Source organism: Homo sapiens, chromosome 8, assembly GCF_000001405.40.
Source record: "Homo sapiens chromosome 8, GRCh38.p14 Primary Assembly".
Classification (NCBI taxonomy): domain Eukaryota; kingdom Metazoa; phylum Chordata; class Mammalia; order Primates; family Hominidae; genus Homo; species Homo sapiens.
The window spans coordinates 57,178,642-57,250,454 of NC_000008.11; the positions used below are offsets into that span (position 1 = coordinate 57,178,642).

At 43.2% G+C, this 71,813-nt stretch overlaps 1 long non-coding RNA gene across 1 annotated transcript, besides 4 other annotated features; it reads left to right on the forward strand.

Moving 5' to 3' along the window:
• Positions 26,903-27,404: an enhancer, noted in NCBI's record as "H3K4me1 hESC enhancer chr8:58118103-58118604 (GRCh37/hg19 assembly coordinates)". NCBI's record gives its function as "activates a minimal SCP1, AML or CMV promoter by ChIP-STARR-seq in primed H9 embryonic stem cells {active_cell/tissue: H9 hESC(primed)}" and the evidence as "EXISTENCE:reporter gene assay evidence [ECO:0000049][PMID:30033119]".
• Positions 30,191-31,390: an enhancer, noted in NCBI's record as "BRD4-independent group 4 enhancer chr8:58121391-58122590 (GRCh37/hg19 assembly coordinates)". NCBI's record gives its function as "activates an origin of replication core promoter dependent on BRD2, P300/CBP, MED14 and CDK7 cofactors, and independent of BRD4, by STARR-seq in HCT116 cells {active_cell/tissue: HCT116}" and the evidence as "EXISTENCE:reporter gene assay evidence [ECO:0000049][PMID:35650434]".
• Positions 31,772-32,272: an enhancer, noted in NCBI's record as "H3K4me1 hESC enhancer chr8:58122972-58123472 (GRCh37/hg19 assembly coordinates)". NCBI's record gives its function as "activates a minimal SCP1, AML or CMV promoter by ChIP-STARR-seq in primed H9 embryonic stem cells {active_cell/tissue: H9 hESC(primed)}" and the evidence as "EXISTENCE:reporter gene assay evidence [ECO:0000049][PMID:30033119]".
• Positions 36,715-36,915: a silencer, noted in NCBI's record as "peak7032 fragment used in MPRA reporter construct". NCBI's record gives its function as "represses an SCP1 promoter by STARR-seq MPRAs in K562 erythroleukemia cells {active_cell/tissue: K562}" and the evidence as "EXISTENCE:reporter gene assay evidence [ECO:0000049][PMID:32103011]".
• On the forward strand, positions 39,635-54,313 carry LINC01606 (long intergenic non-protein coding RNA 1606). Its single transcript, NR_038235.2, has 10 exons — positions 39,635-39,711; positions 39,962-40,054; positions 40,415-40,497; positions 40,769-40,982; positions 41,470-41,654; positions 42,758-42,966; positions 43,528-43,630; positions 43,954-44,055; positions 50,904-51,087; positions 52,751-54,313. It is a non-coding gene; the product is annotated as a long intergenic non-protein coding RNA 1606 (long non-coding RNA).
• The last annotated feature ends 17,500 nt before the right edge of the window (positions 54,314-71,813 follow it).

The following is a 71,813-nucleotide window of genomic DNA, read 5'->3' on the forward strand; positions in this document are numbered from 1 at the left end:
GTCACGCCCAGCTACTTTTTGTAGTTTTGTAGAGACAGGGTTTCACCATGTTGGCCAGGCTGGTCATGAACTCCTGACCTCAGGTGATCTGCCCATCTTGGCCTCCCCACAATGTGCTGGGATTACAGGCATGAGCCACCGCGCCCGGGTTGGTCTTCACTTAAAAAAAAATATATATATATATATATTATATATATATATAATATATATATAATATATATATAATATATATTATATTATATATTTATTATATTATATTATATATTATATTATATAATATATATATTATATAGGGTAATGGAATAGAGCTTAAACTGTGAAGTCAGACAGACCTGTATTCCACTGTGAGTGTGTTGGTGTTAGTGGCTGTATGACTTTGCACATGTTATGTAGCGCCTCTTAGCTTCATCTGTGAAGTAAAACTAGTGATAACTGTGAGGACTGAAATCCACTAAACTACAGGAAGTCCATGACACAAAAGCTAGTCATTGTGAACGTGGAAAGTTGCTCAGGGTCCGTCGTCTGTTAATACCATCATCCAGTTGGTAATTCAGATTGGAAATTTTTGTGTTTTAGTCTCCTTTTTAGCATTTATCATACAATGCTGAAATAACCTATTTATGTCTTTTTCTCTAGACGGGAAGCTCTCTGAGGGTAGACTGTCTTATTGACTCTTGTATTTCTAGTGTTCAGTATAGTGTCTTTCAGAAAGTAGATATTCAGTAAAGATTACTTGAATAATTGAGATGTTTTTCAACCTTTGTTAAACCTGTACTCTTTTTTGCTAAAAGTAAATTTTATACCTGCCTTTAGTGTTACTTGAAGTTTAAAATAAAGTAAAAGGTGGTATCTAAAAACAAGCTGATGTTTTGTAATAAAGCACTATCTCATTTTCAAAGTGCTTATTAAATAACTTAAAAGATTATGATGCATAGCCCATGGGGTTTCATTCTACCTGACTCCATTCCTTGGAGAATCAGCCAGTGGATAAATTGCCCGGAAACAACGTTGAGTTTTGATGTCAGTTAGGATACTGACTAGACCTTAGGTTTCCTCAACTCGGAAATGATGAAAGTTGAATTATAATAGACTTTTAAGATATTACTCTCTTTAATTTTTGTCTTATTAATAATAATTAATAATACAGTGCTTACTGCGTGCCAGCTAACCCAGTCAACACTTTTCATGTATTATGTCTTAATTCTGAAAAATCTTTAGTGACTACTATGTTTATTATAGGCATTTTACCAATGCGAACAAGCAGAGTAGCTCAGGACAGGAAATTATGAAGAATATCACCAGCGCAATCATTGAGTAGAAAATAACTTGATGCTTGTCGTGGAGGTCAGTGAAATAGAGGCGAATGCAGATTCACTCTCTACTGCTAAACTTGGATTGTTGCAGTAACAAAGACTTACACAGAAGGAGGCTGTCCAGATATTATGCTGCACCCCAAAGATGGCCAAACCTATCATCTGAGTGGTGACACCAGAAAAAGGGGGCATCACCTTAAGGTGAAATAAAGCACCAAAGCATTGTTTGAGAAATAAGACCCTTAACTTCTAAACTTGGGATATGTCCCTTATGTTCCAAGAAATTGACTCATAATGAAGGAAAATTTTTCCTCCTGGAGTCCTCAAAAGTGTTTTTTCCTTCTTTAGGATAAGTACCTGGAATGAGTTCTCTCTATTTAAAAAGCCCTTAAAGGTATCTAGCAGTCCTTGTCAGCATTTTCACATAAGGGCTGTTGGTGAACTGATAGTGTTGGCAATAAATAGAAAGTGGATCATTAGTTTTGAAAAGTGTACTTTAACTCTGTGTTTTAAGCTGTCTTTTGTTTCCATTTATACTCATTTAGGTTATTCTGCTTCCTCAAAGCCCTCTGATTAATAGTACTCCAGGCCAATGTTATGTTCTCAGTGTGTGTGTATGTGTGTACACATGTGTGTTGGGGGGAGAGAAATAGATAGACTGACCTATTCTGTACAGTGGATCAAATAAGTTTCTTCTACTGGCCTGCCTTGGAGCCTATTACTGATTTATAATATTTCTGTGGAAAAAATGTGTTCAAAATTTTTAATAAATGTTCTACATTGAAGGTGCCAGTTATTCCATAAGGTTTAAATTTAGAAGTAATTTTAATTGTAGGTTAACATCCTTATTAATAATGTAAATAGTACATAATGATTTGAAAATTTTATTATACATTGTTCTTGTCACCAAAGGGGAAAGTTGAGAGTGTGCGTGTTCATACGTGTGTATATGTGCGTGTGTGTCTGTGTGCACATGCACAGATACATATAATCTCTGGGATAGTTTTGATTTATTTTAATCAGAGACATTCTAACCGTGTTTTGCCTGCATTTTGTGAAATGAGTGGATAAATTAGTTCTCTCATTTAATGGCAGATTTTTAGAATATTTAAATAATAGAAAATATTGTGTCATGTTAGCCAGAATGTTTTGTAGATACATCACAGCAAATTAACGAATGACTAGATTTATATAAGCAAGTTTATTTGACTTGAGTCATCATGTGTTGAGAATAGATTTGAGTACTTTTTTTTTTTAGTAAATTCTAATATTTAGTAGTTTTTGTTGTTTTTTGAGTCATTGTTAAAAAGGTAAAGACAAGAGTACAAGGCTGGTATTGGAGAAATTAGTTTGGGAGAACAACTGATGTTCTGTCAGGGCTGTTCTGAAATTCATCCTAATTACTGTTTGTTTTTATCTTTGTGCCTTGAGTTATGAAGAAAGCTGTAATCCCTGAGCCACGTAATGCTGCACAGCTTCCATGCAGCCAAGAGACAGTGCTGCGTAGTGCTGTGCATGGCTTTAGGGCTTGGTATTTTTGTTTTTTTTTTTTTGGTTTTTTTTTCCCAGATCTTCTGGAGCCTGTGTATGGGACCCCTTTGTTGGGTGTTCACAGAATTTTAGGCTTTGGAGGTTTTATTTTTTATTTTTATCTGGGAATGCTCCTATAAATATTCTTTAGCCTAAATCATTAACTTGATGTTTGTGACTGGGTATCTCTCTTCTAATTGTGCTTTCTTTTTACAGGCATGCCTTACATTTTCTTGTACAAAGTGGAATTTCCTACTGTATCATGATCCTAATAGGAGTGGAGAACATATATAAGTATTTACTTTGTTCACGTAGAAATATGTATTTCACTTTGATATAATTGGATCAGAGTAGAATTTTATTACATTAAAGTAATTCTGAATTGTGATAACTTTTTTTTTTTTTTTGAGATGGAGTTTCACTCTTGTCATCCAGGCTGGAGTGCAGTGGCGTGAGCTCAACTCATTGCAACCTCCACCTCCTGAGTTCAAGCGATTCTCCTGCGTAAGCCTCCTGAGTAGCTGGGATTACAGGCACCTGCCACCACGCCCAGCTAATTTTTGTGTTTTTAGTAGAGATGGTGTTTCACCATGCTGGCCAGGCTGTTCTTGAACGCCTGACCTCAGGTGATCTGCCTGCCTCGGCCTCCCAAAGTGCTGGGATTACTGGTGTGAGCCACCATACCCGGCTGTGATAACTTTTTAAAGAAGAATTGCCATAAATACAAAAATAAAATCATTGGTATGTATCATTCCTCTTTTTACTTAAAGCAGAGGTTTTTAACCTCAGCACTGTTGATATTTTGGAATGGATAATTCTTTGACATTTAGGACTAACCTGTGCATTGTAGGACGTTAAGTTGCATTACTAGCTTCTACTCACTAGATGGTAGTAGCACTTGGAATTGTAACAACCATTAATGTATCTAGTTATTTTCATATGTGCCTTGGAGGAGCAAAATTGCCTCCTGTTAAGAACCACAGACTTATAGTATGTAGGCGATGGCAGTGGAGAGATGTAGTGAAATTAGTAGATTGGAGAGAGATTTAAAAGGACTGAGTGATGGCTGGGAAAGTACAGATAGAAAATAAGGTGTCAAGGATGGACTCCTGTGTTTCTGGTTTGAACAACAGGGTAGATGGAAGCACTGTTTTCTGAGGTAGGGAGCCCTAAAAGTGGAGAGCTTGTTCAGGGGATAGAGTATTTCAAGGTGGTAAATATGTAGCCCCTAAACAGTGCTTGGTATGTAGTAAACACTCAATTTTTGCTGAGTAAGTGAAGGCTGACTTTAAGGTATCTGTGAGACATAAAATAGGAGATAGGTAGCTAAGGAATCATGCAGTAGGAGCTAGGTAGCTGGACCAGAGATGTAAATTTGGGAATAGAGATGGGTAAATGTACTTGGTTGAAAACTCAGGGATAGGGTATACCAGCAGACCCTACTGGAGTATTCTGTAGTATCTGAGCTGTGATATATGACATGTGCACCATATTTCTGAATTCTGAAACACATATATCTGTAAGAGTTTTGCATAAGGAATCAGACCTATGGCTTTTATTAGCCTTTCAGTCTCATTCTATTTTGCATCTTCTGTGTTTGGCACTGTTAGTCACCCCCTCTGTTGTAATGTACTGTCTTCTCAATTTCCATTGATACTGCCTGTAATGACTTTTCTCTTCTGTAAACCAACACTTACAAGTTTTTGATATTTTGATTTTAATATTTATAAGAGGAGAAAGAATATTTAGATGTCGTTTCAGAGGAAGCAATTTTTATACCATTATGACCCTATTTTTAAAATCTTGTACAGATGACAGGTTCACGGTGATGCTGCAGTTAGTATCTGATGAAAAAGTTATGAATCAGGTTTAGATTAGATTACTGTAAACGGAGGATTTATATATTACTGGCTAAAGCAAAAGTAACATCATGCTTTTCAGTTGGAAGGCTAGTAAATTCTTGTTTAGGAATAGGAAATTATTTCTTTTTCTGAAAGGCAATTGCAGTCTGTGAAGTTAACTTTATAATAATTTAGACCTACACTGTTCAGTATGACAGTTCTCAGCCACATGTGACTGTGTAAATTTAAATTAATTAAAATTTAAAACTCAGGCTGGGCACAGTGGCTCATACCTGTAATCCTAGCACTTTGGGAGGCCAAGGCGGGAGGATCACTTGAGCCCAGGAGTTTGAGACCAACCTGGGCAACATAGTGAGACCTCGTCTCTACAAGGAAATCAAAAAGTGAGGTGGGAGGATCCCTTGATCCCTGGAGGTCGAGGCTGCAGTGAGCTGTCATCATGCCGCTGCACTCCCACCTGGGCAACAGGAGTGAGGCCCTGTCTCAAAAAAAAAAAATCGGTTTCTTAGTCACACCAGCCACATTTCAGGTGCTCACTGGCCACATGTGGCTAGCAGCTACATTGGTCAGTGCAAATAGAGAACACTTCTGTCATTGCGGAAAACGATATTGGATAGTGCCGCTCTAGAGACTTACAGTTGTATAAAATTAATGTTACTCTTTTACAGTAAGTATTCAGGGAGAAAATGCTACTTGTTTATATGCTGCTGATATTTAGAATAGAATCTCCGTGTTGGGATTTGACTGTTGATGGAACAGATTAGGGTAGGTAAGATTTGCCATATGGATGAATTGCTTGTGTTAGCAATAAATAGCAGGTGGATAATTAATTTGAAAAGTGTATATTTTATTTATTTATTTATTTATTTATTTATTTATTTATTTATTTATTCATTTATTGAGATAGAGTCTTCGCTCTGTTGCCCAGGCTGGAGTGCAATGGCGTGATCTCGGCTCACTGTAACCTCTGCCTCCCGGGTTCAAGCAATTCTCCTGACTTAGCCTCCTGAATAGCTGGGATTACAGGCACCTACCACCATGCCCGGCTAATTTTGTATTAGTAGAGATGGGGTTTCACCATGTTGGTCAAGGTGGTCTTGAACTCTTGACCTCAGGTGATCCACCCACCTTGGCCTCCCAAAGTGCTGGGATTACAGGTGTGAGCCACCGCGCCCAGCTGAAAAGTGTATATTTTAATATCTTTTTGATGTCTTTTCTATTTTAGTTTATAGCCATATATATATTTTTCTGTTTGACTTTTTCTTTCTTATGTTCTTCTTATCTGTATATGCTCATTTTCTTTCTACTTAGGCCTTGGTAGTAATTAAAAATGTTTAATCGGTCAGACCTTAAGAATTTCACTCAAATACACAAGATGGGACTTAGAGCATTACTATGTATTGTCCAGTTATTTTTTATGTACAATACCATCTATTTATTTTAGCCTAGTTTTACATGGTATATATAATATATTTCTTTGACCAGCCAGGGTTTAAATATTTCAGATGAAGGATTTGGACTTCTGTAAGTACTGAACAGTTTTTACATTCTGGCCTCTCTCTGCTTTATGATAGTTTTTGCTTTATGTTCTTTATGAGATGTTCATAATGTAGTTAATGCACGTGCTATAACAGACCCATGTGCAAATTAAAATATTTTAATACATATAAACTTAATTTTTATAGCTCCCTTTAATGCTTATGTGTATGCTTTAGTCTTCTGATCCATATCTGGATAATTTACCTCTAATCTATAGTCTACTTTAGAATTCAGTGCTTTTTCCTAGTCTGTATTTTCATGTACGTTTTGAGATTTTTGAGGAAAAAAATTGAACAATTTAGGTATTAGAGACAAAGAAAAGAGTATTTAGGAATAGAATATCCTATATGCCTTAGTTTGAGCTGCCTTAACAAAATATCATAAACTGTGTGTCTGAGAAACTAAAGAAATTTGTCTTTCCCAGTTTGGGAGTGTGGACCCTCCAAGATCAAAGTGCTGAGCAATTTGGTGTCCGGCAAAGGCCTGCTTCTTTTTTCATAGTCACCATCTTCTTTTTAACCTCACATGGTAGAAGGGGCAGAATAGCTCTGGGTGTCTTCTCTAAGGGCACTAATTCCACTCGTGAGGGTTCTGCCCTCATGACCTAATCACCTCCAAAAGGACTCACCTCCAGGTATCCTCATATTGGGGATTAGGTTTCAAATATAAATTTTAAGGGAACACAAACACTCTGTGGCACTATATATTAAGACATTAATGCTTCTTAAGTAACAAAGCAGGAATTTAACTCTCACCATATTCACCCAGCATTTCTGAGAGCAGGTTTGGCAAACTATCTTTGTAAAGAACCAGATACTGAACTGTTAGCCTTGCAGGACATGCAGTCTGTGTCGCTGTTCCGGTCTGCTGTCATAGTGCAAATGTATATATACACAATATGTAAGCAAAGGAGCATGGCTGTGTTTCAGGAAAACTTTGTTTACAAAAACCGAAGGTGGATTGGATTTGGCAAATCTGTATTATAAGTAGACTCCTGCCACAGGGATTTTTAAAAAGAGCAGGAGGCAGACAGTCACTTTTCCTACTAGCTTTAAAAATATAAGTTTAAGTTTGCTAAGTGGAAATTTTAAACCTGCTTTAGCACAAATAATGAAATATATGAAGTTTGTTTATTAATGACCTATTATGAATTATTGTTCCAAAGCAGGTGATTTCTAAAAAGGTGGTTGAAATGTTTGCCTTCCTCTTGGTATAGCTTTTGTGTAAAAGGGAAGTAAAATAATGCAGGGCATGAAGTTTAACATTTCAAGTGAGATGTATTTATTCAAAACAATATGAAAGAAGTAGTTAAATCACAGGATGTAAGAGCAATATGCAAAAATCAGTGTTGTGTCCATATAAAAGAAATGAATAGTCTAAAATTTTTAAAAATCTATTCACAATAGCATCAAAAAGAACAATATGCTTAGGAATAAATTTTAAAAAGAAGTGCAAGAGCTACACTGGAAATAAAAAGCATTGCTGAGAGAAATTAAAGAAGATCTATTAATAAATAAACAGAGGCATACACCATATTTATGGGGGACTCAAATCTTGTTAAGACGGCAATTCTTCCACATTTGAGCAATAGGTTCATTGTAATCCCTGGCAGAATTCTAGCAGGATTTTTTTTTTTTTGAGACAGAGTCTTGCTCTGTCACCCAGGCTGGAGTGCAGGGGCACGATCTCAGCTCACTGCAACCTCCACCTCCCCTGGCTTCAAGTGATTTTATAGAAATGAACAAGCTGATTCTAAAACTTAAATGGAAACACAAAGGATCTAGGATAGTTTAAAAAAAAAAAAAAACAGAGGAAAAAAGTTGAAGGGCTTACACTACCGCATTACAAAACTTACCATAAAGCTACAGTCATCAAGACAGTGTGCTAATAGTGTAGAGATAGACATGTTAATTAGTTGAGTAAAATATGGTCAAAGATTGTTGACAAATGTGCTAGGACAAGTCACTGGGGGAAGGATTATCTTTTCAACAGATGATGTGGTAACAATTGTATATATACACATGCAAACAAATAAATAATAAATCTTGAGGTCCACCTCAGAACATACACAGAAATTAACTCAAAATAGACCAGAAACTTACAAGTGAGAAAAAACTGTACAACCTGTAGGAAAAAATAGGAGTAAATATTTTTGACATTGGATTAGCAAAGATATGACATTAAAAGATATGACATTATTTTTTTGAAGACATGACAAAATAAAAGGAAAATTAGTAGTTTGGACTTCATTAAAATAAAAAAAAAACTCTTATGAAGAAGACACCATTAACAAAATGAAAAAAACAAGCCATAGACTAGGATAAAATACTTGAAAAATTCATATCTGATAAAGTATTGTACCCAGAATATTTAAAGAACTAAATAAGCAACCCAGTAAGCAGACGGCAAAAGACTTGAATCGACATTTTATCAAAAAAGATATATAAATGGAAAGTAAGCTTATGAAAAGATATACTCAGCACCATTAGTGATTGGCAAAATGCAAATAGAAACGAAAGTGAGATACCACTTCACATCCAGAAAGAGTGGCAGTACCAAGTGTGGGTGATGCTGTGGGAAAGTGGAACCCTCACATGTTGCTGGTGGGAATACAAAATGGAGCAGCCACTGAGGGAAAGAGTTTGTAGTTTCTTAAAAAGTTAAACTTTTACTTACCATAAAACCTAGTATTCTACTCCAAAATAAATGGAAACATATCCTCATGAAGACTTGTATGTGAATGGTTATGGCAGTATTGTTCATAATAGCCCAAATTGGAAACAACCCAAATGTTCATCAGCTATGAGTGAACTGTGGTACATCCACACAGTGGAATACTAGTGAACAGTGACAAGGAATGTGCCACGTGCCACAACATGGATAAATGCTCAACTCCACATGCTGAGTGAAAGAAGCTAGACACAAGACTAGTTTATATGATCCCATTTATATGAAATTTCTACAAATGACAAAACTAGTGACAGCAAGTAAGTCAGTGGCTGCCCAGGGGCTAGAGGTAGGAGACAGGATTAACTGCGGATGGGAATGAAGGAACTTTTGGGGTGATGGGAGGATTCTAAACTTGGACTGCAGTGTCAATTCACTAAAACACATTGAGTTGTACACTTAAATTAGGTGAGTTTTATGACATGTAAATCTACCTTGAAGCTGAAGAATAAAAGATAAATATTATAAAGGGAGATGTAACGAGGAATATCAGTACTAAAATAAAATTGAGGCACAGCTTGAATGTTGGTTTAAGGATTTTGTATATTTGCTCATTTAAGCAAATGTATAGATGTTTATATGCATCTGTATTTTTTTGAGTTTAATTTTAAGAATGAAGGATCAAAAGGAACATTGACCTTCAAAAGAGGGTGCCCTTGAAGGAAGGAGATGTAGATGTTGAGGGGGAGGCATGATCCTTCACATGTTGGAAGGGAGTAGTTCTTTGGTGTGCTGAGATGGAGTACCACCTGATGAAATAAGAAAAGGTACACATGGCCCAAGGAAGGATGACCTTAGTTACAGTGAGAATATTTAACAATGTGATTTGTGGAATATTGCATTTGTCATTGGAAATATATAAATAGATGCTGAGGGGACATTTTGTTTTGGATGCCGTAGGAGATTTTGCCAGGTGGCTTCTACATTCTCTTCTGGTGGTCATTCCTAACAAGCCACAGGGGGAGTTGCTGAGCCGCCGATGTCATCTGTTCAAGAGTGCCTTTCCCTTAAATCCATAAAGAACTAAAGAAAATTGAAAAGTTCTATCATTTCAATATTGGTTTTTTCCCTTTTCTCTGCCTTTTATGCCTTAGTTCATCCATTCTTTCTCTTTGTTTTTTATCCCCCATCAAAACATGTGGAAGGGGAGTGGTAGCCGATTGTGTGTCCTGCTGACGGCTTTACTCCTGGAGAGGTGGTGGCACCTCATTGTATAAATAAACAAATGGAGACTGAGTTATTATGTATTTTGAGGCCATGTAGCTTAGGGGTCCTGGTCCCTGGCCTTTTAACAACCTGGTTGTACAGCAGGAGGTGGTGAGTGGGCATTAGAGCAGATTCATGTGTGTTTACAGCTGTTCCCCGTCATTCGCATTACGGCCTGAGCTCTGCCTACTGTCAGATCAGCAGTGGCATTAGATTCTCACAGGAGCGTGAACCCTGTTGTGAACATGCTTGTGGTGCATGCAGGGGATCTAGGTTGTGTGCTTCTTATGAGAATCTAATGACTGATGATCTGTCACTATCTCCCATCACCCCCAGATGGGACAGTCTAGTTGCAGGGAAAGAAGCTGATGCCTCTCACTGATTCTACATTATGGTGAGTTGTATAATTTCATTATATATTACAATGTAATAATAACAAAGTGCACAGTAAATGTAATGTGCTTGAATCATCCCAAAACCATCCCCTCCAACAATGAAGAAAAATTATCTTCCACGAAACTGGTCCCTGGTGCCAAAAAGGCCGGGGTCTGGTGGTATAGCTAGGAAACAGTGGAAACTGGATTTGAATCTGTATCTGTTCTACTCTGAGCATGGTGTTTTTAAGTAATCTAATTTCATTTGGCTGAAATTTATTCAAACTGTGTGTCACAGGCAGTTTGCCCTTTATTTCTCTTTATGAAATGAAAAACTATTGCTGTTAAAGGAATTAAAGGTATCAGCAGACAGAATCTTTCTTGAGAGGTAGGATGAGGAAGTACAAGTCAGTTTCTTTTTCTTGATTTTGAGAACATGCTGTGTAAAGTTTATTGTGTGTTTGTATGTGTTTTAAGATTACTCAGGGGAAATGATTAGCCAGGCGTCTTTTCTGGCCTCAGAATTCCCCAGGGGATTGTGTCCTCTGAAAAGCATCCACCAGAGCCTTTTTCCTAGGACCTGTGTGGTGCGGAGGGTCCGAGAGCGTTTTTGGCCTGTCTCTCTGTCACTGCAGCCTGGCATAAGCTTGCTTGCTTCAGCGTACATCCTGAAGCTGTGCCCCAGCCCTGATCACCTTGTCCTAGAGCCTCCCTTCATCCCTCTTTCACAAGACATCTTTCACCTGTGCTCCCCACTGTGGTTGATGCCATCTGACTCTGTCCTTCCATTTTCTTTGGCCTCAGCACTCACAGGATATCTGACTCCAGGCCAGGAGGAGTGAGCAGCAGGATTTACTTGAGGGCCACTTCGCTGGAGCTTCGGTCCTCCATCAGATTCAGCTGTGGAGTGTGTTCCTCAGGCACAGAATGTGGGCGTGGTGGACAAGTGGAGTGTGTCAGAGTAGGAAAGGACAGAATTGAGGTTAAATCCCTGAGATGCATGAACATCAGTCTCAATTTATAGAAAGATCTCTTCACTCTTTTGTGGTAGACAGAATTCCAGTAAACGCTGTGAATTGTGAAATCAGGCCATTTGTTTATTTGTTCATTCATTTATTCATCTTATTTATTAGACCAACTTCGCACCCCTCTCTTACGTCCTAGGCACTGTCTGGCAGCTTCCCCGCTGAGGAGTTCAGTATGGTGGGAGGCATGTGAACACACATTTTAATACTGTGTGCTAAGAGCTCTGGTAGGAGAGAGTTTGTAAGAATAACTAACCCAACTAGCAGCAAGCAACTCAGGCAACAGCTTCCTGCGGGATGTCATGCGTGAATTAGATACGAGGACCCCAAGGAGCTGAAGAGGTAACATGGGAGGATTTTACTGCAGGGTGGACAGCACAGGCAAAGGCATGGAGGCATGAAACAGCATGGCGTGGAAGCACTAGCAGCTTAATAAATAGCCTGATTAGAGGGGGCAGTTTGTGTGTGTGTGTGTGTGTGTGTGTGTGTGTGAGAGAGAGAGAGAGAGAGAGAGAAAAGAACAGGCAAGCGTGTGAGCTGGTGGGGGTGGGGTGACACATCTCAAGGCACGCTTTCCCAGTCCTTCCTTCTCCTTTGGCTGAAGTATATTGTTTGGGTGATAGTTTCCCTTTCCTGTCAAATGAGAAACAAATATATCAAATATGTTTCATGTGCTAAGGGATATCGACATAGGGCTAAATTCTTCTTTTATCTGACTGTTATTTAGTATATATGTCTTAAAAATGGACACAGGTGTGCCTTGCCTATAAAAAAAGTATGGTCTGGCTTTGGGAACAATTCCTGCATGCATCTTGATGTGTGCCACAACCAGCAACATTTAAATAAGGCTCCATGGGTAGGTATAATCTGTGTGCATGGACTTTGCTCACATAGAAATTCAGCTCACTGGTACATCGTTGTTTGACATTATCTTGCTTACTTTTTAGTCTGTCCTTCCCATGCACTGTGAGTGCTGTGGGAGGGATGGTCCTGCTTGTCTTAGGTACTGCTCCATCCCAAGGGCCTCACAGAGTGCCTGGTATATGGTAGCTTCTCACTGAATACTTGTAAAGAATGAGTTTATGAGACAGCCTGTTTTTGTTTACCCTCTACCACCCCCTTTGCCTTGTTCTCCATGACTGTTCTTTCTTCCTCTCTGGAAAATATTGTCTCTTTTTTTCCACAGGCGTTTTTCATCCTGTTCTCTCTGCCTAGAGTTTCTCCTGTCTTCTCCATCCCCTCTCTCTTCCTGATCTTTCAGATTTCACATTAAGTATTACACCCTTAGTGAATCTTGCCTTGATCTCTCAAGCTAGGACAGATGATTTACACACACTCTCACGGAATTGTTTTCCTTTCCTTCTGTGAATTTATCTCAGTTTTTAATGATAAATGTTTGAGAGAGTTACTTGAGTAATGTGTTCTGCCCCCATTGACTGCAACTTCTATGCACCTATTTTATTTTCTGAATATAGTCAGTACTAAGAGATTGTATGTTCTCAGTGTTTACCGGTGGATGAATGAGTGATGATGTGCTTCTACATGAGAACACACCCTGTCCAAGGAGGCTCCTAGAGCTCTTGCCTCCCAGCTATAGCCTCTGTCTCCCTTAGAATGCTGGGTGCACCTCAGGGCCTGCCCCATGGGGATCTTGTGAACAGCCACTGTAGCACTATAAATTCTCTCTTGTTTCTTTTCTATGCCCCGGAACAATGTCTCCTCTCTGATTCTTGTACCTGGAATATCTGTTGCTGGTCTATACTTCACTCTCTGTTCCTAGAGAAGAAGCATAGGGCTGGAAAGGAGGGAAGGGCTGAATGTAGGGAGCCTCACCACTTAGGTTGTGGAAGAGGAGAGGGAAGAGAAATGTGTTTCAGGCATAGCCAATTGGAAAAAGACATTTTTTCTAGAGAAGATAGCACAGTGTGGCCAGGTTCTTTTATATTGGAGTGTGTTAAACAAGTTTTTGTGGATGGGTGTGGAAACGCAGGTGACCTTTGTGTATTTTGTTCTTTGTCTTCTAACTTTTCTGTGGGAAAAATTTGTTTTGAGTTCCAAAAATTAGTCTCATATTTCTGGAACACAGCACGAGAGAACTGCCAATATTCAAATATAAACAGCAGAAACATGGGATGGTTAAAGTGGGAAGAGTGGACACCTATTAACCTTGGGAAGTTAAGCTGAAATACTTTCTTTATAACTTGGAAGTAATTTTTAATGATGTAAATGACCCAAAGAAAACATGTAAAAGATGGAAGTATATGCAGCAAAATTGCATAAATCTAATGGGTTGCCAAGCTGTGTATGGGATTATATTGTAAGAACTGTAATTTTAAAGTGATTTTAAACATACCATCGTGTGGCTTAGCTGCCCACCAATTTGAACAAATACTTACTGTGTGCCACAGTATTTCCAGAAACTCAAAGGAGATGGGGCGCTTATTCTTTGAAACACACAGTTGAGAACATTAAGACAGTGATTCCTCCAACACATGATTACTGTTACAAAAGAGGGGTATACCATAAGCTGGGGTAGGGGTGGGGGGGATCTGGGAGGGAGCAACTAATGTGGAAAGCAGTAAAACCCAGACTATGTATCAGCCACTGACTGTGTATTTAGTAGACTAAAACAGTTGGAAACAGAGTACAGATATTTGGTATTAAGTAGAATTCCGGTAACATATATTTAACATATTGGGGCATATTGTGATATTTTCCTCGGAAGTCTGCTTTATTGATGATAAAATGGAACAGTGGACTAGAACATGAAAAAAGACTGAATTCAAACTCTGACTTACGTGTGGTGGCCTTAGTGATTGATTTTATGCGATTAAGGGAAGAAACCTTGCTTAAGATGACTTTATGTCTCAACTATCCTTAGTATTCCATGTTGACCCTAAATGTCAATTTATTTATCTTTTGGGAAACAGTGATAACTTTAGACACTTGGTTGCATGTGGTGTGTGTGCATCAGCAGCTGTGGCAAACCCCGACCCTGCCCGCCACCAGGAGCATGGACCCCTGGCCAGATGCTGCCGGGCACCTTATTCAGGAAGTCAGCCCAGCAGCTGTAGGAGGGCAGGAGCTGGTGCTCAGCCCCATCCCAGTGGCTGCACAGTGCCCAGTGCCAGGATCCCTCGCTTTGGGCGCTTGTCCAGGAGGAAGAAGGGGGTGGTGCAGTCAAGCGGGCCCTGGGGCAGGCCTGGCCCAGCGCTCCGTTCTTGGGAGCCCTGCCAGCCCACAGGCCCATCTGCGGCAGGCACGTGGTGCCGCGAGAACTTGGCTCAGGGACGGTTTTTCCGCCATGCGCAGATTCTCGCCTCTCGCGGGGGCGCCAGGGGGCAGCTGGTTGAGGTGCGCATGCGCACTGGCACCTAACGGCTCTTCTTCGAGTCTTCTCAGAGGTTGGAGATTCCCTGTCTTCTCCAACCTCTGCCAAGTCTTCAGAGAGGTTGGAGTGCGCCTGTCGGAGGTCGGGGCCAGCCCACCTTGCTCTCTGGTGCTGGGCTGGGTGGGGTCTGGGTGGGGGTTGGGCAGGGGGAAGGGCGAGGGCAAGTTGTGGCCTCTCTGAAGCTGGTAGCGGGGCCACAAAGATAGTGGCTGTGGAGAGCCACAAGGGCCAGGTGCCCTTGAGCAACTTGGGTAACCATATCTTTACTGACGTCAGGTACTAGACCCCAGATGAGGATCTCAGGAAGATCCACAAAGCTGCGTCCAGGGGAACGAACGTGTGGAAGCTGCAGCGGAGCCTCCTGCTCAAGAGTAAAGGACCGGTCTGAAACCTACAAGAACAGGTGTCGGGGGCTGCAGGCTGCGGGCTGCGGGAGGAGGTGGGCGGGTGGGGAGAAGCACCCCCTTCAGAGTTGGGGCTTGGGGAGTGGGGGCGAGGGGAGGCATGGAAAGAATGGGTGTGCGGAGCGGGCCGTTCTGGTGCCCAGGGTGCTGGGCTTTCTTCCCGGACGGGCTCCGCAGCGCCTGAGATGTGGACGCCTTGGAGGCGGAGGGCCCGGGCCATCCTTATGAGCAGCAAAATAAACCCAAAACTTTAGCTGGTTTCTGACTCACCCACAGTTCCTCTTACAGAGCACTTCAGAGACAATTTTAAAGTGATTTAATTAATAAAAGTATGTACAGTGTTTTATTTTTTATGTATACAGTTTAAAATATAATGTTAGATACATTATAGAAAGAAGCATAATGAAAGAAATAATTTCCATAATATATCGCCTTCTGGGCTAAGAACATTTTGGGTAAAATCCAATATTTTATATCAATGAATTCTTATGTAAATATGTTCTTTGCGGAGGGACCTTAGAAGGAAACTTTGAAGTGGGAAGATTGTTTATGTTCTCGAATAAGACGACTCATTTTTCTCAAGGTGTGAGTTCTCTATCAATTTTACATAAATAAATTTATCAAAGTTAACATTTTTGAAATACACATGCTTTTAGTATTGTGGTAGCATTAAGAAAATTTTTGTAATGGAGTTAAAATTTTAGTTTTCTATATATCAAAATATGCTATCAATTTTCACTAATAGTTTGCTACCAGCTGAAAAGACAGGTAAATGAATGCAGGAGAATAGAAAATCCAGAAACACCCAAATATGTGTAAGAATTTATAGCATGGTAATGGTGAGACTTTATACAAGTAGGAAAAGATGAATTATGTTTATAAATGAAATGCCTGCCTTGTGGAGAAAACAAGCTAGATTTTTATGTCAACAAAACAAGTTCCTCATGGAATTTAGATTAAAAAATTTAAATATACAAAATTAGAAAAAATTATAAAAAATACCAGAAGAAAACACAAATGCCTATTTATATAGATAGATTATGATGTTAACAAAGACCTTCCTAAGAACCTCACAAGCAAGCATTCCGAAGGTTTAATTTAGCAAAATTAAAATTAAGTCTGTATATGACAAAAAGCAAAAGACAACATACTTGTAAAATACTTACCGTGTGTGTGTGTACATATTATATCAGAAATAGATCTTTATTTTACAGATAATTCTTTCAGATCGACGTGAAAAGAACTCTAAAATTGGGCAAAGTATTTTTTTCAGCTCTGCAAGTGATTTATGCACTTAGGAAAAATTAGTGTTCCTGGTAAGAGAAGGAATTTAATTTAAAAGCGGAATGAAATACTGTTTTCTAGCTACAAAGTTTGTAAGGATGAAGAGCAGTGATATTTACACTACTGCTTAAAGTTTAAGTTGCTGATGACTTTTTAAATAGACAATTTGATTGTAAGTAGCACATTTAGAAAATGTTTATGCCCCTTACCAATCAATTCTATTATACTAAAATATATTTAGGAAACAATGAGAGATATATGCAATTTGATTTTTTCAGCAGTGCTTAAAATATTATTGTATTAAAAAGAGTCCATATAGTGGAAGTCATAAATTTGTGGATTAGAGTATTCTGTGAACTTTTAGCACCTTCAGAAGTGAAGAGAACCTTTTTATCTGTGTTTGTTGATTTATATACTTTTTTTTTCTTTCTTTCTTTGAGACAGAGTCTCACGTTCTCGGCTCAATGCCACCTCTGCCTGCCGAGTTCAAGCTATTCTCATGCCTCAGCCTCCAAAGTAGCTGGGATTACAGCCATACATTATGACGCCTAGCTAAATTTTTTTATTTTTAGCGGAGATGTAGTTTTAGTTTTGCCATGTTGGTCAGACTGGTTTTGAACTCCTGGCCTCAAGCAGTTCACCCGCCTCGGCGTCCCCAAGTGCTGGGATTACAGGCGTGAGCCACTGCGCCCAACCTATATATACATTTTATTAGACACATATGTTTGTATTATATATAGATTTATTTCCTATATGGCAATCATTATAGATTAATAATTTTAGTTTAGTTTTATTATGAAAATAAAAATAGCAAGTATAAGTGATTATTACCATTGCACAAATATTGCTTTATTTGTAGTAGTTTTTTAAAATATCGAACGTCACAGCGGTATTTATCCATTTTTAAAAATCCATTTATTTGGCCAAGAGTGGTGGCTCATGCCTGTAATCCCACACTTTGGGAGGCCGACGCAGGTGAATCACGAGGTCAAGAGATCTAGACCATCCTGGCCAACGTGGTGAAACCCCATCTCTACTAAAAATACGAAAAGTAGCCTGGCGTGGTGGCGTGTGACTATAGTCCCAGCTACTCTGGAGGGTGAGGCAGGAGAATCGCTTGAACCCGGGAGGCAGAGGTTGCAATGAGCCAAGGTCACGCCACTGCACTCCAGCCTGGTGACAGAGTGAGACTTTGTCTCAAAAAAAAAAAAAAAAAAAAAAAAAGAAGAAAAAAGAAAATCCATTTATTCATCACCTATAAGCTGAATACCTGTTGTATAGAAGACATATTCTGCTAACTCTCAAGACCCTTCCATCCTTAAAAATTTCATGTTTACCTTCCCAGCCTGAGAGCAAGCTGAGAGGTTTAAAATTGGAGTATTAGGACTGAATCGCAATTGAAGCTTTTTTCCTTGTTTTTCAAACAAAAGCATTTCTGATGTGAGAAAGCAGTATACATTTTACTTTAAATATCAATATTTTAAAAGAAGTATTAGAGAGTATGCCTTTCTTTTATGCATTTACGATACATATTTGAATTTGTTAGAGTTAAAACATTTTTTTCAAAAAGTTTTTCACCCAGGATTTTTTTTTCTTTCTAACCTACTGTAAAACAACACAGGAAAGCAAAATTGGCCGGCATAAATTGAATCAACATGTAAAATTTAGGAGACATGCAAAAATCTGTATTTCACGCTCCTCTTAAACAATCAATTCTGGTTTCCCTTGAGCCCATATTACTGTTTGGTGTGCTATGAAGAGGCTGTAGATTAAAGTAAGTCTATGTTCTCTAGTTTGTCACTGTGCCCACCTAGGTACGTCACTTACTCAGGTCACACCCTTTACCTCTGTAAATATTTTAGTTAACAATTCCTGTCGTATTGTAAAGATTTCAAGGTTTTTAAGACAGTTGAAAATTATAGTATGTAGTTATATATTAATCCCTTAATAATGGAGTTGACTTTTAGAATTTAGAAGTTGTTTGTTAAAACAACGATTTTTCTTTATGCCATAAATAATCATCTCATTAGAATGTTTATAAGCCTTTTTAGGTTAATCGTTGTTATATTTGGATAGGTTATGAATATTGCAGAAAAGATATCTTTCTCCTGAGCGTTGTCCCTTAAAATCGAAGTGATTTAGTCGCTTTTATTATGTCAAAATAATCCATATAGATAGGGTAGAATTTTTATTGATAAGTCATTGTATTTGTAGTTTTGATATTTTGCCAAAAATAGTAAGTAATTTTAAGTAGCAATGGAAATAGATACCAGAATAAAAATGGATTAATGCATTTGAATAAGTAGATGTGCATTGGGGTCTTAGGATTATCATTATAATTGAGAATAAAATTTCATACTGAACTTTCTAACAGCTAAGAGAAAATTCTGTCATCTTGTATAGAACAAATCCCATGGACCATTCAATTATTTATAAGCAATCGAAGTTCATTTGAAGCCAGACTCTTTTAATTTAGAGCCCATTTCCTTAGCGACTTATTTGGAGCAGGAGGGCCTGACTTTGGCATTTGGGATCCTGGGACCATTGATAGAATCAGGCAAGTTTGTGTCACCTGGAGGAAACCTCCACCTTTATTGGAAAGCTTTAAAATTGTTTTCCTGAAGTTTTAATTCCTCAAATAGTAATGTTTGCCACAAAAAAGTATTTTCAAATAGGGAATAGGCAAAGTTCAAGACATTTCTTGAATACTGAACAAATGATTCACAGTTTTACAATATTTCTCAAACGTAGATGATCATAGGATCTTTCTGTTGGGGTACAGTCTTTAACTTCTGGTAAAGTAAACTTCTGCCATTTTGAAAATTTATAACTGTCTTAATGGTAATATTAATCTCATATGTTACATGAATTCTATACATCTAAATACTAATTTGCATACATTCTGTAAATCTACTGAATAAAATGAGCCATTCTTATTTGAATCCTGACTTTCCTTTGGCTTAAAGTTTTTAAAAAATTAAAGTAAAAATGACTGTGTTTTAAAAATTTGTTTCAGTATTTCAACCCTTTTTTTTCCATAGCACTTTTAAGAGCTAAAATTGATTTAAATGTTAGCCATATGACTAGGACTGCTATTGTCCTGTTGTGTATACTGTACTCTACTTAATGTCACCGTGGATTATGTGATGCCTCTATTTTATGTATCAATAAAAGAATGTTTAAATGCTGCCAAATATAGTTGTAAAAATAATGAATTATAAATAGGATTTCAGCATCAGATCTGTTAAAATACGAGAAACTGTGCACCTTAGAATCATTGAAATACGGTGTTATCTCTAACCTTTGAAACATACCTCAAAGGAGGTATAATTGTACCATTTTACTTAATTAAAATGTTGTCTTCATTAAGTAGTAGTAATAATTATAATATCTAACAATTATTGAGCCATTATTTGTGCCAGGAACTGTTACAAATACTTGGCATAGATTCCCAATTAGGTATCACAGTGATGTCCTGTGAGATAACTACTATATTCATCTCCACGTTATTGATGAGAAAATTGAGGCACAGAAAGGTTAAGTGATAGCTCATAAATGAAAGACTTTAATGTAGTATTCAAGCTCAAGTTGAACTGAATCCAAAAGCCAAAAACTTTCTAGTCAAATGGGCTACTCTTTTATTAATGTAGTGACTAATACGAGCTAATAAGTGTTGCACTTTCTTCAGGGGCAAATTAGATGTTTCGAAGGCAGAGGAAGGGCATGCTATTTAATGTTTACAATCACATGAATCATGTATGTATGTCTTGAGAGAGTAGGCTAAACTTCCCTGGAAAATTCTTTCAGTCTTGTAGGACTGTTCTACATTTGGCCTGTGCCAATGATGTTCCAGAAGTGGTAACTTTTCTGGCACATAGAAAGTGCCAGCTTAACATCTGTGATAGTGAAAACAGGGCACCTCTGATGAAGGTACATAGTGGCCAATTTTTTCAGCATGAGATGAATTTGGCTGAAATACACAGAATAAAAATGAATTTATCTCACCGAAATATCCACAGTTTGTGAAACGTGGAATGTGTATATTGATTGTTTAGAACTTAAAATTTCTTGGACTAATACTGATAGGTTATTCAATGCCAATAAGATGTTTTTGCAACTATTCTGCTCGACTTTGGTGCTGATCCAAATGTTGTAGATGTCTGTTGCAACACTGCTCTCCACGACGCTGTCTATAGTAAGAATATACAAAAGGTAGCAAAACTGCTTTCACACAACCCAGACATTGAAGTGAAAAACAAGGTAGAGATCAACCAATGTTATTTTCAAAATATTTGAAATCCATTTGTGTAGGGGTGGGTTGCCCTTCCACAGCTGTGGGTGTTTCTTGTAAGGTGGGACGAGAGATTTGGAAAAGAAAAAGACACAGAGACAAAGTATAGAGAAAGAAATAAGGGGACCCGGGGAACCAGCGTTCAGCATATGGAGGATCCCGCCAGCCTCTGAGTTCCCTTAGTATTTATTGATCATCTGTGGGTGTTTCTCGAAGAGGGGGATGTGTCAGGGTCACAAGACAATTGTGGGGAGAGGGTCAGCAGACAAACACGTGAACAAAGGTCTTTGCATCATAGACAATGTAAAGGATTAAGTGCTGTGCTTTTAGATATGCATACACATAAACATCTCAATGCTTTACAAAGCAGTATTGCTGCCTGCAGGTCCTACTTCCAGCCCTAAGGCGGTTTTTCTCTATCTCAGTAGATGGAGCATACAATCAGGTTTTATACCGAGACATTCCATTGCCCAAGGACAGGCAGGAGACAGATGCCTTCCTCTTGTCTCAACTGCAAGAGGCATTCCTTCCTCTTTTACTAATCCTCCTCAGCACAGACCCTTTATGGGTGTCGGGCTGAGGGACAGGTCAGGTCTTTCCTTTCCCACGAGGCCATATTTCAGACTATCACATGGGGAGAAACCTTGGACAATACCTGGCTTTCCTAGGCAGAGGTCCCTGCGGCCTTCTGCAGTTTTTGTGTCCCTGAGTACTTGAGATTAAGGAGTGGTGATGACTCTTAAGGAGCATGCTGCCTTCAAGCATCTGTTTAACAAAGCACATCTTGCACCGCCCTTAATCCATTTAACTCTGAGTTTGACACAGCACATGTTTCAGAGAGCACGAGGTTGGGGGTGAGGTCACAGAATCTCAAGGCAGAAGAATTTTTCTTAGTACATAACAAAATGGAGTCTCCTATGTCTACTTCTTTCTACACAGACACAGTAACAATCTGATCTCTCTTGCTTTTCCCCACACATTTGTTTTAACATTGTCATATGTAGGGGTCAGTTTTTCATATTTGGAAGCTCAAGCTCCCTGAGTGAAAATATTTTAAAATAACTGGGGTTTAAGCATCACTGTAACAAAGATTTGTTGGTTCAGAGTTCGAGGAGATCAGTAAAGAAAAGTAGGAGTCCAAGCCAGGTCTTGAAATCTATTAGTTTTCTGCCCTGGGTGTGATTGATGAGCTCAGAAATAGGGGATAATCATGTTATCTAATTTGATGAATTAATTTATAAATAAATTTTATTACAAATTATCAAATAGCCTAGATGCCCTGAATCACAAGCCACAAAAAAATGGAACATCTAATAACCAAAAGTAGGACTTAATAAGTTTCTGAAAACTACAACATTTGAATATTAGATCCTATGAAGAAACACACATTGGTTTTTTATAATTTATCTTTTATTTTTTGTAGTTACAGGGTCTCCCTGTTGCGCAGGCTGGTCTTGAAGTATTGAGCCCAAGTGATCCTCCTGTCTCAGCCTCCCAAAGTGCTGGTATCACAGGCGAGTCACTGCATCTGGCCAACACATTGGGTTTTATTTGGGATTTTAAAATAGTTTCAGCTATAAGCTTCAAGATTAAGTATTCCATTACTGTTTCTTTGAACAGTTTTTCAAATGTTATGTTGTTAAAACTTTGTAATAACCTACTGAAATAAGGCACTAAAAACCTCATATTAGAAGAAGACATTGAGCCTAAGAGAAGCAACTTGCTGAAGAACAAATAGGTGTTGGTTACAGAACTCAAACTTAGGAGATCAGGACATTTTCCATTACGTCAAGCTAACTCTAGTTAATTTCCTGAGCTATACTGCCCTGAATTCATGAGTATTTCACTTTGCTTTCTTCAATTTGAAGCTTAATAAGTGCATAGAGCTAATAAGTTAGAAGTCTGTGGAATAAGTAGATTTCAGATATTACCCCGACACTCTGAAATACCCTAGGAATTTAACACATTGGGTAAATTTTTAATATCAGTGTTGAAATAATACCTCAATTTATCACATATTTGATACATAGCATTTACCAAGAATGTTTGGAATCTGAAATAAAGATACCTAAAAGTCCTCAAAACAGCAATCCAGGTAAGACTTTTAATACTAAGCTACTCTTGGTGGTGCTAGCATAAGATTATTGAGTTTCGATCACAAAAAAGAAATTTAGTGTGTCAATGGTATGTCTGTGTGGCTGTGCATGTGTGTGTAAATATGTTTGTATTTATATAAAATTTTTTCTTTGAATAGTTTAGTATTCACAGTTAAGAATTTAGTTTGTAGATAGTTTATAATCTCAAAACCTATTGTCTTAAAAACAATCCTTTATTGAATTTTGTTGCCTACAATTTTAAAAAATATTTTTGAATAAATAACAATTTAAGTAAGTGAGTTATATTTTTCCTTTACTGGCATGTTCTAACGAATGAGGTTTGTGAATACGTGATGATTCCTATGATGAGCTTAGAATGATTATTTCTACTTTTGGATCTGGGGAAATGATAAAGATCCAAATAAAATTGTGTTTCTCCAGTGAGAAGAAACAATGGCTGTGGATAGGGAGCCAACCAGGTTTCCTGCAGAGATTCATGGGAAGCTTTTGAGCAGGGGAGTCAGAAGATGAGCAGTCAGTATTAGGGCATTCTGGTCATGGCACGATGCAGGGATTGGCTAGCTCTTCCTGTAAAGGGCCAGGTGGAAAACACTCATAGGTATCATGGTCTCCGTTCACGCCGTAGCAGCGTGAAAGCAGTCAGAGATGACACGTAAGCAAATACTCCCGACCGGCCTCTGGTAAAGCGTCCGTTGTGGAAGTGTTTAACAGACCTAACAACCTTTCAAACCGCATGGCATTTGTTTCCCGGGTCCCCTTTTGAGAATGTTTCTGGCAGCTTACAAGGACCTTCTCCAACGTGCTTGGGCTCTCTTGACTTTCCTAGGATCCTGAATACAGCGTCCCCAATTTGGCCTTAGGGCTCCGGGAAGCATTGGCCTTACTGTGTCCCCGCTAACCCCATTCCCATCTTGTCATGATCACCCACTGGAGAAGAGAGGAGGTGCTGGAGTGAATGGGATCGGGGGAGGCCTGTTCATCCCTGGGAGCCCGGAATGAACCGGTGTTACCATGTACCCCTGGCCTTGCCTACATCCCTGCTCTAATGGTCATGTGTTAGCCTGGGATCAGCCTTTGTCTCGGTGCTATGGATCTGTTGCGCCTGCGGCCTTGGTCCGGTCTCTGTCCTTGTGTCTGTGACATGAGAGTGACTGTGGCTGAGAGCATTCCAGCAAGACAATGATGATCTCTGCTGTCTGATTCCTGTTTCCTAGATTCTCACACTAGACGAGGAGCCTGTTTTTCAGCTAGCTGCTGCAAGGGAGCTGGAAATTTCTCCCTTCAGATAGGACCTAGAAGGTCTGAAAGCATCTGGAGAAGGGTGCGGCTGGGAGTAGAGAAACAGGCTACAGACTGAAGCAGGAGGAAGCGAGAGAGGAAGACTCATGGAAAGCCTTGTTGCGCTCGCCAAAAGAGCTGCCCTCGCACTCGAGAGGGCCATGTTTAATGCCTACCTGAAGAAAGGTAGTAACCTCTGGAGCACTTGTGGCTTGGGGTGAAAACGCGCCTGGCGTGAAGGAAGAATCTTTGCTCTTCCCAGAGGGGTGCTGACTGGAAATGAGCAAGTAGATGGGGTCCCAAAGAGCCACAGAATGAGGCCCTATGCAGGTGGTGGGACAGACTGCCCCAAAAGCCCCCTAAGAAGTTGGCCCTGGGGCGTAAGAGGAAGGCAGGGTGAAGAGCAGGAGTGAAAGCTGCTTCAGCACTTTGGAGCAGGAAGGAAAGCAAGCAAGATACAGTTGGAAGAGGGCGAAGCGGGCAACCTAAGGGACAGAGTGCAGGGTTTGACCTTCGACTTGGGGTCTCCTCCATTGGTAGGTTTTGGGGGTGGCATTGTTGCCTCTCCACTGATCCTTCCCTTGGGTGGGGCTGTTGACTGGCATCGCGGCCTGTCAGCTTGTGGGCGGGGGGTGTGACAGCCGCAATGCCATACCTGGAGGCTTAGGTGTGCTCACTTGAGGTGTACATCCTCTACCTGTCGAGTGTTCTCAGAGGAAGGAGACAGAGCTGCTGAACCCCGCCAGTGTGGCTGTCAGGGGGTCCTGTGTGAGCCCACATGCCTGACTCCTGGGATCTCAGAGGGAGGCTGCTGATGTCCACTTTCCTGCGCTTCCGTCCATTGGGAGCCTGCCCTTCCTTGGCACTGGCTGGCTGTGAGCGGTTTTCCTCCATAGATAGGGTTCAAGAACCACGTGACAGTCACCTCATGGTGGTCTGACATTCCTGATGGAGGTAGGGAGACCCCCTGGTACCATGCTCACGTCAGACCAGCTACCGTGAGTGACAGGAACGTCTGACAGGATTGCATGTTTGGCAGAAGAAACACCTGCCAGATCAGATGTGAACGTGTGGCAGAAGGCCCATCCAGGAAGATTGCACACTGGGAAGAAGGAAGACCTGAGAACGTTGGACGGACAGCAGAAGGAGCGCCTTGGGAGATTGCCCGGTGGGGTGGTGGTAGCATCTGAGAGGATTGCGGGGTGGGCGGGAGGATGAGCTGGGAAGGATGCAGGGCCTGGGAAGGTAACATATGAAGACGATTAAATATGTGGCAGGAGAAATACCTGAGAAGATGGGATGCTTGCCAGGGGAAACAAGGGACAGAGTGGAGTGTTTGGGAGAAGGGATGCTTAGGTAGATTGCACGTGTGGCCAAAGGTACATATGAGAAGGGTGAATGGCGGACAGCAGAAACGTTGCAGCCGATGGCACGGCAGTGGGGAGGAAAACGTAGGAAGCATGGAAGTGCATGGCTTGCGAAAGAAGCATCTGAAGCCATGGCATGTCTGAGAGAGGACACATCGGGCAAGATTCCACGTTTGGCAGTGGGCCCATGAGCGGAGGCAGATGCGTATGGGCCTGCGACAGTCTCGGTTCCTGCCTCCTGAGAAGAAAGTCATCAACTGAGGGGCACAAGGCAGAGGGAGAGACCGAGGCACGCATAAGAGCAGAGGCAAAAGTTCCTGAAATGGTATGGTGGCAGGAGCCAAAGGAAGTCAAGGAGGCTTGGAAGAGGCCCAGGTGGGCAGCGACCTGAGAGGTGGAGTGCAGGGCTGGACTGTGGACTTGGGGTCTCCCCCACTGGCGGCATCGCTGCCAGTCCCCTGATGCTTCCCTTGGTGGGGGAAGGGCAGTGCTGTGCACTGGCGCAGTGGCCTGTCAGCACCTTTTGGGGGGGTGCGGGTGGCAGCGCAGGCGCCGTGTGCTCACTGGAGTTGTTCGCATGGTCGCTTGAGGCGTTCCTCCTGTAAGCAGACGAATGTGCCCGAGGTAAAGGTCGTAAAGCAGTGAACCTCCCACCAGTTTGCCTCTCAGGGTGCGTACGAGAGCCCACTCACCTGACACTCGAGGTCTGCCGGAGAGGCTTCCGACGTTCCTGATAGCTGTGGGGGGTGGCGGGGCTGCCTTTCCCTGGCGCCGCGTGCGACCAGTGATATCTCTAGAGAGTCTGCTTCACGAACACCTGAGCATCACCTCGCAGCCACCTGATGTTTTCTGGTGGTGGGGAACCCTCTCGGGCCCCACTCTGCACGTGTGACTGAGAGGGACACCTGACAGGATTGAACGTGTGCCAGAAGATCATCAAACGAGATGGAGTGTCTGGGAAAGGAACGTCTGACAGCCCTGAGCATGTGGCAGAGGGAACATCTAAGCAGATTGCAGTGTTTTAGGAAGGAATGGCTAAGAACATCACATGGTCAGCAGGAGGAAACCTTAGGGTAGGAAGATTGCAGGGGTATGGTGGGGCAAGGGAACCCATGAGAAGACTGAGGGATCGGCAGTTGGACACCCTAGGCAGATTGCAAGGCCTGCCCGAGAGACATCTGGGAAGAGGAAGTATTGGGCCCACGGTGCGCCGGATAATACTGAGCACTTGTCAGGGGAAGGAATGGACGCAGTTGGCTGTTTGGCAGAAGGAACACTCAGGTAGATTGCACGTTGGGCAGAAGGCCCAAGTGTGAAGATGACATGGAAGACAGCAGAAAGCCTTTAGCAGGTCGCACGGTAGGGAGATTGCATGTGTGGCAGAAGGAACACGTGAGAAGGTTGCCATGGTGGACAGCAGAAAAATTGCAGCCGATGGCACAGCGGTGGGGAGGAAAACATAGGAAGCTTGCAAGCGCGTGGCCTGCGAAAGAAGCATCTGAAGAGATGGCATGTCTGGCAGAGGACACATTGGGCAAGATTCCACGTTTGGCAGCAGGCCCGTGAGCGGCGACAGACGCGTATGGGCCTGTGGCAACCTCGGTTCCTGCCTCCTGAGAAGAAAGACATCGAGTGGCACACGGTAGAGTGAGAGACCGAGGCACGCATTAGAGCAGGGGCGAAAGTTCCTGAAATGGTATCGTGGCAGGAGCCAAAGGAAGTCAAGGAGGCTTGGAAGAGGCCCAGGTGGGCGGTGACCTGAGAGGTGGAGTACAGGACTGGACCTTGGACTCAGGGTCTCCCGCGTCGGCAGCATCGCTGCCTGTCCTCTGATGCTTCCCTCGGCGGGGAAGAGGGGGCTGTTCACTAGCACAGTGGCCTGTCACCATCTCATGGGGGCGCGGAGGCGCCGTGTGCTTACTGGAGTTGTTCTCATGCTCTCTTGAGGCGTTCGTCCCACAAGCAGATGAATGTGCCCAGGGGAAAACATCCCAGATCAGTGAACCTTCCACCAGTTTGCCTCTCAGGGTGCACGTATGAGCCCATTCACCCAACTCCCGAGGTGTGCTGGGGAGGCTTCTGAGGTTCGTGACTGCTGTCGGGGAGGGGGACTGCCTTTCCCTGGTGCTGCCTGTGATCAGTGATTTCTCTAGAGAGTCTGCTTCGTGACCACCGGGCCATCACCTTGTGGCTGCCTGATGTTTACTGGTGGTGGGGAACCCTCTCGGGCCCCGCTCCACACGTGTGACTGAGAGGGACACCTGACAGGATTGAACGCGTGGCAGATCATCCGACGAGATGGAGTGTCTGGTGGAAGGAACATCTGACAGCCCTGAGCGTGTGGCAGAGGGAACATCTAAGCAGACTGCAGCGATTTCAGAAGGAACGGCTAAGAACATCGCATGGTCAGCAGGAGGAAACCTTAGGGTAGGGTGATTGCAGGGGTGCTGGGGGGCAAGGGAACCCGTGAGAAGACTGCGGGATCAGCAGTTGGATGCCCTAGGGAGATTGCAAGGCCTGCCCAAGAGACATCTGGGTAGAGGAAGTATTGGGCCCATGGTGCGCCAGACAAAACTGAATGCTTGTCAGGGGAAGAAGTGGACGCAACTGGCTGTTTGGCAGAGGGAACCCTCAGGTAGATTGCACGTTTGGCAGAAGGCCCAAGTGTGAAGATGACATGGTAGACAGCAGAAACCCTTTAGCAGGTCGCACGGTGGGCAGAAGGAACCTCTGAGCAGATTCCATGGTGGGCAGACGGAATGCCTAGGAAGAGTGCGTGGCTTGCAAAGGAAGCATCTGGAAAGAGGGAACATCTGGGAGAGAAAACATCCACCAAGATGGAGCGTTTGGCGGTAGGGATGTCAGCGGTGGCAGATCCATAGGGGCCTGCAGGCAGCAACCCGAGCTCTCACCTCATCAGAGGGAGTTTAACTGAGGGGCGTGAGGCGGAGTGAAAGAGACCGAGGCCTGTTTGAGCGCAGGAGTGCAGGTCTCCCAGATGGTACCAGAGCAGAAAGACGAGGCAGTAAGGTATACTTGGAAGAGGGCCATGTGGGCAACTGGAGAGGTCGGGGGCACGCTTTGTTCGACCTTTGAGGCGAGGTCTCACACATTGGCAGGCTTCCAAGAGCCAGGGGTTGCATTGCTTCCTCCCCTGAGCCTTTTCTCAGGGTGGGCCATCCACATGGGCAGTGGCCTGTCATCACCTGGGAGGGACCGCAGGCGTGGCGTGTTTCCTGGAGTCATAGGGGCGCTCACATGAGGCGTGCCTCCCTTGGCAGTCGGATGTTGCCTGGGGAGGGTCGTAGGACAGTAAAACCCGGCCGGTTTGCCTGTGAGTGTGCAAGCATGAGCCCCGTCACGCGCCCCCTGAGATCTTCTCAGGGAGCTGCTAATCGCCACCTTCCGGGGTTTCTGTCTGTCTGGGGGACCGCCCGTCCCTGGCACCGGCTCCCGGCAATCATTTATTATTTGAGACAGGTAGTTTAATGGCAGCCTGACCCGTCGCCTCCTGGTCGCCTGATGTGTCTGGTGGGGTGTGGGCGTGGCCCTCTCCCGCGCTGCTCCTGTCTGACCAGCCGCCCACGGTAACACAGAAACATCTGGCAGGATGGAGTGGTTGGCGGAAGACACATCTGACGAGATCGAATGTTTTGCAGAAGAGCCATGTGACGGGATCCGTGGTTTGGCAGAGGAGACATGCGAGAAGACGGAACGTTTTGTCCGAATAGACATCTGGCAGGGTGGAACGGAGAGAACAGGTATGGTGGAGAGAACGTCTGAGAAGGTCGCAGGATTCGCAGGAGCATCGGGAAAAGATTGCCTGCTTGCCCGAAGGAATGGCAAGTTCCAAAGGTCAGAGGCTCGCGTGAACTCTGTCGGGTTCGAGAGCAGCTCAGTGTTGCTGGTGGCAAGAGTGTGGTACGGGAATGGTTGGGTGTGGTTTGAATGTCTAGAAAAGGCGAGCTGAGGGTAGATTTTTGAGCGGTCCAGAGCAGAAGGGGTAGAGGATATATTCTGTGGGCCACGGCCACATTCTCAGGATGCTCGTGGCTGTAAATAGTAGATGACCCAAGTAAGAGCGGCTGAAGCCATAGGCACCAGAATTGTGTCAGCATCGTCGTGTCATGCTCATGTTTTCCCTTCCAGCTGTGCTGTGGGCAGTGTTTAGTTCATGTCTGCTTTGCTGGCGGGCCGAGTAGCAACAGCTGCAGTTGGTGTGTTCTCTGAAGGCAGTATCCGAAGGCTGGAGGGGTTGCTTTTCTTCCCAGGTGTCTTTTGAAGAGGCAGTCAAGTCAGCAGCTCGCGGTGAACTTCTGGTAACATCGTATGGGCTGGGTTACAGCACATGCCGACTGCTAAGCCGGTCACTGGGGAAAACCATGTGATTGCTGTGATGAGCTTAGAATGATCATTCCTCCTTCGGGAGCTGGGGTGGGTTGAGGGAGTGATAAAGATCACGATAACCTTGCATTTCTCCAGCGAGAAAGAAGAAAGAAATTCCGTGGATAGGGAGCCAGCCAGGTTTCCTGCAGAAAATCATGGGAAGCTTTTGAGCAGGGGAGTCAGAAGATGAGCGGTGAGTATTAGGGCTTTCCGGTCACGGTGTGACACAGGGATTGGCCAGCTCTTCCTGTAAAGGGCCAGGTGGGAAGCACTCGTAGGCCCCGTGGTCTCTGTCGTGTCTGCTGAAGCCTGCCGTAGTAGCGTGGAAGCAGTCAGAGATGACGTGTAAGCAAATGGTCCCGACTGACCTCCGGTAAAGCATTGATTCCGGAAGCATTTAACAGACCTAACAACCTTTCAAACCGCATGGCGTTTCTTTCCCGGATCCCGTTTCAGGAACGTTTCTGTTGGCTACAAGGACCGTCTCCAACATGCTTAGGCTCTGTGAACTTTCCCAGGATCCTGAGTAGGGTATCCGCCATTCGTCCTTAGGGCTCCGGGATGTCTCGTTCTTACTGTGTCCCTGCCAACCCTGGTCCCATCTCGTCATGATCACCCACTGCAGAAGAGAGGAGGTGCTAGAGTGAACAGGGTCAGGGGAGCCCCGTTCATCCCCAGGGTCCCAGAATGAACCAGTGTTACCATGTACCCCTGCCCTTGCCTTCCTCCCTGCTCTAATGGCCGTGTGTTAGCCGGAGATCAGTTTGGGTCTGGGTGCTATGGGTCTGTTGCGCCTGTGGCCTTGGTCCGGCCTCTGTCCTTGTCTCTGTGAAATGAGAGTGACTGTGCCTGAGAGCGTTCCAGCAAGACAATGATGATCTCCACTGTCTGATTCCCGCTTCCCAGGTTCTCACAGTAGACGAGGAGCCTGTTTTTCAGCTAGCTGCCACAAGGGGGCTGGAAATTTCTCCCTTCAGAGTGGACCTGGAAGGCTTGGAAGCATCTGGAGAAGGGCATGGCCACGAGTAGAGAAATCCAGGCTACAGGCAGAAGTGGGAGGAAGCGAGAGAGGAAGACTCATGGAAAGCCTTGCTGCACTCGCCAAAAGAGCTGCCCTCGGACTCAAGAGGGCCACGTTCAATGTCAACCTGACATAAGGTAGTCACCTCTGGAGCACTTGTGGCCTGGGGCAAAAACACAGCTGGATTGAAGGAAGAGTCTTCCCTGTTCCCAGAGGGGCACTGACTGGAAATGAGCATGAAGGTGGGGTCCCTAAAGGGCCACAGAACGAGGCCCTATGCAGGTGTCGGTACAGACTGCCCCAAAAGCCCCCTGAGAAGTTGGTCCTGGGGTGTAAGAGGAAGGCACAGTGAAGAGCAGGAGTGAAAGCTGCTTCAGCACTTTGGAGCAGGAAGGAAAGGAAGTGAGATACAGTTGGAAGAGGGCGAAGCGGGCAACCTGAGGGATGGAGTGCAGGGTTTGACCTTCGATTCTGGATCTCCTCCATTAGCAGGCTTCCGGGGTGGCGTTGTTGCCTCTCTGCCGATCCTTCCTTCGGGTGGGGCTGTCGACTGGCACCACGGCCTGTCAGACCGTGGGCGGGGGGCGTTGCAGGCACAGTGCGGTTCCTAGTCTTAGGCATGCTCACTTGAGGCGTTCTTCCCCTACCTGTCGACTGATCTCAGAGGAAGGAGACTGAGCTGCTCAGCCCTGCCGGTGTGGCTGGCAGGGTGTCCCGCATTAGCCCATGTGCCCGAGGTGGAGTACAGGACTGGACCTTGGACTCAGGGTCTCCCGCGTCGGCAGCATCGCTGCCTGTCCTCTGATGCTTCCCTCGGCGGGGAAGAGGGGGCTGTTCACTAGCACAGTGGCCTGTCACCATCTCATGGGGGTGCGGAGGCGCCGTGTGCTTACTGGAGTTGTTCTCATGCTCTCTTGAGGCGTTCCTCCCACAAGCAGATGAATGTGCCCAGGGGAAAACATCCCAGATCAGTGAACCTTCCACCAGTTTGCCTCTCAGGGTGCACGTGTGAGCCCATTCACCCAACTCCCGAGGTGTGCTGGGGAGGCTTCTGAGGTTCGTGACTGCTGTGGGGGAGGGGGACTGCCTTTCCCTGGTGCTGCCTGTGATCAGTGATTTCTCTAGAGAGTCTGCTTCGTGACCACCGGGCCATCACCTTGCGGCTGCCTGATGTTTACTGGTGGTGGGGAACCCTCTCGGGCCCCGCTCCACACGTGTGACTGAGAGGGACACCTGACAGGATTGAACGCGTGGCAGATCATCCGACGAGATGGAGTGTCTGGTGGAAGGAACATCTGACAGCCCTGAGCGTGTGGCAGAGGGAACATCTAAGCAGACTGCAGCGATTTCAGAAGGAACGGCTAAGAACATCGCATGGTCAGCAGGAGGAAACCTTAGGGTAGGGTGATTGCAGGGGTGCTGGGGGGCAAGGGAACCCGTGAGAAGACTGCGGGATCAGCAGTTGGATGCCCTAGGGAGATTGCAAGGCCTGCCCAAGAGACATCTGGGTAGAGGAAGTATTGGGCCCATGGTGCGCCAGACAAAACTGAATGCTTGTCAGGGGAAGAAGTGGACGCAACTGGCTGTTTGGCAGAGGGAACCCTCAGGTAGATTGCACGTTTGGCAGAAGGCCCAAGTGTGAAGATGACATGGTAGACAGCAGAAACCCTTTAGCAGGTCGCACGGTGGGCAGAAGGAACCTCTGAGCAGATTCCATGGTGGGCAGACGGAATGCCTAGGAAGAGTGCGTGGCTTGCAAAGGAAGCATCTGGAAAGAGGGAACATCTGGGAGAGAAAACATCCACCAAGATGGAGCGTTTGGCGGTAGGGATGTCAGCGGTGGCAGATCCATAGGGGCCTGCAGGCAGCAACCCGAGCTCTCACCTCATCAGAGGGAGTTTAACTGAGGGGCGTGAGGCGGAGTGAAAGAGACCGAGGCCTCTTTGAGCGCAGGAGTGCAGGTCTCCCAGATGGTACCAGAGCAGAAAGACGAGGCAGTAAGGTATACTTGGAAGAGGGCCATGTGGGCAACTGGAGAGGTCGGGGGCACGCTTTGTTCGACCTTTGAGGCGAGGTCTCACACATTGGCAGGCTTCCAAGAGCCAGGGGTTGCATTGCTTCCTCCCCTGAGCCTTTTCTCAGGGTGGGCCATCCACATGGGCAGTGGCCTGTCATCACCTGGGAGGGACCGCAGGCGTGGCGTGTTTCCTGGAGTCATAGGGGCGCTCACATGAGGCGTGCCTCCCTTGGCAGTCGGATGTTGCCTGGGGAGGGTCGTAGGACAGTAAAACCCGGCCGGTTTGCCTGTGAGTGTGCAAGCATGAGCCCCGTCACGCGCCCCCTGAGATCTTCTCAGGGAGCTGCTAATCGCCACCTTCCGGGGTTTCTGTCTGTCTGGGGGACCGCCCGTCCCTGGCACCGGCTCCCGGCAATCATTTATTATTTGAGACAGGTAGTTTAATGGCAGCCTGACCCGTCGCCTCCTGGTCGCCTGATGTGTCTGGTGGGGTGTGGGCGTGGCCCTCTCCTGCGCTGCTCCTGTCTGACCAGCCGCCCACGGTAACACAGAAACATCTGGCAGGATGGAGTGGTTGGCGGAAGACACATCTGACGAGATCGAATGTTTTGCAGAAGAGCCATGTGACGGGATCCGTGGTTTGGCAGAGGAGACATGCGAGAAGACGGAACGTTTTGTCCGAATAGACATCTGGCAGGGTGGAACGGAGAGAACAGGTATGGTGGAGAGAACGTCTGAGAAGGTCGCAGGATTCGCAGGAGCATCGGGAAAAGATTGCCTGCTTGCCCGAAGGAATGGCAAGTTCCAAAGGTCAGAGGCTCGCGTGAACTCTGTCGGGTTCGAGAGCAGCTCAGTGTTGCTGGTGGCAAGAGTGTGGTACGGGAATGGTTGGGTGTGGTTTGAATGTCTAGAAAAGGCGAGCTGAGGGTAGATTTTTGAGTGGTCCAGAGCAGAAGGGGTAGAGGATATATTCTGTGGGCCACGGCCACATTCTCAGGATGCTCGTGGCTGTAAATAGTAGATGACCCAAGTAAGAGCGGCTGAAGCCATAGGCACCAGAATTGTGTCAGCATCGTCGTGTCATGCTCATGTTTTCCCTTCCAGCTGTGCTGTGGGCAGTGTTTAGTTCATGTCTGCTTTGCTGGCGGGCCGAGTAGCAACAGCTGCAGTTGGTGTGTTCTCTGAAGGCAGTATCCGAAGGCTGGAGGGGTTGCTTTTCTTCCCAGGTGTCTTTTGAAGAGGCAGTCAAGTCAGCAGCTCGCGGTGACCTTCTGGTAACATCGTATGGGCTGGGTTACAGCACATGCCGACTGCTAAGCCGGTCACTGGGGAAAACCATGTGATTGCTGTGATGAGCTTAGAATGATCATTCCTCCTTCGGGAGCTGGGGTGGGTTGAGGGAGTGATAAAGATCCCGATAACCTTGCATTTCTCCAGCGAGAAAGAAGAAAGAAATTCCGTGGATAGGGAGCCAGCCAGGTTTCCTGCAGAAAATCATGGGAAGCTTTTGAGCAGGGGAGTCAGAAGATGAGCGGTGAGTATTAGGGCTTTCCGGTCACGGTGTGACACAGGGATTGGCCAGCTCTTCCTGTAAAGGGCCAGGTGGGAAGCACTCGTAGGCCCCGTGGTCTCTGTCGTGTCTGCTGAAGCCTGCCGTAGTAGCATGGAAGCAGTCAGAGATGACGTGTAAGCAAATGGTCCCGACTGACCTCCGGTAAAGCATTGATTCCGGAAGCATTTAACAGACCTAACAACCTTTCAAACCGCATGGCGTTTCTTTCCCGGATCCCGTTTCAGGAACGTTTCTGTTGGCTACAAGGACCGTCTCCAACATGCTTAGGCTCTGTGAACTTTCCCAGGATCCTGAGTAGGGTATCCGCCATTCGTCCTTAGGGCTCCGGGATGTCTCGTTCTTACTGTGTCCCTGCCAACCCTGGTCCCATCTCGTCATGATCACCCACTGCAGAAGAGAGGAGGTGCTAGAGTGAACAGGGTCAGGGGAGCCCCGTTCATCCCCAGGGTCCCAGAATGAACCAGTGTTACCATGTACCCCTGCCCTTGCCTTCCTCCCTGCTCTAATGGCCGTGTGTTAGCCGGAGATCAGTTTGGGTCTGGGTGCTATGGGTCTGTTGCGCCTGTGGCCTTGGTCCGGCCTCTGTCCTTGTCTCTGTGAAATGAGAGTGACTGTGCCTGAGAGCGTTCCAGCAAGACAATGATGATCTCCACTGTCTGATTCCCGCTTCCCAGGTTCTCACAATAGATGAGGATCCTGTTTTTCAGCCAGCTGCCGCAGAGGGGCTGGACATTTCTCCCTTCAGACAGGACCAGGAAGGCCCGGAAGCATCTGAGGAAGGGTGTCGCCATGAGTAGAGAAATCGAGGCTATGGGCGGAAGTGGGAAGAAGCGAGAGAGGAAGACTCATGGAAAGCCTTGCTGCGCTTGCCAAAAGAACTGCCCTCGGACTCAAGAGGGCCACGTTCAATGCCAACCTGACATAAGGTAGTCACCTCTGGAGCACTTGTGGCCTGGGGCAAAAACTCAGCCGGGGTGAAGGAAGAATCTTCCCTGTTCCCAGAGGGGTGCTGACTGGAAATATGCATGAAGGTGGGGTCCCTAAAGGGCCACAGAACGAGGCCCTATGCAGGTGTCGGTACAGACTGTCCCAAAACCCCCCTGAGCAGTTGGCCCTAGGGCTTCAGAGGTAGGCACGGTGAAGAGCCGGAGTGAAAGCTGCTTCAGCACTTTGGAGCAGGAAGGAAAGAAAGCGAGATACAGTTGGAAGATAGTGAAGTGGACAACCTGAGGGATGGAGTGCAGGGTTTGACCTTCAACTTGGGGTCTCCTCCTTGGGCAGCCTTCTGGGGTGGCGTCATTGCCTCTCCACTGATCCTTCCCTTGGGCGGTGCTGTCAACCGGTGCCGCTGCCTGTCAGCCCATGGGCGAGGTGAGTCACAGGCACTGTGGGGTTCTTGGAGTCTTAGGCCTGCTCACTTGAGGCATTCTTCCCCTATTCGTTGAGTGTTCTCAGAGGGAGGGGACGGAGCTGCTCAACCCTGCTCTTGTGGCTGTCAAGGTGTCCTGCATTATCCCACACGCCCAACTCCTGGGATCTTACAGGGAGGCTGCTGATGTCCACCTTCCTGCGCTTCCATCCATCAGGTGCCTGCCCTTCCTTGGCTGCAGCCGGCCGTGAGGAGTTTTCCTCCATAGATAGGGTTCAAGTACCGCCCAACTGTCACCTCATGGTCATCTGACATTCCTGGTGGTGGTGGGGGGACCCCCGGTACTATGCTCACGTCAGACCAAGTACCTCAAGTGATAGGAACGTCTGACAGGATTGCACATGTGGCAGAAGAGCATCCGAGAAGATTGAAGCTTTGGCAGAAGAAACACCTGCCAGATCAGATGTGAATGTGTGGCAGAAGGCCCATCTGGGAAGATTGCACATTGGGTAGTAGGAAGACCTAAGAGCACTGGACAGCAGAAGGAGTGCCTCTGGAGATTGCCCGGTGGGCGGCGGTAGCATCTGGGAGGATTGCGGGGTGTGCGGGAGGATGAGCTGGGAAGGATTCAAGGCCTTGGGAGGCAACATGTGAAGATGATTAAATATGTGGCAGAAGAAACACCTGAGAAGATGGGATGCTTGCCAGGGGGAACAAGGGACAGAGTGGAGCGTTTGGGAGAAGGGATGCTTAGGGAGATTGCACGTGTGGTGGAAGGAACATGTGAGAAGGTTGCATGGTGGACAGCAGAAACCTTGCAGCTGATGGCACAGCAGCAGGGAGGAAAACGTAGGAAGCATGCAAGTGCGTGGCCTGCGAAAGAAGCATCTGAAGGGATGGCATGTCTGGCTGAGGACAGGCACATTGGGCAAGATTCCACGTTTGGCAGTGGGGCCCGTGAGTGGCGGCAGATGCGTGCAGGCCTGCGGCAACCTCGGTTCCTGCCTCCTGAGCAGAAGGACATCGACCGAGGGGCACAAGGCAGAGGGAGAGACTGAGGAACACGTTGGAGCAGGGGCGAAAGTTCCTGAAACGGTATTGTGGCAGGAGCCAAAGGAAGTCAAGGAGGCTTGGAAGAGGCCCAGGCAGGCAGCAGCCTGAGAGGTGCAGTGCAGGGCTGGACCTTCGACTCGGGGTCTCCCCCATTGGCAGCATTGCTGCCGGTCCCCTGATGCTTCTCTTGTCGGGGAAGAGGGGGCAGTCCACTGGCGCAGTGGCCTGTTAGCATCTTCTTGTGGGGTGGAGGGGCGGGGGCCGCAGGTGCTGTGTGCTTACTGGAGTTGTTAGCGTGCTTGCTTGAGGCATTTCTCCAGCAAGCAGACGAATGTGTCCAGGGGTAAAGGTCCTACAGCAGTGAACCTCCCACCAGTTTGCCTCTCAGGGCACGTGCGTGAGCCCACTTGCCCAACTCACAAGGTCTGCCAGGGATGCTTCCGATGTTCCTGACTGCTGTGGGGGAGGGGGACTGCCTTTCCCTGGCACTGCCTGCGCCAGTGATTTCTCTAGAGAGTCTGCTTTGAGACCACACGACCATCACCTCGCGGCTGCCTAACATTTACTGGTGGTGGGGAACCCTCTCGGGCCCCGCTCTGCACGTGTGACGGAGAGGGACACCTGACAGGATTGAACGTGTGCCAGAAGATCATCTGACGAGATGGAGTGTCTGGCGGAAGGAACATCTGACAGCCGAGTGTGACAGAGGTAACATCTAAGCAGACTGCAGCGATTTCGGAAGGAACTGCTAAGAACATCTGGTGATCAGCATGAGGAAACCTTAGGGTAGGGAGATTGCAGGGGGGGCTGGCAGGGTGAGGGAACCCGTGAGAAGACTGCAGGATGGGCAGTTGGACGCCCTAGGCAGATTGCAAGGCCTGCCCAAGAAACATCTGGGTGGAGGAAGTATTGGGCCCATGGTGCGCCGGACAAGACTGAGCGCTTGTCAGGGGAGGGAGCGGACACAACTAGCTGTTTGGCAGAAGGAACACTCAGGTAGACTGCACGTTTAGCAGAAGGCCTAAGTGCGAAGATGGCGTGGTCAACAGCAGAAAACCCTTAAGCAGGTCTCATGGTGGGCAGAAGGAACCTCTGAGCAGATTCCACGGTGGGTAGACGGAACACCTAGGAAGATTGCATGCCGTGCAAAGGAAACAGCTGGAAAGAGGGAACATTTGGGAGAGAAAACATCCGCTAAGATGGGGTGTTTGGCGGTAGGGACGTCCGCGGCGGTGGATCCATAGAGGCCTGCACGCAGCAACCTGAGCTCTTGCCTCGTCAGAGGGAGTTTGACTGAGGGGCATGAGGCGGAGGGAGAGAAACCGAGGCCACTTTAAGCGCGGGTCTCCCAGATGGTACCGGAGCAGGGAGGCGAGGCAATAAGGTACACTTAGAAGAATGCCATGTGTGCAACTGGAGAGGTCAGGGGCATGCATTGTTCGACCTTTGAGGAGAGGTCTCACACATTGGCAGGCTTCCAGGAGCCAGGGGTTGCGTCGCTTCCTCCCCTGAGCCTTTTCACAGGGCGGGCCATCCACATGGGCAGTGGCCTGTCGGCACTTGGGAGGGACCGCAGGCGCAGCGTGTTTCCTGGAGTCGTAGGGGTGCTCACTTGAGGCGTGCCTCCCTCGGCAGTTGGATGTTGCCCAGGGAGGGTCATAGGACAGTGAAACCCGGCCGGTTTGCCTGTGAATGCGCAAGCGTGAACCCCCTCGCCCACCCCCTGAGATCTCGGGGAGCTGCTCATCGCCACCTTCCAGGGTTTCTGTCTGTCTGGGGGACTGCCCGTCCCCGGCGGGGCTCCCAGCAATCATCTGTTATTTGAGAGAGGCAGTTTAATGGTGGCCTGACCCATCACCTCCTGGTCACCTGAGGTGTCAGGTGGGGTGTGGGCGTGGCCCTCTCCTGCGCTGCTCCTGTCTGACCAGCCGCCCACGGTAACACAGAAACATCTGGCAGGATGGAGTGGTTGGCGGAAGACACATCTGACGAGATCGAATGTTTTGCAGAAGAGCCATGTGACCAGATCCCTGGTTTGGCAGAGGAGACATGCGAGAAGACGGAACGTTTTGGCCGAGGAGACATCTGGCAGGGTGGAACGGAGGGAACAGGTGTGGCAGAGAGAATATCTGAGAAGCTCGCAGGATTCCCAGAAGGAGCACTGGGAGTAGATTGCCTGTTTTCCCGAAGGAACGGCAAGTTCCAAAGGTCAGAGGCTCATGTGAACTCTGTCGGGTTCAGGAGCAGCTCAGTGTTGCTGGTGGCAAGAGTGTGGTACGAGAGTGGTTGGGCGTGGTTTGAATATCTAGAAAAGGCGAGCTGAGGGTAGATTTTTGAACAGTCCGGAGTAGGAGGGGTAGAGACATATTCTATGGGCCACAGCCACATTCTCAGGATGCTCGTGGCTGTAAATAGTAGATGACCCAAGTAAGAGCGGCTGAAGCCATAGGCACCAGAATTGTGTTGGCATCGTCGTGTCACGCTCACGTTTTCCCTTCCAGCTGTGCTGTGGGCAGTGTTTACTTCATGTCTGCTTTGCTGGCGGGCCAAGTAGCAACAGCTGCAGTCGGCGTGTTCTCTGAAGGCAGCGTGTGAAGGGTGGAGGGGTTGCTCTTCTTCCCAGGTGTCTTTTGAAGAGGCAGTCAAGTCAGCAGCTCACAGTGGCCTTCTGGTAACATCGTATGGGCTGGGTTACAGCACATGCCGACTGCTAAGCCAGTCACTGGGGAAAACCATGTGATTGCTGTGATGAGCTTAGAATGATCATTCCTCCTTCAGGAGCTGGGGTGGGTTGAGGGAACGATAAAGATCCTGATAACCTTGCATTTCTCCAGCGAGAAAGAAGAAATTCCGTGGATAGGGAGCCAGCCAGGTTTCCTGCAGAGATTCACGGGAAGCTTTTGAGCAGGGGAGTCAGAAGATGAGCGGTGAGTATTAGGACTTTCCAGTCACGGCGTGACGCAGGGTTTGGCCAGTTCTTCCTGTAAAGGGGCAGGTGGGAAACGCTTGTAGGCCCGGTGGTCTCTGTCATGTCTGCTGAAGCCTGCTGTAGCAGTGTGGAAGCAGTCAGAGATGACACGTAAGCAAATGGTCCTGACTGGCCTCTGGTAAAGCGTCGATTCCAGAAGCATTTAACAGACCTAATAACCTTTCAAACCGCACAGGGTTTCTTTCCCAGGTCCTGTTTCAGGAAAGTTTTTGGCGGCTTACAAGGACTGTGTCCATCATGCTTGGGCTCTCTTATCTTTCCCAGGATCCTGAATAGGGCATCCCCCGTTCATCCATAGGGCTCTGGGATGTCTTGGTCTTACTGTTTCCCTGCCAAACCCGGTGCCATCTCGTCATGATCACCCACTGGAGAAGAGAGGAGGTGCTGGAGTGAACCGGTTCGGGGAAGCCCCATTCATCCCTGGGGTCCCAGAATGAACCGTTGTTACCATGTGCCCCTGTTCTTGCCTTCCTCCCTGCTCTAATGGACGTGTGTTAGCCTGGGATCAGCCTTGGTCTGGGTGCTATCGTTCTGTTGCACCTGTGGCCTTTGTCCGGACTCTGTCCTTGTCTGCGTGACGTGAGAGTGACTGTGGGTGAGAGCGTTCCAGCAAGACAATGATGATCTCTGCTGTCTGATTCCCACTTCCCAGATTCTCACAGTAGACGAGGAGCCTGTTTTTCAGCTAGCTGCTGCAAGGAGCTGGACATTTCTCCCTTCAAATAGGACCTGGAAGGCCTGGAAGCATCTGGAGAAGGGCATGGCTGTGAGTAGAGAAACAGAGGATACAGGCTAAAGCAGGAGGAAGCGAGAGGACTCACGGAAAGCCTTGCTGCACTCTCCAAAAGAGCTGCCCTTTTCACGTGGTATGCTGTCCACATTGGCTGTGTCCTGTTGACAGCTGGGAGGGGCCGTAGGCATGGCGTTTTTCCTGCAGTTGCAGGCACTCTCACTTGAGGCGTGTCTTTTTCGGCAGTAGGATGTTGCCCGGGGAAGGTCATAGGGTAGTGAAACCTGGCCGGTATGCCTGTGAGGAGGTGTGTGTGAGCCCCCTCGCCTGCCTCCTGATACCTTCTTGGGGAGCTGCTCATCACCACCTTCTGGGATTTCTGTCTGTTGGGGGCACTGCCGTCCCTGGCGCTGCCTCCCAGCCATCATTTCTTATTTGAGAAAGGCAATTTAACGACGGCCTGCCCTGTCACTTCCTGGTCACCTGACATATCTGGTGGGGTGTGGGCTAGACCCTCTCATGCGCTGATCCTGTGTGTCCAGCCATCCACAGTAACACAGAAACATCTGGCAAGATGGAATGGTTGGTGGAAGACACTTCTGATGAGGTCGAATGTTTTGCAGAAGAGCTATGTGATCGGATCCCCGGTTTGGCAGAGTAGACATGCGAGAAGACTGAACGTTTCATCGTTGAAACCTCTTAAAGGTGGAATGTGTGGCAGAAAGAACGTCTGAGAAGCTCACGCGATTTGCAGAAGGAACATTTGTAGAAGATTCCCTGTTTTCCGAAGGAATGTCAAGTTCCAAAGGTCAGAGACTCACATGAATTCTTTCCGTTTTAGGAACCATACATTGTTGCTATTGTAAAGAGTGTGGTACTGACGTCGTTGGGCATAATTTGAATGTCTAGAAAAAGTGAGCTTAGGGAAGATTTTTGAGCAGTCCAGAACAGGAGGGGTAGAGGATATATTTTGCGGGCCACGGCCACATTCTCAGGATGCTCGTGGCTTTAAATAGTAGACGACCCAAATAATAGCAGCTGACGCCATAGGCACCAGAGTTGTGTTGGTATCGTTGTGTCATGCTCACATTTCCCTTCCAGCCATGCCGTGGGCAGTTTTTAGTTCATGTGTGCTTTTCCGGTGGACTGAGTAGCAACAGCTGCAGTTGGCGTGTTGTCTGAAGGCAGTATCTGAAGTGTGGATGGGTTGGTCTTCTTCCCAGGTGTCTTTTCAACAGGCAGTCAAGTCTGCAGCTCATAGTGACCTTCCGGAAACATCATATGGTCTGTATTACAGCACATGCCTATTGCTAAACCCATCACTGGTGAAGGCCATGTGATTCCTGTGATGTGCTTAGAATGATCATTTCTCTTTCGAGACCTGAGTTAACAAGTGCAGGGTTTGACTCAGGGTGTCATTTGTTGGCAGGCTTTCAGGGTAGTGTTTTTGCCTCTCCCCTGATCCTTCCTTTGTGTGGGTCTCCCAGTGCCGTGGCCTGTCAGCCCATGGGTTTTGGGTGTCACACGTGCATGTGGTTCCTGGAGTCTTAGGCATGTGCTCTTTTCTTACCCATTGAGTGTTTTTAGAGGAAGGTTATGGAGCTGCTAAACCCAGCCCTTCTGGCTGTTAAGTGTCCTGCATGAGCCCACGCACCTGATTCCTGGGATTTTACTGGGAAGCTGCTGATGTCCACCTTCCGGCTCTTTTGTTCTTTGGGAGGCTGCCCTTTTTTGGCACCGGCAGGCTGCGAATGGTTTTCTTCCATAGAAACATTTCAACAACTGCCTGGCCGTCATCTAATGGTTGTCTGACATTTCTCGTGGTGGTGGGGGAAGCCCCTCATACCCTGCTTATGTCAGACCAGTTACCTAGAGTGACTGGAATGTCTGACAGGATTGCACATTTGGCAGAAGAACGTCCGAGAAGATTCAGTGTTTGGCAGAAGAAACCTCTGTCAGACGTGAACGTGTGACAGAAGGGCCATCCAGGAAGATTGCACACTGGGCAGAAAGAAGACTTAAGAACATTGCATGGACAGCAGAAGGAGTGCTTCGGGAGATTGCCTGGTGGGCGCCAGGAACACCTGAGATGATGTCATGGCAAACAGTGGAAATGAGAGGTTTACATTTAATGTCTTGTTTACATAAGGTAGTAAACTCTGGAGCACTTGTGGTTAGGGGTGAAAACTCACCCTGGGTGAAGGAAGAATCTTCCCTCTTCCCAGAGGGGCAATGACTGGAAACGAGCAAGTAGGTGGGGTCTTTAAAGGGCCACAGTACTAGGCTCTATCCTGACAGCTGTTCAGACTGCCCCAAAAGGCTTGTGAGAAGTTGTTGCTAGGGCATAACAGGACAGTTAGATTAAGAGTAGGAGTGATAGCTTCTTCAACACTTTGGAGCAGGAAGGAATGGAAGCAAGATACAGTTGGAAGAGGGTGTAGTGGGTGACTTGATGAATCGAGTTCATGGTATTATTTTTGACTTGGATTCTCCTTCATTGGCATGCTTCTGAGTTGGCGTCATTGCCTCTGCCCTGATCCTTCCCTTGAGTGGGGCTGTTCACCAGTGCAGCGGCCAGTGAGCTCTTTGGGCGGGGTGTGTGGCATACACAGTGCGATGTCTGGAATCTTACACGTGCTTACTTGAGGCATTCTTACTCCACCGGTCGAGTGTTCTCAAAGAAAGATGATGGAGCTGCTAAACCTTGCCCATTTTGATCTGTTATGTGAGACTTGCCTTTCGCCTTCTGTCATGATTGTGAAGTGTCCCCAGCCATGTGGAACTGTGAGTCCATTAATCTTTTTTCCATTTAAATTACCCTCTCTCAGGTATGTTTTTGTCAGCAGTTTTAAAACAGACTAATTTTAGAAGCTTGGCCCTAGTTCTTTGTAGGCCTTTCAATATTAAAAATGTCCAATATTGAATATTAAAAGTATTCAGTATTTCTATTAAACTCTTGAGTCATTGGGGTTCCAATCAGGGTTGTCAATATGTACTGCCCCTCTTCCTTTTGGTAATGGAGTTTCCCTTGTTTCTTTTCTTTCCCTATTTTGTCTTGCATTTTTATTTATTTATTTATTTTTATATGTTTTTTTGTCGCACTGTAGGACACATATTGCTTGTCTCTGAACTTCTCAGCTGCCTGCAGATCTTCCTGTTTTTCAGCTGCAGTTAGGGTTTGTCTGAGGAGAAGCATAACATCCCTCCAGGTAAGGTCCGACACCTGAGTTAAATTTTGGAAAGCTTCTTTATACCTGTCAGGGTCATTCGAAAACCAGCCTAATTCTCTTTATCTGCCTGTGGTTCTGCAATGAGAAGGGAACTGGAACCTTAGTGACATTGTCTCCATTAGGCATTGCCTGCAGTGGTAAGCGTCAGACTGTGGAATGAGGAGTGATGACACTGGAGGGGCTGACATTGCATTTGGAAGGGGCCCTGAATAAGGGGGACCAAGAGGGGCCTGAACAACTGCCTTAGATGTTTTTCCCAGAATTTGTTTCGCTAGTGTGGGGGAGTTACTTCCTTTGGGCCTGCCTGATATGACTGTTAAAATAGCTGTGTTGATTGTGCAATGCTTACAAATGTCTAGTAACCTTTGGTTCTCCACTGGTGATTGTTTTTTTTTGACTTTGTAAACCTGTGTGACCTGTATGGTTCCTCAATAGATGGATCTTGGAAAATAGGATGTAATAGTTGTATTTGGGCAAGGCCTCTTTAATGGAGACAGTGTACTGAGTTGAGCTCTCTATTTTGCTATCATGGCCTCGAGTCATGTACTTATTCTTAGGCAGTGATTCTGGTTAACTTTCAGACATAAAATGTTACTATTTAAGTAACATGTTAATTGGAGGCAGAATAGGTGCCTTAAAATAATGTAAGGAATGAAAGGTGGTTTTCCTGCTCATGGGACAGTACTGGGGCTAAAACTTCATTTTGGAGGACATTTTCCCCCTCATTGTTGAGTTTTCCCATTCACAGAAGCAGCATAAAGCCTGGTCTCTAGTAGAGAGTGCAAAAGTGAGAATTCAGAAACTAGAATGTTTCAGCAAAGGGCTGACAAGCTGTCTCATGGAGAGGATTCTAATTGCAATAGGTGGTGCTGTTGACCTTGAAATACCATGTGCTCTACAGACCAAGGGCTGAGAGAGAGAGAGAGAGAGAGAGAGAGAGAGAGAGAGAGAGAGTCGTTCACTGGATGGGATGGGTGAGACCCTCTGTTTCTAGAAAATCACAAAAATGGCACTCCCTTGATCTATATTCCCAGTTACCAGAGCATTTCCAAATCTTGCCTAACAGGATTATTTCCCTGAGCTTTAAAAATTTCTGCAGCATTGCACACACACAGTAGATAAGAGACATGGTTGTCTTAGACAGGAAAGGAGGAAAATTGCAATAGGAAAGGCTCCAAGATCCTGTTGCAGATGCCCATCCGGCAGTCAGAGGGTGGAGTTAGTCCAGAAGCCTTTGGGTAACAGTGGGGTATGGTCCTGGGAAGGAAGCATTAGTTGCCTCTGGACCTCTTCCAGACCCACATGACACCTAGGCTGTCTGTGAAAGAAAACTGGTTCAAAAGAGAGTCAACATTCCCAGCACTTTGAGGGCCCTGGGGGATTCACTAAGTTTTCTCTGTTGTCTTAGTATTGAGAATGGTTGCCACCCTAAAGGTTTTTTTAATTTGCTATCAGTTGCCCAGTTTTTAGTTTATAATTTTAAAGTTGAGGGCAGAAGCCCTCAAAATCAAAGTAAAGGTTTAGGGTCCACTCCTCTACTCACCTTTCCGATGAATCTACCTTGGATCCCCAACCAGCCCCCACAATGAAATGGCATTATTGTCTGTGGTAAATATCTGAGATTCGTTGTCTCACAGACCTGGAAAACTAGGCCACAGACACTCAGAGTGAGGCTCAGAGCAGAAGTTTAATAGGTGAAAGAAAGAGAAAAGCTCTCTTGCTACAGAGAAGGGTCCCAGAGAAATGGGTTGCTGGTTCGGCAGTGAAGTGCAAGGGGCTTTATAGATGAGCTTGAAGTGGGGAGGTGTCTGATTTACCTAAGACACAAAAGATTGGTTTGACCAGGTGTGCCATTTGCATAGGGCATGAAAAGCTGGCTGCCCCCACCATAACCTTTTATTATGCAGATGGCTTTTCTGCCTGGCCAGTGTCACATTGCCCTTTTTTCTTTTTTTTTCTTTTTTACTGTAAACATAGTAACAATAAAAGGGAAGATGGAGCCTCTGTGTTGGACATGCCTGGCCCCCAGGTAGCCCTTTTCTATTGGCGCAGCTACTAGCATCCTAAATCATTTATTTCTACCTCCTGTATCATGGCAGCAGATCTGTATGGGTCTGCAGCAACCTCAATTCTTGTCTTCTAAGAAGAAAGAATTTGACTGAAGGGAGTAAGCCAGAGGGAGAGACCAAGGAAAGTTTTAAAACAGGAGTGAAAGTTTATTAAACAGCATCAGAATAAGAGCCAAAGGTAATAAAGTACATCTGGAAGTGGGCCAAACGGGTGACCTGAGAGATCAAGTGCATGGTTTGATTTTTGACTTGGGGTCTCATAGGTTAGCAGGCTTCGGGGATTGTTTTTTCTCACTGATGCTTCCCTTGGGGCAGGTTGTCCACATGCAGAGTGGTCCATCAGCACTTGGTAGGGGCTGAATGTGCAGTATGGTTACTGGAGTTGTATGCACGCTCGCTTGATGTGTTCCTCCTGAACCAGTCAAATGTTGCCAGAGAAAGGTACTAGAGCTCTTAAACTACACCCACTACCATGCGTGAGCCCACTAGCCGAACTCCTTTGAGCTTATCAGGAAGCTGCTGAACACTATCTGGTGTTTCTGTCTGTGGCAGGAACCATTTTTCCCTGGCACCAGCTGGCACTGGCTGCGAACAGTAAATATTTCAGAGATGCAGTTTACAACCACCTGACCATCACCTCCTGATCACCTTACATTTTTGGTTGGGGGCCCCCCCCTCGTGCCCTGTTTATGTTTGACTAACCGGAACATATGACAGGATGAAATGTTTGGCAGAAGAAACATTGTATTGGACACTTAATAGCCTATTGTCCTAATAGACTACATACAGCATAGTGTAAACATCACCTTTATGCACTGGAAAACCAACAAATTTGTGTGACTCACTCTATTGTGATGTTTGCTTTGCGTCATTGGTCTGGAACTTAGCTTGAAATATTTTCAGTGTATGCCTTTAAATGGGACTGAGATACAGTAAGTGAGTCATTAGTGATCAAGAAACCAAAAAAATTAAGGATAATAGAGTAGCTTAAATTTGAGAGAAAATGTTCAGAAAGAATTTGAGGTGCTTATTATGTGTTTGTTTGTTTTCTTTTTTTAACAAATGAATATTCAGCATCTCATCCACTGAAACAACCTTTAATATGATTTACTGTATCTCTTGAATACTCATTCATGCATGCAATACTAACCTGCATGCCTACTATCTGCTAAGCAGTATTTGAAGAGCTAGAGATACAGCAAGGAACAAAATAAAGCCTCTCCTCTTATAGATCTTACATAGTGGGGAGAGTGGGAGCAACCAGTGAACAAACTGGAAAATGTGTATATAAAATAGATGAGGTGATAAAAAGTGCTTTAAAAAATAGAAGAGATTAGAGAATGAAGTAGGTACTATTTGAAGTCAAATGGTCACAAAATACTCCTCTTATGACAGGGTAATAAGCAAAGGCCTGGATAAAAGAGGAAATAAACCATACTGTTGTCTGATTTAAAAAAAAAAAAAAGCACTCCAGGAAAAGAGCACCACATATGCAAAGGCCCTGGGATAGAAGCACACACGCCTGGCGTCTTTGAAGATTGCAGTAAGCAAGGGGAGAATGACCGAACTGCAGATCAGAGAAGTGTTAGGGGACAAGTTTGAGATCTTGTTTGCCATGACAGGATATTGGCTTTTACTTTGATCTGCAAAATCATTGGAAGGTTTTAAGCAGACAAAAAACATTAATTGTCTTATGCTTTTAAGGCTTACCCTGGTTGCTCAGTGAAGAATAAAGTACAGGGAACATGAGAGAATACATGGGAGATCAATCAAGATGCTACTTCAGTAATCCATGACAATGACAACGTAAAGTAATGCAAGGTGCACGTGATGGGTATGGTAAGGAGATTAGATTCTGAATAGAGCTCAACAGTGTATGCTGATATGAGGTGTAAGAAACAAAAAGGAGTCAGGGTGAGTTTTCTGGCCTAGTAGCTGGTACACTAGAGAGATTATTTACTGAGATGGGGAAGACCGATGAGTGGAGGGTCCAGGGGTTAAGAGTGGAGGATCAAGGATTTCCTTGTGGAAGTGTGCTGTTTTCATTGTATATTAATCTTCCTAGTGGCAATAATTAGCAGGCAATTATATAGGAGTCTAGACTTCAGAGGAAATGTAAGAGCTGGAGATATACATTTATGTATCATGTGCATATAGATGGAATTTAATACCATCAGGCTTTGTGAGATCCCATAGGGATGAGTGCACATAGAAAAAGGGCTGAAGACTGAGGCCTGGGATACTCCCATGTTAAAAGATGAATGTTTCTTTGACAGTTCGCATTTATAGAAATGATGGCACAATAGCCTAATGCTGAAACCCTACTCAGTTCATGGTAAAACACAATTTTTATTTTTTTGGGTCGCTGAATAGCATTTAAAATTCAGAATATTTGCAGTGATCCCAAATATCTTAATAAAGATGAAAACCTAAGTTCAGATTGGTGGCCTAGACTCTGCCTTCCTTGATCCTCCCATTTAAAAATAACAATAATGATAAAAATAAGAAGAAAATATTTATGGGTCACTAGATAATGTAATACACTCAAAGGCAGATCCATTTTTTTCTACTGTACCATTTTAGCTATCAGTCTATACACAGTACTTTGATTAGAAATGCACAGTCACTCTCAAGTCAATAGCAGTTTATAAATACAGGACAAAAAGCCTGGCCTGGGCAGGCTGAGCAATAATTGAGAGAACAAGTAGATATGAAGCTAACAAATAGCACTGTGAATCAGAAGTAGGGAGATAAGCCAGAGGCAGCACAAGTGGCAGGTCAAGACAGGTAGATAGACAGAAGCCAGGAGTGAGAGGTGAGATGTCCAAATTGCAATAAAATACTCAAGCACGAGTCAATCCACTGAAGCTTACACCAGGAGGGGTAGCTGAGGGAAGGGCCGTTCAGGTAAAGTGAAAGGAATGAAGATGTGAACAGGAGACAGGAGGGTGCAAGCTATTTGATATATTAGGAGAGGAGGTACTTTTTTGAGGCTAAGAAAATAACTTGTAGTCAGAATTTGAAGGACTATTTAGACCATGTTAAACAGCGAGCAGTTGATTCTACATGAGAATTCTTAAGAGAAGATTTAAGAAGACTTAAGAGACTTCAGAAGACAGGCTCCGCAGGACCTGGATGAGGGGGTGTGAGATACTCACAGTATTTTAACCCAAAATTAAGGATATTAGAAGCTACAGGAATAAAAGAAACAGTCCCAGGGCTGTGGGTAGGAGGATTAATGGGGTTCCATTTTAGACAGGAAGAGGAAAAAAATTTGGTAATTCATTTTGATTGAGCAAGCAAAAAAAATTGAAGCTGAGCATTATGGAAGTAACAACAATGTTTTGTGATGTTGAGATAGAAAACAGGCCCAAGAGAGCCAAATATTTTACATTTCCCTTCTGGTTAGATAAATAATAAGAATCTTCCTGTTAAGGTTTATGAAATCCCATTGTTTCAATTAATCAAAAGGAGAGAGGATCAATTTAAACTTTATAAAGTACAAGAAAATCAGTTGTCTCTTTAGAAAAAGTGAGTCAGTATTTCCTGTGGTCTCAAATCATCCTAAAATAATGGTCTATGAGACAAATGAGAATCCGCTTACTTATCTAGCTTTGTCTTTGATAGATTAAAAGTCTGTACAAAATCTTGCTATATCACAAAGACACTAATGTGCCCAACTGTATATAAAATATATAATTCACAGTATATAAAAATATACATCAAGAAATTTTAAAAAACATTGTATTCTAAAGGGAAAGATCATTTCAAATTGTTTTTTATAAACATTAGACTACCTTTGTTCATGCAAATGTGTTTAAACTATTTCTTACCCCTGATAATAGGTATAAGCCTAGGAATTATTTTTGATTATGATTTGGTCTGTAAATAAATCATGAAGGTAGACCATCCTCCCTGGAAGCATTGAGGTACCATAAAACTTTGACATTGGAGGTGACAGATTGTAATATGGTTTAATCATGTATTTGTTATGAGAACTCTGACAAGCCTGAGTTACAAGTAAGCTTGGAAACACAAATTCTGTGAAAAATACTACACACTCACACACACACAGACAGACACACACTATCACTTCTCTCTTTTTATCTTGACATAGAAAATGTAAGTATACCAAGAAGTAATCTCCAAAGAGCAAATAAAACAGAAATTTCAAACAAGTGCCTGGGTAGGAGATGCAATTTTAACATTTGTTTAAATTTAACGTTGTTTAACATTGTTTAAGTGCCTCTCATCTCTGCCTCATAAACCTATAGTCATTTTTCATAACTGCCTGAAATAGCACCTCCTCTGTAACAACTTTCCTGTTCTACCCATCAAATATACTTGCTGGTTGACTGTATCCTCTTGCTCAGAACACATGACACTTTCTACAGGGTGCTGTCTATGCTTTGACAGTAACAGGACTTTTGGGCAGGGATTTTCCAATTCATTGTCTAACTCCCACTACAATTGTCCTTCACCATGCACCCGGCAGGCACTTGAAGTGCTGGTTGAGCACTAAAATCTTGGAATGCTACATAGCCATTCCAACGTAAATAATCATTGTTTAAAACATTTTGAAAGTTCTTTTGGAACTGACTTTTTAGAATTTTTAAATATCTCAGTGATAAGTCTTCACTCTTCAAGTTAGATCGTATTTTATTTTAGAAACATCAAAAGCCATACAAAACCAAGCCTGTATATTTGTGCATTCTGTCTTCTTCCCCCTCAATGCTAAGGAAGGTTTCTTTTTCCTAGGCCAAATGCTCCACAAATAAATGTGTTGAATGAATGAACAAATGAATAAGCGAAGTGAATGGAACATCAAACTGCATAAAAATATATTTATTCATAAATGAGAGGTGATGATTGCCAACATATCATAATCAGACTCTGACCTTGGTTACTTATGAGTTTGACAACGAAGAGGAAAGAGGATCAGGTAAGTCCCTAAACACCGAAGATGTACTGAGACCTTTCCACATGCCCAAAGAAGATACTCTTGCAGAGGAGAAATGATGAAGAGGCCCAGTCACAGATGCAGGAGGAAGTTTAATTGACTGAATTTGTCTAGGATGGGAGGGATTAAATGAGGTTTGAAATGAAATAGAAATTGCTAAACTCCTGACTAGACAATTACTGCCATCCATCTCTTACATGTGCCCCTAAATAAGCACTAACAGTGCCTTGGGCAGAGACCCCAGTGACTACCTAATAGTAGCCTTCAAGAGCATCACTTCCCACTCTCCTGCCCTGCCTCACTTTCCTCCTAGGTCTTATGGGATGGATGATAGATGTCATTCCCTGGTTCCCTAACGCTCAAGTCTAGCCCCTCATTTCCTGGCAAGCATCAAGCTTGATTGTGTCTGTAACCTCTCAGAAGTCAGACCTCAGAAGTGTGCTTTTCTGGGAAATCGGGGTCAGGGAGGAAAGAAGGAGGGAATAAAGACATTGTAATAGATTTATATATATCATTGTAACTCATCCACACAACAATCCTGTAAGGTGTGGCCACTGTACTCAGAAAACTGAGGCTCAAAGAGATTGAGTAACTTACCAAAACTTCACATGTACTAAAAGTGGAGCCTAGATTTCAAACACCTGTAAGACTCTGAAATCTATATTAGCTCTTCTATACATGAGCCTAAAATGCAACTGTAAACCAATAAGACTGACTTCCTCTTGAGGCTTATCACTAGCTCTGAATAGAAGCATTCCCAAATGCTGTCTAAGCAATTGTTGCGTCATGGGAATAAGTTGATAAATTCTCAGGGTTACATACTCCTTTAGATGCACTGGAACTTTTCTCAGTATGTAGAATCAAGTGTAAGGAAAAAGGATTTGAAGGGGAAGGGGAGAAATAAAACAGGACTGAGCCTTACACGTGTTGACCAGAACAGATAATGTTTGGATTTTCTTTACTTTTTTCCCAGAGAAATCGAATAAAGAAGTTTGTTTCTGTTACCTAAAATCAACTCCCTCCCACCTTAAGTGGTTTTGTATAGAGCCCATAGTTGAACTCTGTTTTCTACAGCAGAGATTCATTTTAATGTTTTTATATTATATCAAGGCAAGTTTGATTTCTTTCTGGGTAACTATAGGCAGAATGTCAGCAATACTCCACGTATTAGCTATTAGAGATAAAACACTGTGAAACTCTAAAGGCCTTGATTATTGGGCCAATGAGATATTTATGCTGTGATCTGATGGAGCAAAGCTTTGACAGGGTTATTGAGCCACCTTCAAAGTGTATCAGTGAAGTTCTTGGCTTGCTATTTTAGATAAACAGCTTTCATTTTTACTAGTTGCTTGTACTTAATAAGGTTACTGGATTGATTCAAGTTGTTTGCAATGCGTTGAAGGTGAAGAGTATTGTATCTAGTGTCCTCATAACACACTATTACTTTTCTGAGGAAGGGTCTTGTCATTTTACCCTAGATATCAACAGAAAATATTCCATTTCTTATATATTAATTTTGCTCTGCAATAAGGAAATATAACTACCAAAAATGCCATCGAAGGTTTTAGGTTGATGCTTATTTGTGTTTCCTAATCTGTAGATAGCAGGGTCTTTTTTTAAATTTTTATTTTTTGTTTTGGTACAGGGTCGGCTTTGTTGCCCACTTGGAGTGTAGTGGCACAACCTTGGCTCACTGCAACCTTCTCCTGAAGTACATATTAGCTCACCTGGGCTCAAGTGATCCTCCCACCTCAGTCTTTTGAGTATCTGGGATTATTGGCATGTGCCACCAAGCCTTGCTAATTTTTGTATTTTTTGTAGACACAGGATTTTGCCACGTTGGCCAGATTTGTCTTGAACTCCTAAGCTCCAGTGATCCACCCACCTTGGCCTCCCAAAGTGCTAGGATTACACGTGTCACCATCGTGGCCAACCAGCAAGCTCTCTTTTAATGATTCAGAGTCTCAGGCCATAGCAGTATAAGTATCAAAACATCTATTCCCAACTTGGAGTTGAGATTTCTAATACGAATTCTATTTTCTCCATAATCATAAAATAGCATCAGGAAAAGTCTCTTGACATCTTAAAATACATATCACTGGAAAGTAGATCTTTTTGTCCTTCAGATAAACATACTGTAAAATTTGAAATGAAAATTATTCTTTGTACCACCATTCTGATTTTACCCAGGGTTAACACAAAAGTTATAGCAGTACATGAAGCTCTGAGGCTTCAATGGGTGTAGATATAGACATCCAAACCTATAATTTTACATTAATCAGAATACTATTCATATAAATCACAAATGGCAAAACCATTTCTGAAGGTATTTGGTTTTATAGATTATAAAATTAAACTTCCTTATAATTGTGTCCAAACTGAAATATGCTTCCTGTACAAAAAAGCTTTCTTCTAACAGTAAAGGCCTCCTCCCAACCCACCCGACACATACACACACACACACACACACACACACACACACACACACACACGAAGAGAGAGAGAGAATTTAGAGCACTGATCTTTTCTCTCTTAGACTAATTATTTTAACATTATTTTCAGCCACTTTATTAATTGTGGGGTTAAGGGTAGGATAGATCTAATGCCCATTTCACATGTGTTGCAACATCAGAGATTATGGTTTTCATTAAAAACATCAGAGCTAAATTCCTTTTCAAAAAAGACATTGTTACTGTTAGTACCTTGGGGAATGTTGTAGTCTTATGAATGCTGATACGTTTATTTGAGCCAATTGAATATTATCTCTAATATAAACTATAATTTACTGTGTGATTCCTCTTCCTGTTTTACCTATATATACTCAAAGTGAATGATTGTGTTTAGTGAACATTTCTTTAGGTAATAAAAATTAATTTCATTTAAGAAAGAAGTACAAAATAGTTATTAGAGCAAACTTTGGTATTTGTAATTTTGAAGTTACATACTTTTGAAATAAACTTGGGCTTTCATGCCATGTTGGGTTTGAGGAAGATAGCAAATGTATAAATTGAGCTCTCTAGTCATAACCTTGCTATATGTATTCCTGCTCATTAAAATACTTTGCGCCAGCAAAAATGATTTCCAACATATGTGTTTTGGATGTAATTAAGTAACTGTATAAAACTAAGTATGTTTTTTCTCCTTTCCCCAGTGACTGGAAAACTTTCATACTTTTAAGGTAATAATAAAATAATAATCTTTAAAGAGCAACAGCCCTTAACTCTTTGCTGGTGCTTGCCATACTGCCCTTCTTTACTCCATTCTTAGCTCTTCTAGCTGCTTCTTGTAATAATGAAATGGGAATGTGGATGGGTTATGACTTTTGTGTATGTCCCATTTCCAAATTTCCCTCTCCAAAAAGCCAACCAAATAAACAAAAATAACAGTGCAACAAAACACAAACAGCATTCCAAACGTTTGGCAAGTGATGCTTTCATCTGGGATTAAGTAGTTTTAGGCAGTCAGTAACAAAATGCTGTTCTGCTGTCATAGTAGAAAGGCAGCACATTCTTAAAAGGAACCAAGAAGACTACACTCTTGGCAAAGTCTCTTATTAGCTTTCTCCTATCTCTTCTCCCCAACCACACTGTAAACTGCAAAACATACAGCAAAAAGAATTGGCTTAAAGGCAATTGATGTTTGTAAATAAATCCACAATAGGATCCAAGCTAAAGAGGTGATACATGGTCAGCCTAGTAGGACAATTCAGAGCATGTGCATATGCAAGTAAAGGCCAGACTATATATTTTTTAAACGTCAGTGCATTTTGTTGTGTTAAAATTTTTTCAAAGCTTTATTTTGTTCCTTGTGTGCTAACTACAAATAAGTTTTAAAAGAGTATCAAAAGTCTGCCAAAAACAAAAAAGCTGTAGTGACATCGAACCATACGATGTAAGCATTGAACATGTGCAATTTTTCATATCTACAGAAGAAAATCATCCCTCTTTACAACATGGTTGGGCTGATTTTTAAGAAATAAAAGATAATACATCAGAAAAGCAAATATTTGGCATCTACATATTCAATATCTAGAACCATGCAGAGTAGAAGATTTAAAGAAATATGAAGAACAAAACAGTTATTTTGTTTTAGGAGTTTACAATCTGTAGTCAGAAACTAATATAAAAATTTTGAGTATAGAAAGAGCAAAAGCACGTCAGGTGCAGTGGCTCTCAGCTGAAATCCTAGCATTTTGGAAGGCCAAAGTGAGAGGATTGCTTGAGCTCAGGAGTTCAAGACCAGCCTGGGCAACATAGTGAGACCTTGTCTCTATGAAAAAACTTTTAAAAATTATTTTAAAAAGAAAGCAAAAGCAAATATGAGAGAAAACATTAGAAATCAGAGCTTGGGCAAAGAGTTCAGTGTCAGCAAAGCAGCTCTGCCTTGGGGTATCTCTGGAACATCCTGGCTTTCTCTATAGGCCCCACCACATGGCCTTTTCCCATCACTTGGAAGCCACCATATCATGTCAGGTTTTCCCTCAAACTTTTTAACCTAATTTATTCTGTCAAAAAATATATATCTATTGAATCTTTACTGTGAGCTGGGCACTGTCCTATGTAATGATAATATAGCAAGGATATAAAACAAAAATGCTTACCGTCATACAGATTACATTCATGTGAGGCAGGACACACTATTAACAAAATAACTATATAAAATACATAATATTCCAAAAGGTGATAACGGTACAGAGAAAAATTAAGCATGGAAGGGGGATACACAACACTGGAAGTGGGTAGAAGTAAAGACATATCAAATGCTCAAGGAAGGTGTAGTAGGCAGAATAATAGCTTTCCTACGTCTGTATCTTTATATGGCGAAGAGACTTGTGGGTGTGATTAAGTTATGGATCATGAGATGAGAAGATTATTCCGGATTAGCCAGGTGAACTCAGTGTAATCACGAGAGTGATTATAAGCAAAAGAAGGAGGCAAGAAAGTCAGAGGCAAGAGATGTGGTGACAGAGGTCAGAATAATGTAGTTGCTGACTGGAAGGAAGCCATGAGCCATGGGATGTGTGCATTCTCTCAACGCTGGTGAAGGCAAGAAAATGAATTCTCCCCTAGAGGATTATAGGGGAGAAGCGTGTTCCTTTTAGCAACTAAATGTATGCTAATTTATTCCAGTAGTCAGGAAACTAATATAGAAAGTCTTTCTGAGAAGACAACATTTGAACAAAGACTCCAAGGAGGTAAGTGCACCAGCTTTGCAGATACCTGGGGAAGAGCACTCCAGGAAGAAAAGGCAGACAGCAGGGTACACGCCCTGATCAGGAGCATGTCTAGCCCAGTGGCATGAAGTAGAGCAAGACTGGGAGTCAGAAGGGTAGGAGGAGACAGGTGAGAGAGAGATTTAGTTGAGTCAACTCACTTACAGCTTCATTATCTTTAAGAACGTTGGCTTAGTCTGAATGACACATGGAGTATAGAAGAGTCTGTGAATATTTATAGATATTCTGAATGTTTGCAAGATAAATAAAAGTGGTGCACTGGTAAACCTGGTTGGGGGAAGGAAAAAAAAGCCCAGATTTGTAGCATTTGCTGATTTCCATTGTGTGAATATTTCAACCGATGGTTTGACAAACATGTCACAAAATTTCTGAGTATTTAATTTTCACCTCCATTAGAGCACTGCACATATGACATTCCATTTGTCAATTCCATCCTGTATTCCATTTGGGCCAAGAAGTATCGGAGTCAACTAGTGACAAAAATAAGAAAGTCCTCAATAAAAACCAGTGTCTACATTTGACTGATGTAAGGATCTGAAATTCATTTTTCTTTATCTGCTTTGCCTGGTGATTAAATTATGATTTTAGAAGAAACATTTTTAATTCCTTATCAGAGTGTTACTACTGAATAAATACAAGACATAGTTTAACTATATGTAATCTTGTCTATATATATTTTCAACAGAAACATTATAGATGCCAGATTCACAAAAGAAGATATATGATAGAAGCTGGAATTGTTTGAATAAAAAGAGTCAAATTTTACATTGGATTAACCAGAGGGAAGAAAGTAGATGGATAGGAAAGGAGAAGGCAGGCTTAGCCAAGCCAAAGAAAGAGACTAGACTCAGGAGGCACTGGGAGAAAAAGGAACTCTGTCAAAGAAGAGTACCATTATAGTTTGAAGAGAGCTGAGAGGCTGTTAAGTCCCCCATGTCGTTCCTAATCCAAAAACACCCGATCCTAAACACTATAATCCTGAATGTTGAAATCCTGAAACATCAAAATCCCTAAGTCTAAAATCCTTATCTAACATCCAGAAGATCACTATCACAGGACAGTTGCACCATGGTATTGCATCATGTTAAATGTAATTATTTCCTTGTTTACTCTTTATTCGGAAATTAAGCATGGCTAAGAAGGTATGTAGAGGTGCCAAGTCAACAAGGGGTGGACCCATGGACTTAATTTTAGGTGTCAACTTGGCTGGGTTAAGGAATGTCTGGAAACTTGGTAAAGCATTATTTTGGGTATGCCTCGAGGGTGTTCTCAGAAAAGATTAATGTGTAGGTCTGAGTGGACTAGGTGGGAAAGATCTGTCAATGTCTGGAATATAGAAAAAGTGAAAATGAAGGTAAAAAATGCACAGAATCTTTCCTGCCGAATTATTATTGATGTACAACTTCTGACACTTGCCTTCACAAAATGCCCTTTGTCAGAGAATAAAAAGAGTTCAACAAGCTTGGCGGCCTTCTGAACCAGGTACTTGCTGGCACAGAGGTTCCTTCAGGGCTACAAGACACATTAAGTCATGAACTATTCTTGATTAAAGATTTGACTGTGAAAGAAGATAGACATATTTATTTACCACTAAATCTAACATTAAAAAAAATGCATGTTTTACTTTGGCTAATGAATGTCACTTTCAAAACCATCCCTAGTGTTTCTTTGTTTGTTTTTACCAACTTTATACAATTTATGCGTCTATCAGATTCCAAAATTCTATAATGTAATATACTGTTTATGTATTACTGGCTGGAAAAAGTGAGGCATTTTATAAATGTTTATTTGAAGATTTGGTGGACTTTGCAGAAGAAAATAGATTTCAATTGCATCCCCAAGTTAAAATGACAGGTTTGGAACTAGGTGTGACAAAGGCTTCTGAAAGTGAATTGCAAGGTGTTACCAGTAAAGTTTGCTTTTCCATTTAGTCCAATTCATTTGGTGGAAAATTCAGGTGAGTTTAGTGGCCAAGCCCATATGGCAGTGATGAAAATTTTAGTTTAAAAATGCATCGTTTATCCATAGTGGCATTTCTTCTACCCGATAAAATTCCAGGAGCTTTTAACAAATTAAACCACATTTTCCTAAAGAAGCCAGCAAGGTTACTTACTGGTTTAAAAATAATTATGTGCAAGGTAAGATAAGAAGTCATTTAGGGCCAGGCATGGTGGCTTATGCCTGTAATCACAGGATTTTGGGAGGCAAAGGTGGGTGAATCACTTGAAGTCAGGAGTTCAAGACCAGCCTGGCCAACATGGCGATACCTTGTCTCTACTAAAAATACAAAAATTATCCGAGTGTGGTGGCACACACCTGTAATCTCAGCTACTCGGAAGGCTGAGGCAGGAGGATCCCTTGAACCCAAGAGGGGGAGGTTGCAGTGAGCCGAGGTCATGCCACTGCACTCCAGCCTGGGCAACAGAGTGAGACTCTGTCTTATTAAAAAAAAAGAAAAGTCATTTAGGCAATGGTGTTGCTGTCCAATCAACAGTATTGTTTCTGCCAAATTTGTGGCCTGTAGATTAGTGCATGCAAAGTAGATACTCAAAACAATATAGAAGCATGGCGTAGAAGATTGAAAAACATAATAGGAAGTGTTCATCTCAGTGTATATTGAATTACAGAAGAATTTCAGAGTGAGCAGTGCGACATAGAAAATGAATGTGAACATATTCTCTGAGATGTGAACATATTCTCTGAGGAAAGTCATGTCCTTAAAGGCAGCTATTTATTGTGATGCAAGACTTCAAAATACAGTTAATAATCATAAAAGTCAACTAGCTATTATGAACTCTGCGTAGTTGCCCATAATCTATCCCTGTAATGTATTTTTATATGTCAGTTTTCTTTTTAGTTTTATTTTTAAGTTTTTTTCCACTATTTTAAATTGTCAGCATTATTTATTTACAACTCACTATGCTGTGTATTTCTTCTTAGCATCATTTCCAGTACTGAAGGTATAAACTGTGTAAAGAGTTTTAGAGAGTTCTAATTTGCTTTATGCATTTTTTTTGCAACTTTGACTCCACAAAAGTGCATTATCACATTGACTTTATGTGTAAGCGTTGTTTGTAAACCTAAAAATATTAAAACTTTCTCAATAGATGAGATATTCTTTTTGCATATCTGCATTTGTGAAAGAGAAAATTTCTGAGAATCTCTTTGACTTTGACTGCATATTCGGTGATGATCTGTGACAGCTTTTGATCAATCTGGTCTAAAGACCTAGGTAGTCTGTCACAGTATTTCAGATGACCTGTTATAACACTGGATGCACACAACTACTAACCATGCATTTATGCATTTTGCTTATTGACCTATTTTTTATATGATTCATCTGCTCATAAATGTTATACCCATGTGACTCTGATTAATATACCTGTTTATGCTTGCAAACATATGTATGATGTTGTTGCCTATTTTATTTTGTAAGGTGACCTAGGAAGTATTCTGTTGTGTTTTTTATGTTTCTCAAATAAATCCCCTCCTAAAAATGTCAATAAATGCCTTTTAAATCATTTTTTCCAGATTTATAGTTTTAGAATTTTGGGGTTTGGGGGATTGTAATTTTAGGATTTTAGACTGTAGAGATGTATATCTTTTTGGAGTTCAACATTTGGGATAATGGCATTCAGGATTGTGTCTTTCTGGATTATGGCCCAGACCTGTTTATTTCAACACTCTATTTTACACAAGAGGAAAGCAAACCATGTATCCAGTTGCAATGAAAGCTTACATAGACATCATGTATAGATTATATCCTAGGAAAACATGATTAAGATGACACATAGTGACTTTTCTTTTTCAGTGAAAGAGATCCACATCCTTTTTCTTGTGTGGAACTAAACATGATTTCTGAGTTAATGTAGTTTAATGCAAATCACCATGATCACTTAACCCATGCTTCTTTATTAAAGGAGGTAGAAGGGATGTGATTTGATGGGAGGATGGCCCGGGATCCAGGACCTGGGAAAGATGCAATGAGTAAAGGGGAGCAACAGAAAAGTAGGGAATAAAGTAAGCGTGAAGAGTCATCAACTTCCCTCACTGCTCCTGGCCTCTGGCATTGGAAGCCCAGAGGTCTTTTCTAGGGCCTCAGAGAAGCTTCCAGGTCTGTTCATTTCTTTTTCCCCACCCCTGCTTGTATCACAAATAAATTACTGACACCTAAATTTCTGACTAGGTGGTAGAATTTTAGGGATCCTTCACCTCATCAGAATTCCATGTAAGTTGTGGGAGTCATATGGGTTAAGTAAGCAATAGTCCTTGAGATTATTTGATCATATAAATCATCAGAAAATGTTTAGTCATCTTGATTTTATCATAATGTGTAGCTAGGGGAGGCTGGAGGGAGAGGACTGGAGTGAGAAGAGACAGCAAAAGAGGTGGCTTTTATGCATGGGGCTCTATGAAGTAATCAGGCCTAAGTGGAACCGAGAGGGACCTTGGAGCAGTTCTGGAGAGGAAAGCTTGGGGCACAAGTCGTCTGTTGATGGTGAGGCTTAGGCCCTGGCTCCAACCAATCACATCATCTTTCTGACTGGGATGCCTAAGCAGTGTGTTTTTTGTTTGTTTTAGTGTTTGTTTTTTGGTAAAGCATACAGTGGCATTAACTAAATTCACAGTGTTGTGCACTCATCACCACCATCCATTTCCAGAACTTTTCCATCATGCCAAACAGAAACTCTGTGCCCATGAAACAGCTGTTATTTGCATTAGAATCTGTTCTAAATATTTTGTGTAAGTTCTCACTTAGGCATCACAATGATGTCCTGTGAGATAGCTACTATATTTATCTCCACTTTATCGATGAGAAAATTGAGGCACAGGAAGCCTATGTAACTTTGCTTGTAAGTGAAAGGCCTTAAAGTAGAATTCAAGCCCAAGTTGAACTGAACCCAAAGGCCAAGCTTTTTTCTATTCAAACAGGCCACTCTTTTATTATTGTAGTGAGTAATAAGAGCTAAAAAATATTATGTTTTTTTCAGGAGAAAATTATTTGTTTTGAAGGTAGAGGAAGAGCATGCTATTTAATGTTTACTATTACATGAATTACTCTATGTTTTGAGATGGTGTACTGAAACTTTCTAAAAATTTATCTCAATCTCATAGAATGGATCTACATTTGTCCTGTGTCAATGGCTATCCAGAAGCGGTAACTTTGCTGGTGCACAGAAAGTGCCAGCTTAACGTGTGTGACGGTGAAAACACGACACCTCTGATGAAGATATATAGTAGCCAGTTATTTCAGCATGAGATGGATTTGGTTTAAATACATAGAATAAAAATGGATTTATTTCATTGAAATGTAACTAATTTGTGAACCTATGGAATATTTATTTGTATTTTCTAGAATTTACAATGTGTTTCTTGGTCTAATACTGACAGGCTATACAATGCCAAGAAGATGTTTATGCAACTATTCTGCTGGACTTTGGTGCCTATCCAGATATTACAGATATCAACAGAAAAACTGCTCTCCACTGTGCTGTCTATAGTGAGAATATGTCAGTGGTGGCAAAACTGCTTTCACACAACACAAACATCTAAGTGAAAAATGGAGTAGAGAATAACCAACATTATTTTCAAAATATTTGAAATCCATTTGCTTTAACACTGACATGCGTTAGGGTCAGTTTTTCATATTTGGAAGCTCAAGCATGCTCTTCTGTGAATGAAAATATTCTGAAGTAACTGTCTAATAATTTAAATATTAATGTTTTTAAAGAAGTATTAGACGGTATAGCTTTCTTTCATGCATTTATGATAAATATTTAAATTTATTAAAGGTAAAAGTTTGTTTTTCAAATATTTTAGCCACTCAAGTTTTTGTTCTTTCTAATTAGTGTAAAACAACACAGAAAAGCAAAATGTGCCTGCATAAACTGAGTCAACATGTAAACCTTTTGATATTTATTATTAAATAAGTTATTTGGCAATGTATCAAATTTTTAAATGTGTGTCCCTTTTGACCTAGAAATTCTACTCCCAGGAATTTCTCCTAAGAAGATAATCAGAAAAGTTTACAAAGATGAATAGAAAAGAAGAGTCACTGCAGCCTTATTTGTAAAAGTGAAAAATAGCAACAGCCCAAATGTCATGAATGGAGAATTAATATATGGTGCATCCATACAAAAATACTGTGCAGCGAGTAAGCCAATGAAGCCCAAAATTTCTGACATGGACATTGACATAGCAGAGTGACAATAACGAGGTTATAAAACATCATCAGTGAAAGGTCTATTTGTACAAATTAATTTTTTGAGTGTATACTTAGGGTATATAAAATGTATTTGGTTAATGTCAAAATAATTATCTTTGCTTAAGTAAAATTTGGGGGCAATTTAAATTTTTTAATATATTTTCTTATATTGACCAGTTTTCTTAAAAAGTAGATACTATTTTTATAATCATACAACAGCAAGAGAGGAGCTCTCATACCTTCTCCATTCTTCTGTATTACCTATTACATAGTGAATTTTTTTCTAAAATTAATACTGAATAAAAGTTTCCACAGCTTTAAAATAAAGGCCTAAAAACCACTCTTTCAGATTAGATCCTGGGCAACTAAAATTTTAAACACCTAAACAACACCAAGCACTTAAAGCTTGAGAACTTAAATTTAAGAAAAATGGTTGAACAATTTTTGTTTCCACCCTTGATATCTGAATGGTTAAACAATTTTAAAACGATTTTTTTTTTTTTTTTTTTTTTTTTTTTTGGTAAATGTGGGACCTCCATGTGTTGTTGCCCAGGCTGGTCTCGGACTCCTGGCCTCAAGTAAGCAATCCTCCCACCTCAGCCTCCCCAAGTGCTGAAATTGCAGGCATGAGTCACTACACTTGGCCTTTTAAAATGATTTTAGTGAAGGCAATCTAATTCACTTTAGAGTTGAATTCTCAAGTAACTGCTTTTAAAGGTACTTTCTCAACCTACGCAAAGCTCTTAATAGGCCATGACTGTTTGGCCAACTTCTACATTGTACATCAGATGTTTTCTCTTCTGTGACCTCCAAGTTCAAGTTTGCTGTTAGGTGAGCCCACCTCTGCTTTTTTTTTTTTTTTTTTTTTTTTTTTTTTTTGTTGAGACGGAGTCTCACTCTGTTCCCCAGACTGGAGTGCAGTGGTGCCATCTCGGCTCACTGCAAGCTCCGCCTCCTGGGTTCATGCCATTCTCCTGACTCAGCCTCCCGAGTAGCTGGGACCACAGGCGCCCGCCACCATGCCCGGCTAATTTTTTTGTATTTTTAGTAGAGACGGGGTTTCACCGTGTTAGCCAGGATGGTCTCTATCTCCTGACCTCGTGATCCGCCCACCTCGGCCTCCCAAAGTGCTGGGATTACAGGCGTGAGCCACCGTGCCCAGCCCCTTCGAGTTAACTTTCTAAATATTCACTTGATGAAAAACAAAGCAGTAAAGGAGGAATAGAAGAACAAAAATCACATGAAATATAAAAAGTAAATAAATTCAATCATCTCAACAGTAACATTAAATGTGCATGGATTAAACAATGCAATCTAAAGGTAGAGATTGTCAGACTGATAAGAAAACCATGATCCAACTGTATTATTTATAAGAGACACACTTTAGATTCAAAGATATACATGGACTGAATATAAAAGGTGCAAATAGTAGCTAAGAGAGCTGAAGTAGTAACATGGTTTGAGTGTGTCCTCTAAAAGTTCTTGTGTTGAAAACTTGGTCTCCAACATAGCAGTGTTGAGAGGTAGAACCTCTGGGAGGTGACCAGTAGAACCTTTCAGAGGTAAAACTTTTGAGAGGTAGAACCTTTGGGTGGCAAAGTCCTCATGAGTGAATTAATCCATTCATGGGTTAATGAGGGAGTGGGTCACTTATGACAAAAGTGGATCTCTTATAAAAGCCAATTTGGCTATCGCTTGTGAGTAATTTATAAAATAGTCTCAGGTATTCAGTTATAGCAACAGGAAAGAGACTAAGGTAAGTATACATACTAACGTCAGACAAAATAGACTTAATTTTCAGCTACCACCCTGATCCCTGGCACTGTTTCTGCTCTGATGACCACTTAAAGAGTTTGCTCTGGGAATAAAAACTCATTCAAATATATTTCTAAGATAGATAAATATAGATTCTATCGATCTATATCTATCATCTGTCTATCTATCTATCTATCTATCTATCTATCTATCTATCTATCTATCTATGTATCTATTTATCTTTATAAAGGCTAAGCTCCTGCTGGAATTAACAAACATTCCAAAATAAAAAAGTGCCTTCTGGATTAGCTTGCTGTTGATTGCTTACAGGGAATCACGAACTGGCCAAAACCAGTTTCAATACCTGTCGCAAGTATTACCCACGCATTTTGTAAATTTAAATCCTAAGTTTGCACCACTTTGAGAGGGAAACAAATTCCTTGTAGTATGAGGCAGCTTCCAGGAGTAGCCAATCCTCAGGCAGAGGTGGGAACCGCTTCCATATGCCATTTGTATGCATGCACTTGCAAGCAAGGCACAAAAATAAAAAGGCTGTGAGCAAAGACCTTTATGATTGATGGTCTCTGATCTCGGAAAAATACTCTTGAGAGTGTTTGTCTTGTTGTCTTCTCCTCCCCAAGGCAAGGGTTGAGGCTGCAGGATGGAGTGGAGCAGAGATGTGTTGCACAGGCCACATGGGCCTCCTGGCTGGATAAGCTCCCCCACCTGAGAGGTGAAGTCTGGGTGGAAGTGCTCCAGATAGGTGACATGGCTTCCTATCCACATCACATGGACACAGGACATGGTCTGTTATCTCTTATGCTGTATGTTTTTCCCAGTTGACTTCTCATCCTCCCCCAAGCCACTCACTGACTCCACTGGGGCAAGGGAACCTCAGATTTCTTACTTAGAAAACACCCCAGGAGTAAGGATTTTAGGTAAATTCCAGTGAAAGGTGAGTTTGAGAGAGAACACCTGTGAGGCTAGAAAGAACATTCTTTTAATTCTCTAATTTTAAGCAAAAGTTAGTGTTAGATTAATCTAATTCCACCCACCAGGAGGCTAAGACTCCCCTAGTAAAAGAAACGTCAACACAGGGACAAAAGGAGTCCAAAAATGTATTTGTCATTTTCTCGGAAGCTGCTGATATTAGTGAGAAGAGGATGCTTGCTGAGGCAGTGGCCTCCCTGGGGCCTCCCACAGGTGAGGGCTGATGGGACCTGCTTTTTGCCAGCAACTTACCTGGTACATCCGTAGCTGGAAGAAGTGCCTCTCCTTTTCCATCTCTTCAGCAATTTCCATCCTGCTTATTTTAGTCCAGATCATCCCGTGGAGCCTGATGTGTTCCTTTTTCTCCTTTTCTTAGTTCCAAGTGTGAAAGCAAGGATAAATCAAGATGCCTCTTGGCATGAAACTTTACTGGACAACCTTGAAGTCATGCCAGTACCCAGTCTGCTGAGACCAATGCTCAATAGACATTTCAGCACAGGAAGCCTCTTAAATCCCTTCAAAGGAAAATGGGTGTCATGAAAATGTCAAGCCTGGCCTTCTCACTACTTACTCAAAAAGTACTTCCTAAGCGCCTACTTTGAGTCACATCTGGGTCACAGGAAAGTGTGGTGGAAAGTCTGCACATGGCCCAGAAAGCTCCTTCAGCTCCAACATTCAGAACCTGCCTGCCTGCCTTCTGAGTATCCCAAGGGCACTGTCTGACTCTTTCATACCCACCATTTGTCTCCCTGGACTTCTTGCTAAATCCCTGTCTTCACTTCCTCACTTAGGGAATTCATGCCAGCTCTCTGACTTGATCTATGACCCTGCTCATCACTGTAGGAGAAAAAAAAAAAAATACAACCACCTTTCCATGCTGTCAACTTAATTATCCCTCCCACATTTATCTCATGCCTGAAATGTATTACCTAAATGTTGAGTGTGCAGTTCAGGGTAAAACTGACCAACTGGAGCACATCCAAAGAAGAGCAACCATGGTAAAAAGAAGCTACATCATCATGTCTGCTAAGGAAGGCTTGAAATAACTATGAATTTTTATTCTGGAGAAAACGAGACTAAACAAAACCAATAAAAATTACTCAAAAAATATGAAGCGTTGTTATGAAGACAAAGGAAGAGGCACTTTCTAAAGAGACTCAATGTAAACACTGGAAAACATGGCAGCATTTTCTTTAAACAGCATTCAATGATGAAATGGCTACTTGTGGTTCCAGAGGGCTCCCTGTCATTGCGGGGTGGAGGACTAGAGTGTTTAAGAAGAGGCAAGAAGTGTAATTTTTTTGTTCTTTAGTGTGGAGCACAGTGTGGGACACAAAGTAGGTTCTCAACAATTTGAAAGAATGAGTGGGTGAAAATATAAATGCTCAGAAGATATAAAAACTCAGAAGACACTTTGAGAGGGATATTGTTTAATCACTTTATGCATCTGAGAGGGAGCATGACTAGAGGATTTCTGAGGTCCCTGGGACTGGAATTATATAACTCCAAGGCACTGCAACACCTCAAAGGCAAGACACAGTTCAGACAGATCATTTCTCTTAATAATCAGGCATGGGACTATTGCCCAGGAATTTTAAAGACATCTTAAACCTAGTTATTACATATCACAAAACCTCTTGGAATAAATGAGTTTCTCACACTAATAGGTAAATAATTATTTATTTATCCTATAATTGCTTCAAGTTTAAAGAGTGCTCCTCCCTCCTCCTAAATTCTGGGATTTTGTGAGGAATTCTTCCCCTGCCCTACCTATGCGTGTTTCAATTTTTCAGAATTTGATGTTATTCTCATTTCAAGCCTTTTCCATTCAGAAACAGAGGACTCTCTCAGGCAGTCTTCTTCAGAATCCCCTTTCTGCCATTGGTTTAGTCACACTCAGAAAAGTTTGCTCTCAGGCACGGAGACAGGCAGCAAGTGTGGCTAAATGGAAGTCAGGAAACCCACTTCCTGACTCTGGCTCAATTACACTTGCTGGTTGACCAGCAGCAAACCACTGAGTCTTGGTTTTCCATCTGCAAAGTAAGAATGTGCTGATCCCTTCCCATTTATTTCACCAAACTGGCACACATATCAAGGATGCTGACAGGCCAGGAATAATGGATGGAGGCCTCCTTGGGCTAAAGGGACCTGCAAGCTTCTCCAGTAGAACACTCTGCTTATCCTTCCATATGAATGTACAGTATTAATGAAACTTCAGAACTTGGGGGCCAAGCAAACTCAGGTATGGAAGTTTAAGATTTCTATGGATGCAGTAAGTATAAAAGGTTTGGTGTTCAGCAGTTTGAGTTCTGTGATCCTTCACCACTGAAAAGATACCCAGGGCTAGTTTTTAAAAACTCAAACAACCCAATGAAATACTTGTAGTTGGACTTGAAATGACTTTCCTCTTAACACCTTTTACTTTACTAGGTGGCTTCATATGACAGTTTCTTTTTCCAATCAGAACATACTACATTACCCAAGGCACAGAGATTACAAAATAAACATGAGACATTTAAATATATTTCATATTTTTCCGGTATTTAAAATAATTGAAGCCACTATTTCCCTGCAGTCATTTGCTTAATCAATTCCTTCTAGCTAAGCTCTCTCCACTCTAGGGATGAGAAACTGTGATTGGGAAAGTTACACCTTTCTGAATTCAACCAATAGAATCTTGTCTTTAGTAGAAACTGTGGTTCACATCTAAGAATCAGCTACCCATTTTTCAGAATCTCTTTTGGCAGTTGAAGGTGAAGGAGGTGGGTGTTGAACAGTCTCTTTCTAAAACCAAAAGAACTGGTAATTCAGAGAAATACATATACGAAAGTAAATGTTTTTCACAAATCACCTGAAAGGTGAAGTCTGAAAATTGCCCTGCTTTCAAAACCAGTAATGAAATGGAGAAAGTGTTTAAAAACAAAAACGGAAAGAAATAACTCATGAGAGAGCTGGCCTTAACTCTTTCAATGAACTTCCCTGAAAATAACATCCTATAACCACTGTGACATTATAGAAAAAGGAGCAGGAAAAAACTGGTTAAAATAATATAGCATCACTGAACATATCTGTCATCAAAACAAACCACAGTAATATAGTTGACAAAAATTCTGGATTAAGGCTCATTTAGAAAATCCCTTTAAGTAATAAAAGCTTGGTTTAAAATTGAAGTATCAAATTACCTATACATAATTTTAAAAATGAGAACACATTTTTGTTTCATACTCCTTCTAAGCTTTATCAAAAGGCTTTTTCAGATTCTTTAAACAGAGGGTAATACATTAGGCAGGACTAATAATTCACTTCTGTCCAAGCTAAACTTACTTATCCCTAGCCTAGTCCTGAAAGGATCATTAATTTCTGAAATAAATCGTGTATGTAATCATATGAAAAATAACCCAGAGTACAGGCTTTTAAGTAGATTAGTGGTGGTATTTCCTTGCCTTCTCTTATATAAATACATATATTTATAATAGAATATACTAAATGCCCACAATAGCAAGGTGCCTTCACCCAGTTATGACACTCCTGGGCGACCATGTGTCACCTGTACCCTATTCCCTGTCCTGGCTTTAATCTGAAAGTAAACCCTGAAAGGCAACATTTACTCTGCAAATATTTCAGTCTGTCTCTCTACAAGAAAGGAGTGCTAACTTTTTACCTGATGAATCTCAACACATATAACCCTGCTTTAAGGCCAACGACAGGAATGTAAACGTCACCTACATCCTCCTGGGGTCTCCTACAGCTCTTCTGTCTGAAATTCAGGACTTCATATGCTCTGGTAAAGCCTGGCTTAAATAACTACTGAGCCACTAGAAATTCTATCAAATAGTCCTCACCCATTTATGCTCCCTTCAAAGGGGTTCTTTGGGGAGAGAGAAATCTTTTTGTTGTTGCTTTCTATGTTTTGGCTTTTCAATAACCTTACGTAAGGCCCAAGTGCCACAGCCTGGCATACAAGGTCCTTCATGAACTGGCTCCTCCTGCACCCTGGCAGCCTGGCATGCATTGCTGATTACTGCTCCCATGTGCGTGCCTGCATCTTTTCTCTGCCTGGGGTGCCTTCCCTCCCCTGTGTTGGGGTAACTCCACTCATCTGTTCCCCAGACCCCTGAAGGCTTGACAGGAAATGTGTCCTAACAGCTATCCCCTGGCACACTCTGTGAAGGAGATCCTGAGAGGCTTCTGTAGAGGTCCCCGAGATGGGTCAGACTGGGTTTCCAGTCATCCAGATGTGACTCTGGAATCAAGTGCAGAACCAAAGGACTAGAGTCTCCCAAGAACGTAGCCACAATCATGTCCCTTTCATGGTGCACATCTGTCAGGGCCGACAATGTTTAGAAACAGCACACTGCTCAGCAAATGCCCATCCAGCCCTGCCTGCTTCTCACCGAAGCAGCTCCTGGCCTACATGTTTATAGTGGCGAGGCATGTCCTAAACAGCCAACATCCTCTGAAGGACAGAAAAATGAAGTCAGCTCATGCCTTACAACTGTGATCTTTCCAGCAGGAAAATAAATCCTTGCTAGGATCTTTTCCCAGTGGTAAATTTGTGATGTGCCAGCTAGAAAACCAGACTTCTCCCACAGGTTTCTCTGCCCAACTGAGAGAGACCAGAACTCCACTCTTTCCAAAATAGAAGGGTTTTTCCCCTCCCATTCTCCTCCCCTCACCACCATGTTTGTTGAATCAACAGGACAGCCAGAAAGGCCAAAAGTACCACAGTCTGGATAAAAGGTGGTCCCAGGATGGCAAGTCAAAGGAAGCGGAGATAGCAAAAAGCCATTTTGTCTTCCCAATAAAAACATATTGGCATAGCTGCTGCCCTGGGGGACCAATTTACTGTGCTTCTACATGGTATGAAATGTGCTCCCTGTGTCACAGTGTCAACATCATACACATTTTACTCATTTCTGGTTCCCATTTAGCAAACTGTCCAAAGGGAAGGAGATTACATTGATGTTCTGAATTGAAAAGAATTATTATTATTTGGCCTATTTGTTAATCTACAGTAAGGACAGCAAGGATGTTAGAGAGAACAATTGATAATGATTAACCTCCACTTAAAATCTGGCCATCACATGTACAATTGCCTTGTTCAGCCTTACATTCTTTCTAATGATTTGGTCTTACAAGACAAATATAGGTCTAATGAAAAGTCTAGATCTGTATATTTTTCACAGTAATGATCTTATATTGTTACACTATGAAGATTGCGAAAAGACAACCATTACGACGAAGAAAAAAATATTTCAAAACACTCAATTACAGAATCACATTCTGGAATAAAAGGAAACTTCCACTTCTGACTCTCAATCGCGGCTCCAATCCATGTGCTAAGGCTGTGCTGGGGTCAGAACTCTGGGTTCCCAGGCCCCAAGCCTCCACAGCAAGCTCCTAGTAGGGGAAAAAAAGGCAAAGTCTTCTGTCTGCTGTGAAGTCATACATATGAATGCTGGTTGCAAATGAGGAAAGAAATGAGTTTGTGTCATTGAGGTAGGAAGGGTAGGTACGTGTGATTGTGTATGACTGTGTGTGTGTATGTGTGCGTAAGTATAAGATTGAGGGTGTGTAAAGGGATAAGTGACTGTGTGTAGTTGTGTGCCTGAGTATGAGTGAATGCACACGAGGGAGGATGTGTGTGAGTAAATGTATGAGTGATTGTGTATGTGAGTGTGTGTACATGGGTAATGGTGTGGCTCATTGTGTAAGTGAAGCTGTGTGTAATTGTGTGTATAAGTGAGGGTGTGGAGATTGTGTGAGAGGATGTACGTGTGATTGTGTGTCAGGGTGTGAGTGTATGTGTGGGTGTATGAGTGTGGGTATGAGTGTGTGTGAATGAAGTGATTGTCAGGGTGTGATTGTGTGTGAGTGTGGATGTGATTGTGTGAGTGTTATTGTGTGAGGGTGTGAGTGATTATGTGTATGTGTGTGAATGATGGTTGAGTGATTTCATGGGAGTGTGGGTGTGAGTGATTGCCCGGCCCAGGCAATAATTTCAAATAACAGTTCTCCCTTTCCCCCACTCTCTTTCTTTCTGTCTTTGCTTTTCCTCAGTTCACTTGGGTATGTCTGACGGGATAAATAGTCAAAATTTTATGATCTCCCAAGTAGAAATAAAATGATTCAGTCAGTGGGGCAGGCAGCAAACAAGGCTATTAGATATAAAGAACAAAATCATTAAGCTAATGTCACAGCTGATTAGCAAACAAAGATAGACAGGAAGACACAGATGGGGAAATAGAGCCTTCCAAACAGTCATCTCTTCACATTCTCCTTCCTGATTTTTTTTCAGTCTTAAAATCCCTTGCCTGTAGCTCTGTCACTTCCCACCTTCTCCACCTCTCAGTTCACAGGTCACCCTCTCCCCTGCTCTCTGGCCGTTGGTTACCAGATGCTGATCCAGCCAAAGTGTGGCAGGCAGTCCCACCCCAGGGAGCTGCGGTGCTGCCTTCTCTTTGACTTAGGCAGTGAGTAAGTCTGCTTTGCCAAATGACCTTGCCCAAAGGGATCCATCTAGAA